The sequence below is a fragment of the Urocitellus parryii genome, chromosome 10 (assembly GCF_045843805.1).
Source record: "Urocitellus parryii isolate mUroPar1 chromosome 10, mUroPar1.hap1, whole genome shotgun sequence".
Classification (NCBI taxonomy): Eukaryota; Metazoa; Chordata; class Mammalia; order Rodentia; family Sciuridae; genus Urocitellus; species Urocitellus parryii.
Window position 1 is genome coordinate 773,006 of NC_135540.1, and position 61,644 is coordinate 834,649.

The 61,644-nt window shown below is 59.4% G+C and overlaps 1 protein-coding gene across 1 annotated transcript; it reads right to left on the minus strand.

The window, feature by feature from the left end:
• Window positions 1-12,881: 12,881 nt before the first annotated feature.
• Pde5a (phosphodiesterase 5A) lies at window positions 12,882-60,323 on the minus strand. The gene is made up of 15 exons (XM_077803518.1): window positions 60,202-60,323; window positions 59,934-60,042; window positions 59,033-59,120; window positions 53,757-53,932; window positions 52,649-52,708; window positions 48,375-48,521; window positions 44,610-44,735; window positions 42,669-42,763; window positions 30,459-30,546; window positions 27,913-28,013; window positions 26,436-26,513; window positions 23,466-23,529; window positions 18,796-18,870; window positions 18,116-18,199; window positions 12,882-16,443 (listed from the first exon to the last, which is right to left on the minus strand). Exons 1-15 carry the CDS (start codon window positions 60,321-60,323, stop codon window positions 16,306-16,308), a joined length of 1,551 nt encoding a protein of 516 aa, XP_077659644.1. The 3' UTR covers window positions 12,882-16,305.
• Window positions 60,324-61,644: the final 1,321 nt, after the last annotated feature.

A 61,644-nucleotide genomic window follows, 5' to 3' on the forward strand; every position in this document is an offset into this window, starting at 1 on the left:
CTCCAGGCCCCACGGCCCCTCTGCCCGGGTCCTCCAACTCCACTGAGCAACCCCCTGCTGGCACCAGGACCCCTGGCCTGACCCGTGACACCGCCAGGGGATGGAGGGGAGTGTTCCGGAGGATGGCCACCTGTCTGGCGAGGCTGTGCGGCTGCGTGCAGGCCCCCAGGACCGGCTCCGGACGCTCCAACAGAGTGGCTCCCGCAGCTGGAGGGCCCGCGCCACCACCACCAGCACCGAGGGACCCCCCGGGACCTGCCCCCACCAGAGGGCAGGCCCTCAGAAGATTCTTAAAAAGCAGAGTGGCTCCCCGGCCAGCGCCCAGCTGAGACGCCCACGGAGCCAAGTAGGTGGAGCGGTGCTGCCTTTGGTCTCACGTGTGCCTCCATGAGTGTCATTTCCAAAGGATGAATGGACACCCTCTGCCCTTGGGGGGTGCCACCAAAGATAGGTCCACCTGGGCACCACAGAGGGCATGACTCTGACTCCTAGCCCCTCCCATTGTCCACAGCCAGGTGGCCCAGGGTCTACCTCACGAGGGCCAGCTGCTGGAGCGAGAAGTGCAACCTGCCCTGGCCGCCGCCTCCCGGACCCCTCAGGCAGGAGGACACCCGAAGACACCCGGACACGAGTGGGCCCCTGCGCCCCACCCGGATCCCACGTCAGGGACTTCTCCTGGGACACGTGCCCCGGCCCTGCTCTCCTCTGCTCTCTCTCCCACCCTCTGGGGCAGAGATGCTTCCCAATAAGCTCTTCATCCATTCCCGCGTCCCACGGATCTTGGAATAAATTGGGTGCTCCGTGGAGATCGGCTGTTGCGTTCCTTGGCCGCCTCCTGGCAGCAGTGGGAGAGTGGGTGGTGGTGTCACAGTGGGGAAGGTGTAAGGGAGCAGTGACAGGGAGCCCTCCGGAGGTCCCCAAGGGCAACACGTGACCCAGAGTGGTCCCAGGGGAGGAGACTCTGACTGAGGGGAGGAGCCTGGGTGGGGGGGCGGGGAGAAAGGCAGACCTTGTGCCTGACCTGACACTGATGGTGCCAGGTCACCACATTAGGAAGTGAACCGTCCCCTGGTGGCCTTCCCAGGAGGAGCCACGAGCCCACACCCATCCTGGGGTGACACCCAGATTGGCATGAGGAGGGTCCGGGGGCAGTCAGGGTAGAGCTGTGGGTGCCTCCCCCAGAGAGGCTTGGGGGCTGCCGCTTGCTCCCTCCTCTGAATGTGCCAGCCAGGGGCTGGCTCTGGCCCTGGTGAAGCTTTATCCTCTCTAGGGCTTCGGCTGCTCGGGACGGTCCCTGTGAGCGTCCTGACCCAGGGACGGGCCCTCCAGCCTGCCACCCCGAGCTCCCCAGAGCTGGGGCGCAGGTTTGGGCAGGGGAGGGTGTGTGGCCAGAGCCCCCAGCCCGCAGGAGTCGAGGGCTGGCAGGGAGGAGCTGTTTTCTGGGTCTAGTGTTCGGAGTGAACCTCTCAATTCCCATCCCTTCGACTCGGGGTGTGGGCTCTGCCCCCCTTTCTTTGCGATCTCCGTGGGGTTTCCATTTGACGTGGCTCAGAGATCCCAGTCTGATGGGAATGGAGGGCAGCCTCACTTCCATCCTGTACTAGGTGCCGACCCCACCCCCTCCCCCTGGGTCTCTGATGTCACAGAGCCACCCAACAGTGTGTTCCTGGTGGGTTTGGTACCGCAGACCCTCCACCGAGTCTTCTGAATCGGTCCCTTCCCCGTGGACAAGAAAAGTGAGGCCAGCTTTTGTACTTGCCAGGAACAGACCTTCCCAGAGACCCCTGTGTCTTCACCCATCTCTGAGTCCCTGCCTAAGGTCGTTCGGTCCACCACCAGGGACTCCTCTCGTGAAGGGCAGGTGCAGGGGAGACCCAGGCCCTCGCCTTTGGTTTCCCAGGGCCGTGGCTGGAGGAGTGTGTTTCTCCAAAAGTGCTGCTGAGACTCCCCTCCCTTTGAGGGTGTGCTGTTGTGGTCCTTCCGGAGGGGGAGGCCCTGGGCCCTGGCTCCCCAAGGGGATGTGCGCCTCAGGGCTGGACCTCCTCTTCATCTAGGGATGGGCCTCGAGCCACCCTGAATTCCAAGGGGTGCAGAGCACTGAGCCAGACATCCTGAGTGGCCTGGGGACAGGAGCATCAGGGGATGATGTATGGCCAGAGACACAGCGTGGAGGGGTGGGGGAGGGCAGGAGCTGCTTTCCAGGCCTGTTCCAGGTCCCCAGGTCCCAGGCTGCCTTCTTAGGCCCTGCCTGTGTGGACTGAGAACCCGTCGGGCAGCTGGCACCTGGTTCTGATGAGCCTGAGGAGTGTCTAAGGGCTAAGCAATGGCAGGCCTGGCCTGGGCAGGGGAGCAGCTGCCCCTTCTCCTCCTCCTTGGCCCAAGCTCAGTTCAGATCTGAGGAGCAGGGACCTCTGGAGGACCCAGCTGGGAACCAGGGGATCGACTTGAGCTGCAGAGATGGTTAAAGGTGCCCAGTGGGCTCTGGGTTGGACAGTGACACCATCCCCAGGAGGAGGAAGTCCCCAGAGCCATCCCTGAGACAGGAGACCTACTGCAGACTGGACTGTGAGCAGCAGAGGCCAGGGAGGGGAGGGAGTGGAGAGAGAGGGCCAGGGAGAGAGGCAGGAGCAGGGGGAGGAGGGAGGGGGAGGGCTGAGAAGGGCAGGAGACAGGGGAGTGAAGGGCAGGAGAGGAAGGAAGGAGAGGGAAGCGGGATGGGTAGAGGGGAGGGGCAGAGTGCAGGGTCCTCCTGGAGAGCAGGGGGGACAAAGGAAGGAGGGCAGAGGGCGGGAGCCAGGGAGGAGGAGGAAAGGCTGGGGGGTGGAGGAGGGTGGGGCAGGTAGAAGGGGTGCCCAGAGCTGGGGCTGGAATGCAGCCCTGCAGAGAGCCAGAGGGGCAGCTGGCTCAGGAGCACTGCCCTGTGGACAGCCCTGGCTCCCTGAGCAGGACATGCTGGGCAGAGAGGCTGGGAGAGGGGACCTGGGGAGCCCTGGTCCTGGGAAGCCTGGGCCTCAGCAGAGGGCTCCATGGTTTTCAGCACCTGGACTCCTTCCCGCAGGTGCCCCTGATGCAGCCTGAGATTTGTGGCCGAAGTGCACCCCTTCCCTGGGCATTCAAGTTGCTTTCTACTGGGGCCCTTGTAAGCAGGTGCCACGAACACGTGGTCCAGCCTGTCTGTGGGCATCTCCGATGATCTTGTTTAACTCCCCAGAGGCACAACTACTGGGTGAAAGCCAAGTACACTTCGTGGCCTGAATATCCATGACAAAATGGTGCTCCAGAGAAGTGGTGCTGGGTACCCTGCTCCATCAGGGTGTGGAAAGTGCTGGTCTCACTGCATCTGCACCTCCTGGACTTTAGTACGTGCTCCGAGTCCTCACCAGGTGGACACGCACGAGGTGCTTTTGAATTCCCACACGAGATGCAGTGTCCTGCGGCTCGACTGGTGGGAACAGGAGTGGTGGCTTCTCCCAGTGGGTTTCGAGGTGGTCCCTGGACCATGGATGCCTTTCCCCCAGCCTCACCTCGAGGCTGACCCAGGATGGAGGCCTGCAGCTCTACTTGTGTGGACTGAACGGGGCCTTCCTCCTGCAGCCTGTGCTCTGTCACAACAGGCTGCTGAGTGCCTCCTGGTCCCCTGCTCCTGCAGTCTGGTGCCCAACACTGACCCCAGGGAGATTTCCTAGTGGCCAGCTGCCCAGGTCCTTCCCTGGGGGTCCCTCAGTGAGTCCGGGAGCTCAGGGCACCAGTTCTGGTGAGCGCAGCCCCGGGCTCCCCTCAGCCTGGCTCCTGGGCCTCCAGTCCTCCTCCTCTCTTTCTCCTGACGTTCCCCTGTCTTCCACGTGGTCCGCTCCTGGTCAGAGCGTCTCCCCCCTCCCGATCCTCCTCTTCCTTCTCTGAAGACCCCAGCATTGCCGATGTGCCTCGTCCATGGGGCCTGTCCCCCACCGTGTCCCCCTGTTGACCTCCTGCCCATCCTACCAAGGCCAGCTCCCGAGAGGCCTGGGTTCCTCCCTCAGCTGGTGGCTTCCTCCCTGGTGCTCTGCTGGGGTCACCCGGAGGCTGTCCAGCTACGTCCGGCTTGGGCCCTGTGGGACTGCAGTGGTCCTGCCCTGGTGACCACCTCCTCCTCCGCCGACACGCTCCCCACTCAGTAGGCGGGCAGCCTTTGCTGGGCCGGCTCCCTGGAGCCACGCTGGACAGTCTCCCGGGCTGGGGACAGTGCCTCCCGGGACACTGCTGTCCCTTCCAGCAGGGCTCCCCGTGCCCAGCCGTCACCGCGGCCTTCTACTGTGCACACCATCCCCCTCCGTTTGTCTTCCTTTCTCTTTTTGGGTCCCAGGGTCTGAAAGGAGAGCCCTTAACCATCGGCCACAGCCCCATTCCTTTTTATTTATTTATTTTGTTTTTGAGACAGAGTCTCACGAGGTTGCTTACAGCCTCACTAAGTTGCTGAGGCTGGCTTCCAAACTTCGATCCTCCTGCCTCGGCCTCCTGATCCGCAGGATCACAGGCGTGCACCACCACACCTGGTGTACACGCCATTTTCACAGTAAGTTAAGCATCAAAGGAATCATGTTGTTATTCCACAGCGTTGGCCACATTCGTGTTGTTCACAGAGCACACGGGTCATCTTGTGCTAAGTCCTTAGAAGTTTCCACAGGGAAAGTCACTTCTGTTTCCTTAAGGAAATAACAGCAAATACAGTGATGTATGGGAGATCGTTAGTAAGGAAGCCCAATGAAGTTTGGTTACATCATTTCAGGTAGTCTACATTCACATTCTTCAGTCATCTATCTTTATTTTTACCAAATTTTTAAAAATTTGTTTTTTTACTTTTGTTACCAGGGATTCTGCCTAAGGGCACTTAACCCCTGACCCACATCCCCAGTCCACTTTTGTTTTTTTATTTTGAGATAGGATCTTGCTAAATTGCTCAGGCCCTCGCTAAGTTGCTGAGGCTGGCCTCAAACTTGCAATCTTGTGGCCTCAGCCTCCTGAGCCTCTGGGATTACAGGCGTGTACTCAAGTCATCTATTTTTAAGGCTGCAAATTCGTAGCACATATAGATCTCATAATGCCATTTACAATGACACAACATTTAATTCTGAGGGTTAATCCAAAAGCCCTCGGCGAAGTGCAGGTCTCCAGCGTGAAGTCGCAGTGCTTGGGAAGGGAATTGCTTCTGACCTTGCCGCCCACACTTCTGTGTTGCTTCTGCCATCGCCCAACACTCAACTCCAGAGAAATAACACCCTGGAAGGTCAGCCTTCCATGAATGAATAAGACATCACGTGTCAGTAAGTCCTTCTCTAAAACTGGCCTCTGATGGAGAAGAAGTTTGAAATCAGTTCTCACCTCTGCCTTCTTGGGCGTCCTCTGCAGTTGGTGTGTTTGTTTAATAAGGTCAGATTTGAATCCTGTCAATCTGACCTTATTAAACAATCGACCATGGAACAGCGAACAGCGCGGGGACTCCAGGACATTCAGGTGCCCGAATCCGCTGGCTTTCTGGCTTTCTGTCTGCGCTTGTGGGGCAGCTGCTCCGCCCCGCCCCCCTGGGCAGGCCCTGCCGTCTGGGAGGCTTCCAGTAGCAGCTGCACATTTAGTCACACTTGTTTTTAGAGCTTAGTGGTCACTGCAAAAGGAGCGACTTGAGGAAACCATGGGAGAAAACGGAAAATAGGATCTTATCATAGAGCTGCTGGGGAGAGGGTTGAGAAGGTGTTGGTGGCAATGAGGTTGGAGGATAGGGACATGTAGGAAAGTTCCTGAGAGGAGACAAAGTGGAGGGTGGGTGGCCTCTCTGCAGGTGAGGTGGTGTGTGTCCCTAGGGGGTTAGATGGACTAAGCATGGACGGCATTTCTGCAGGTGAGTGTGGTTGCTCCCTAGGTGGGGACATAGGCTGCAGGTAGATGGCATTGTTACTGCTGTTGACCGGTGACGAGTCCTTGCTTCCCCGATGTTGAAGAATAACACCAGAGAGCACGCCGAGGCAAGGCCAGAGTAGAAATTAGAAGTTTATTAAAGGACAGCAGAAAAGACTTCTCCCGGAGGAAGAAGGGGACCCGAGAGGTGGAATCCGTGGAAGGGTGATTGTTTCCCCTTTTTATAGTTTTGGGGATGGAATGTAGGTTGGAGGGCCCGAGGGGTGGGACACAGGTGGGCCTAATTTTATCACCTTTTGGGATGGAATTATCACTTCTCTGGGATGGGCTATCTCCAAATCTGTTGGGGGCTGTTGGTTAACACTTCTTTGAGGTGGACTTTGGCCTAGGGCCTTTTCGGGACTTCACTAACATTCCATGAATTGTCCTGTTTTCCCTGAGTCATTCCCAGCATGGCCTCCATTTTAGATCTCACTCGGTATTAGACCCGATTTACCTAACTACACTGACGACCTAACTCTAAATCTGGCTTCACCATCCCCAAACAAATCAAAACAAAAAGGAGCCTGTGGAAGAATGCTCTCGGTTCACAGAGCAGACCTTGCCCACCGGGGGAGACCGGCAGAAGTGCATGGTGGGAACGTGAGGTCAGGGGATAACTGTGTAAACTGGGGCCGCCGCCGACCCCCAGGTCACTTACCAAACTGTCCTGCATATGTCATGGTGCTAAAGCTTAAAGTCAGTCACTTTCCTTGAAATTCAGGCTCTGCGGTCTAGCACCTGACACTGAAATGCACTTTGTGTACTGCTTTATCAATCAAAATCTCCAGTTTAAATTGCGGCTGCCCAGCCACTGCCTGTCCAACGTCAGGTTTGTGTATGAAGGAGAACAGGTGACCCTAAGCGCCAGTGACGGATAGATACATTTTTATGGTTGCACCAAGATTTCTGTTAAATCCAATCATGGTGTGTACTCAGCAGTGTGGCCCAAGGGAGGCCTCTGGCCTCTCAGGGGAATTGGTGCCCTGGGAAAAGGGCGAGAAGCTGTCCAGAGCCCTTGTCCCCTCCATCAGACCCGCACTGGACTCCAGCTGCTGGCCCCTGGGTCCTCAGCTCCCAGCCTCCAAAACGATAAGAAATCAATCTCTTTATGAAGTATCCAGTCTTGGGATTTTATACTCGCAGGACCAAGGACTAAAGCAAGGAGTAACGTAGACTGCTCTGGGGGACCAGAAATGTGACAGAAGAAGCGGAACCTTCAGGGGTTAGAAGACAAAGTTGAAGGGGAACAACGAAAAATAGACAAAAAACAGAGTTTGAAAATATGCAAGAAAAGAAAATTAGAGGAGCAGCCCAGGAGTTGGGACTCGGAGAGCCAAGTCCTAGAAGGTGGAAACAGAGACATGGAGCGCAGGGAGTCGTCCATCCAATAACTCAAAGTGTTCCCCAGACCAAGCCGCAGTGTCTGCACTGAAAGGATCCAGTGGTGAGAGGGACTGCTGAGGGACAGGAGCTGGCACTGTGGGGCCAGGAGCTCATCCTCAAGTTCCTTCCCAGCTCAATTCCCCAGGCTTTTCCGGAAATGGTCAGTGTGTCCAGGAGCATGTGTTCTAGCCAGAGGGGTCAAGCTGACAGCAAAACAGTCCTCAATCTGCACCAAGTCCACAGGAGGCAGTGGCCCAGGGAGTCACGGAGGAGGCAGGAGGTGGCAGTGGTGACCCTGTCCACCAGGCACCGAGTGTGCTGGGGCACTCCCTGCCAGGCGGGGCAGCACCAGCCCTGCCCAGGTCCATGTCGGAGCTGCCTTGTCCAGCCCAGGACACGGGGGGGGGGGGCCTGGACAGCTGCCCGGCTCTGCCCCCTCCAGAGCTCCTCTGAGGCCTTCCTCCTGTCCTGGCTGCAGAACTAACGGAGGCCGATCTCAGGAAAAGGAGGTCGTGAACATCTGTTTCCCCAGAGTCAGCTGTCAGCAGCTTAATGTCTCCTCAATCAGACTGTTCACAAAGTGTTAAGTCCTAGAGATAGGGCTTTAAAATCTGGTTTTTAACTTAATATATTCATTTAGTAGAATGATTTCTACATGATATTTTTAAATGGCCTCATGATATTCTTTTATAATTTATTTAGTTCTCCAAGAGATAGGTATGTTGCTGTTTGCCATTTCCATTATGTTAATATCATCTGTATTTTTAAACACACATCTTAATTTCTTCAGGAGAAAACTTCTGAAGTCGATAAGTTAGAGAAACACTTCGTAAAATCGCACATGAAAAGGTGTGCTTCTGCCTCCAGGTATGTCAGGCATGAAGGCTGGGCTGCCCCGGGTCCTGCTGGTCCTGTCTGCTCCTCCAGCCCAGCCGGGCACTCTGCCCAGTGGACACTGGTACTCTGGCTCAGGAGCCAGCAGGGGTGTGCTCGCCCAGGGTGGGCTTGGCCAGCTGGGAAGCAGTGAGCTCAGAGGCCTCGTCTGACCTCGGCCACGGCTGATGCCTAGGTCCACTGACAGGCCGTCGACGCTTGGCGGCTGGGCGCCGCCGCTGCCTATCAGGCCTCTCCAGGGCAAACCAAGAACCTGGGTGCTCCCTGAAGCAGCAAGTGTGGCAAGTGCACTCTGACCCCTCAGCCACAAAGTGCTCACCTCAGCTCCTTTTCCTCAGGTAAGAGATAACCGGCCCCCTGGCGCCTGGTCTCCGCTGGACTGGGCTGGAGGGGCCACGTGGAGAAAGAGGGATAACAGCAGGAACCTATACACCATGAGGACACCCCCATTAGCAGGCTTGGGTCCCACCCCCTTCTGCAGGTGGAGGAGAGTCCAGGAGTCTCTCCCCGGATAGCACAAGTAGGTGTGTGGGCAGGCCACAGAGCACGGCGTGTGTGTGCCACAGTCTCCCCTGGCCTGTGGGGACAGGAGCTCTGGAAGGGAGCTGCTCTCGAGGTGGGGGCCAGCACTGTGGGGGCAGAGCATGGGCCAGGGCTGGACCCCAGTCACCTCCTAGCTGGCAGGCCCAGAGCTCTGGCCTGGAGTGAGTGAACTGAGCTTCTCTCCTCGCTCTTCTGTGAAGGACTCCACCATGGACTCAGTGGACTGCAGCCAGCACCGGCTGAGCCACCTGCTTGTAGTCTCTGTCCAGGCTTCTTCCTTCGTGCTCTGCCGGGCACCTCTTCAGCCCTGGCCATGGTGCCGGGAACACGGGCTGCTGCAGCTGGGGCCGGCAGAGGAGCAAGCAGACAGTGCCTCTGCCCAGCAGCAGAAGGCCACTTGCCCTCTCTCTGGCCAGTGCAGCCTCTTGCCCCTCAGTTGGCAGCCATTCTTGCCCAGAGCACAGCCCAGGCTGTACCAACCAGGTGATAAGGGCATCTTTGCCCTCCACTCCCAGGTCCTAGGAGCCATGAGTCACCCCTGGGCCATGTCAGCCCAGGTAAAGGTGGCTCTGCCCCGTCCTCCTGGCCCGGCTCTCGACAGGCCACGTCCAGTTGCCTTTTCTCCAGCCGTGAGAGGCTGCATCTCATCCCTGGGGCCAGGTGCAGTTAACTGACCTCCAAGCACATGACCTGTAAGGAAGAGGGGGCCGACAGTGCCGACAACCCGCCCAGGCCACGTAAGGGATCCCCTGTCCTGCAGGAGTGCTCTGAAGTGCCCACGGGCCAGGGCCTGCCCCTGCTTTACTTCTCTTCCCTACATAAATGCACTCTGCCGTGTTTTTGTTGAGACAGAAAATCCAAATGATTTGAGACAGAACAAAATTCTCAGTGAGCTTGCTGTTGAGCCATCTTGGGGTCTGTCTGGTCAAAGTGGGGTCTCCTCATGGACTCACCTGACCCACTCCTCCTACCTCCAGGATCCTGGGGAGGTAGAACAACACGGCCAGCTCTTCAACCAGGGGCTTGCAGGACGGCCTGGGGGTCTCAACGCAGAACGCAGCCCACTCTGTTGGGCGGGGTCTTTGAAATTGCTCATTGAGGTACCGAAAGCCTGGCCAGTGGGATCCTCAGATGGGAGAGTTTTGTGACAGGGACCAAGGTTAACACAGGAGACGGCCAGGAATCAATACAAGGCCAGCGGGGCCTCCTGGAGGGGCTGGGAGGACGGCAGAGACGTCCACCTGGAGGGGCTGGGAGGGCGGCAGAGACGTCCACCTGGAGGGGCTGGGAGGGCGGCAGAGACGTCCACCTGGAGGGGCTGGGAGGACGGCAGAGACGTCCACCTGGAGGGGCTGGGAGGGCGGCAGAGACGTCCACCTGGAGGGGCTGGGAGGACGGCAGAGACGTCCACCTGGAGGGGCTGGGAGGATGGCAGAGATGCCCACCTGGAGGGGCTGGGAGGAGGACAGAGACGTCCACCTGGAGGGGCTGGGAGGACGGCAGAGACGTCCACCTGGAGGGGCTGGGAGGACGGCAGAGACGTCCACCTGGAGGGGCTGGGAGGGCGGCAGAGACGTCCACCTGGAGGGGCTGGGAGGACGGCAGAGACGTCCACCTGGAGGGGCTGGGAGGACGGCAGAGATGCCCACCTGGAGGGGCTGGGAGGACGGCAGAGACGTCCACCTGGAGGGGCTGGGAGGACGGCAGAGACGTCCACCTGGAGGGGGCTCAGGGAATGGCAGAGACGTCCACCTGGAGGGGCTGGGAGGACGGCAGAGATGCCCACCTGGAGAGGGCTCAGGGAATGGCAGAGACGTCCACCTGGAGGGGCTGGGAGGACAGCAGAGACGTCCACCTGGAGGGGGCTGGGAGGATGGCAGAGACGTCCACCTGGAGGGGCTGGGAGGACGGCAGAGACGTCCACCTGGAGGGGCTGGGAGGACGGCAGAGACGTCCACCTGGAGGGGCTGGGAGGACGGCAGAGATGCCCACCTGGAGAGGGCTCAGGGAATGGCAGAGACGTCCACCTGGAGGGGCTGGGAGGACGGCAGAGACGTCCACCTGGAGGGGCTGGGAGGACGGCAGAGACGTCCTCCTGGAGGGGGCTCAGGGAATGGCAGAGACGTCCACCTGGAGGGGCTGGGAGGACGGGAGAGACGCCCACCTGGAGGGGGCTCAGGGAATGGCAGAGCTCCTCCAGATGTGCCCTCATGGCAAGCTGCAGCTACCCAGGGAACCCTAACCCTTGGATCCCTAGACAGAAGCACTGACCAGAATCAGCACCATAGCACTCCACGTCCACTCTGAGGGCTACTTGTCTTACTTGTAGCTGCTACTTCTGCACTGAAAATGTGAACCTCTATTTTACAGCATCCAAACACCCACACGATCTATTTCACCCTGGACAGACCTCACTGACTTAAAGGAGTGAACTGAGTGAACATTCTCCTTGAGGTGTCCAGGCAGGGAAATGGGCAGTGTGTCAAAGGACCTGTCCATGCACACACTCCCTGGTGGCCCGTCCCTCCACGGAGTCCTCTTCAGAGCTGAAGGAAGCGAGCTGCCAAGCCCAGGCAGACAGGGGAGACACAGAGGCAAGCCAGCCCCTCTGAGTGAAGGGAGCCCACGGGGGCACTGCTGTCCCCCCCAGCCACAGGGCACACCAGGGGCAGTGAAGGCAGAGGACAGCAGGGGCGGGGGGACGAGGGAGGAGCAGGCAGAGCAGAGGACTGTCGGGCAGTGAACCTGCGCTGCAGCAGCGTAACGGGGACATGGGCTTCGTCCACTGGTTTAGGCCCTCAGACCTCCAGTGTGGATGCATCCCCATCAGCACAGTGGAGTGGGCAGTGGAGTGGGCAGTGGAGTGGGCAGTGGGCGTGCGAGCCCTCTACACTCTCCATTCAGTTCTGATGTGATCCCCAATGACTCTAAAAATGAAGCCAGTAAACAGACACACATACACACACACACTCACAGACAGATACAGAGACACACACACAGAGACACAGAGACACACACACAGAGACACACACACACAAACATACTGACACAGAGAGAGACACACACAGAGACACACACAAACACACTCACAGAGACACACACACAGACACACAGAGACACACACAGAGACACTCACAGAGACACACACACACAAACATACTGACACAGAGAGACACACACACAGAGACACACACAGACACACAGAGACACACACAGAGACACTCACAGAGACACACACATACACACACACAAACACATACTGACACACAGAGACACACACAGAGACACACAGAGACACACACAAACACACTCACAGAGACACACACACAGACACATACTGACACACAGAGACACACAGAGACACACACAGAGACACATACTGACACACAGAGACACACACAGAGACACACAGAGACACACACAGTCACAGACCCACGTGCCCAGGCAGGGCCTGTGAGGGGCATTCCCAGCCCATGGGAGAGGGAGGGAGGGAGGGAGGGAGGGAGGGAGCCTGTCCCTGTGCTGTGCGGGGGCAGGGCCTGCGGCTCTCGGGAGCCATCCACGCGTGGGCTCCTGCAGGCAGCTCAGAGAGTACCCATGTTCCCTGCTGATTCTCCTTAAATCCTCTTCCTTCCTGCCTGCCCTCCCTCATATTTTTCCCCTTCTTTTTTCTACCAAAAGCGTTCTCATCCCTTCTTTGTGGCCAGGAAGGAAGACACCTGGAACCCGTGCCCTCTAGTGGCCCTTAGGGGAAGCCATTTGTCCCCTGCAGGCAGGGACTTCCCCCAGCTTTGACCCAGGAGCAGCCTGGAGAGCCACCGGGGCCTGTCCAGCAGGCGTAGGCGGGGTAGGGTCCTGGGCCAGCAGCACCGACCGTGGTGTCACCATGCACAGGTGACCTGAACTGGATGCCAGGTGGTGGGCAGCGAGGCCCGGCCCGGAGGAGGGCCACTGCTGGAGGAGGGCAGGCAAGGTCAGGGCCAACCAGGCCTTTCCTCCGGAGGGACCTGGGTGGGCGCCATCTCGGTGTCTCAGACCACGGGGCCGACTTCCCCAGCCCCAGACCCCAAGTCCCCTTCAGTCTGTGACTGGAAAGGCCCAGGTCCCCTGACCATCACGCGGCACTCGTGGACCGGTTCATTCTTTATTTTACAAAGCAGGGCAACTCGAGGAAGCGGACGCGAGGGTCTGCACAGTGCAGGAGCCTCCCTGGCCTGCTGGTGGCCTCACAGCTGCCGGAGGTGGTGAGTGGCACAGAAGAGCCACTGGGTGGCTCAGGGGTGGGAGAGGACAGTGACCCGCGTTCGTGATCACCAAGATTACAAAGCTGAATGTGAGGTACACAGTGACTCCCTCGTCCTAGTACAAAAATAGTGTCAGAAACTCTACATGTGTTCAGACACAGTGAAGAGGCCCAAGGTGCAGAAGGCAGGGCAGTGGCCGTGGGGCTCGGGCTCCTCTCCCAAGCTGCAGGACCAAGCCACAGGTTCACGATCCCACGGCTTCCCGCTGATCCAAGGACGTGTCCTCGGGGGCCTTCGGAGGTGTGGGAGGCCCCCTGAGCGGAGGTCGGCACGGCACAGTTCACAGCCGCGACAGCCTGGCCAGCGCGGGGCAGATGTCACAGGACGAGGACGCAGGACACGCACTGAAGGGCCCTGTGTGGGCCTGGGGTGAGGATAAGCCTGGAGTGACGGGCCCTGCGGTGTCCCTTCCTACCCGGGCACAGGCTCAGCCCGACACTCCTCCTTCCAAGCCACCCCTGCAGGCCGCTGAGTCTGAATCCGTCCTGTCGAAACACAGCAGGAGCCAGAGCCAGGGCCTCAGGAGGGTGGCCTGGAGCCTGGGTCGCTCTGGGGCAGGTGTGCCCTGTGCCACCTGCCGAGGGAAAGGCACTGCACTGGCTGGAGCTGGGGACACAGCTCCCTCCAGGGACCTGGCTCCAGACTGCTCCCCAGCTCCAGCACCGCTCACAGGGAGACGGCCCACCCATGGGGGCCAGGAGCTGGTGAGGCGTTTAGAGGACCCCCGGGGAGCAGGGCATCCTTGGCTTCTCCATCTTGGAAACGCAAGTGAGAAGGACCTGTGGGCTGAGGCCCGTGGCACTGGGGCCGTGTCCTTGTCCTCCCCCAACTCTGCCACACAACATTCAGGCTCCTGAATTCCCACGGGCGGTGCCTGCGAGGCCCGGCCTCACCCCGCTCTGCTGCGACCACCAGCCCAGCCACCACAGATACAGGGTGGGGTGAGGGGCACTGCCTCTGTCCCCAACAGAAGAAGAACTGATCGGTGCCCTGCCCCCCAGGCAGCATCCCCATCTGCCACGGGTTCCCACCAGTGGGGACGCGGAGCCAGGAGGTGCCCTGCAGACACACTGGGTGCCTCGGAGCTGCAGTGTCGGCAGCGACGCGGAGGCTGGCCCTGCCTGACTTCTTTCACTGTCCAAACCAGTGACACAAAATAAGCTGCTCTCTAAGGACCAACCGGCGTCTAATCTGAATGCGTCTCCTTCTTGTGGGCACACACATCCAAACCCTCCACACAGAACCGGCTCTGTCTGGCGGCACACGCCCCAGGGGCCTGAGCACACTGCCCGAGAGTGGGCGGCTCTATATTTTGGCGTAACAGGTGTGTGATGAAGCTTGTGAGAGTCTACCCTAGAGAACCATGCACGCGTGCACAGGTGTGTCAGTGTGCAGACACGACTATTGCTGGTGAGTCTGTGAGATTCACACTCCAGTGCCACCAGGAGGCGATGTTAGATTTCACCTGTGTCATGAAATAAAACACTGAAGGCCCAGGTCCCGCAACCCCAGCTAGAGCTCCCTGGACGCGCCTCACAGTGCAGTGATGGCCACACTTTATCCCGCCTCTTCTCTGGACTTGAATGGCAGGAACAGAGCCGGGGGCTCACACACACACACACACACACACACACACACACACGCACGCACGCACAGCACTAAGAGGAACACGCTGAGTTTTAGGGCGTCAGAGGATGTGAACAGGAGCCCCCAGCACTGAAAGACGTGGAGACCGCGGCACGCCCACACCCAGGGCTCCTGTCCACCCTAGTGACAGCTACCCAGAGCAAACACTTCCCCTCCCTGTGGGAAAGTGGGAGGGTGGTGTGGGCATGGGAGGTGCCCAGAGCTCCCGTCGGGGCAGGAGCAGGCAGAGAAGAGACTGGGTGGTGAGAGCCGCCCTGGCTGGAAGGGACCCACTGGGGGAGACTGTGGGTGGGGTGTGGTGGAAGAGGTGGGTCATGGGGCTGCCCCAGGGGTGCTTCTCCACCGCGGCCCCTGCCCCCTTCCCAGCTGCAGGGAGATGAGCGGCCTCCTCTACGCGGCTCAGGGCAGTGAAGCGGTCACCACGGACTGAAGCCGGGAGCTCCTCTCTGCGGTTCTTGTCAGCTGTTCTGGTCACAGCAACCCTGACTAACGCAGGTGGACGCCGACAGCCAAGTCTCTCCTCCTGCTCCCCCCAGATCCAAAGGCAGAGTCCCTCTCGGGCGCCACCTGCTCCACTGTCTACTCCCCCAACGCCGGGCCAGCGGGAACTCAGGGGCACGCTGAGGTGGGCTCAAACCCCAGGAGCTGCAGGGCCACCCGCCCTGCGGGCCAAGGGCAGTGCCCAGGCCGCGTGCTCAGGCCCAGCTCGCCTGGTGAGCTGACCACAGCTTCTCAGCCGCGGTGCTTCTGACCTCACTGGGCGGAGGCGCCCTGCCTGCTCCCTCAGCTCTGCCCACAGCTCCGGATCAGTGCCCTGCTGCCGACCCAGTCCAACTCTCCTCCAGGGTCCACCTGACAGACTGAAGGAAGAGACTGAGCTCCGTCCTGCAGCCCAGTGTCCCTCCAGGTCAGCGCTCCAACAACCATGCTGGGGTCTAGGTGTGGCTTGGAAGGACGTGAAAGATGGCAAGATTATTTTCAAAAGTTCAGATTTCAAAACTGTTCTCAGCAGGACCTCCCGTGGCATGTGTTTGGCTGGTGGTGGAATGGGGCTTCTCCGCTGACCTGCTGACCCTGCAGGTGAGACGGCAGGCCCTTGCTGGGGCTCCTGGGGGGAAGGCCAAGCCCCACCCCCATTCTTTCACAAAACAGAGGTCAGTGGCTGCATTCTCCTTGCGATGCGGCCGCTCACTCTTTCCACCTGACCAGACCCTGTTCCTCCTCACCCCACCTGGCCCCCAGCAGGCCCAGCAGGGCTCACACACTGTCCTCCCGGCCTCTTGAGAAAAGCAAGACTCCAAACCTTGTTGAAAGGCTGGTGACTCAGAAAACAGGGAGCCAGTTCTCATAAACCCAGCAGGAAGCAGCGGCAGAGCGGCACCCACACCCCCAGCACACAGAGCCCCGCCGGGCCGTGGGCTTCCCGCGGCACAGACATGCCCAGAACCTGTGGAAAGGTCCCCTGAAAACACGTCACGCTGCTCTTGAAAGCCGTGCCGAAACAAGAACACAGCAGTGGCCAAGGGTGGACGGTCTGCTCCGAGCACAGTGGGCTGGGGCTCCCAGACGTGCCTCGGAGTCTCCACGCCGCGCCAACAGCCCCTCAGTTCCGCTTGGCCTGGCCGCTCTCCCCGTTGACCAGTGTCTTCTCCTGCTGCTCTGCCAGGGCCTGCCACTTCTGCCTGTTCCTCTGGCAGCCCTCCAGCAAGGGCCGGCAGTCCTCTGACACGTGGGTCAGGGCCTGGAGAGGGAGAGAGGAAGCAGGTGGAAAGACGCAGGCCGCAGCCGGCCCAGGCCACGCTCCACTCCCCCAGGGGGCCTGGCCTTCCCACGTGGACAACACATAGGGACCTCAGGAGGGAGGCCCCTGCAGCACCGAGGTGTGGAGGCGGGGCTGGTGGGACCTGCTCTTTGGGGAACAGGGCGGGTTACTGTGTGGTGCAGATAGCTTCGGGGGTGACGTGCAGGCTTGCAGAATGGCTTTAGGCAAGGCCCAGGGGATTTTCACCCCAGGCCACCGTCAGGGTCAGTTCTCACTCAGAGTGGCACCATGGTCTGCACTCGGCTGCAGCAGTGTCATCGAGGAGGACCTCCTCGCACAGACACACTGAACAGCACCGGGCGACGGGGTCGGGTGCCGTGTGGCTCTGGTGTGCCCACTAAAGACGCACAGAGACGGTCACCGCAGCCAGGAGGCGCCACGCCATGAGGCGCAGTCCCTGCTGGCGGGAGCCAGTGGGAAGCACACAGCCGCGCTCTGCCTCCAGCGACTCCCCACGTGGGGCCCGAGTGGCTGCTCCCTGCTGGTCCCTGCAGCAGAACACTCCTGTGGACGCGGAGGACACACGCTTCGCGTCACAGGGCGTTTTCAGGGCCGACTCGAACAGAGAAGGGGTCTCTGTAGGCACATGACGCCCAGGAGACGACCCTGCAGAGGTGGTCTGGCACGACTCTCTACCAGGACTGAGAGGCCCAGACCCCATTTGTATATTCACTGGCCTCCGCCAGCCGTGGGGAGGCGGCAGTCCTGCCGAGGGCCAGGCCCGGTGCCCCTGGAGGGGCTCCCTTCCTCTCCGGGCACCGCTTCCCTACTGTGTCTCTGGATGGACCCCAGGTGTGGTTCAGGAGCCACCTGCCTGGGTGAAGAGTCCTTCTCCCTGGAACCCAGTCTCTGAATCCCAGACACCCTGGTCAGAGGTTTCCAGGACGTGCTGGGGTAACTCCACGCTGAACGTTCCTTTCCCAAATAACTAAAGGCTAAAAGCAGTTTTCTGTTTGAACTTTGAAAGACAAAATCTCCTTTCTGTACTTGGGTCGTAAGCATCTAGTCAACTGGGTATTGCGGGGAGCGGGGAATCTCTTCACATGTGAACAGACAAACAAAAATCCCCAACTCCTAAAAGTCCACGTAGGCCAAGCCAGCAGGGTGTGGGGACAGGAACCCGCACATCCTTAGACACTTCCTCCCCATCCTCGGGGCGAGTTTCCTAAGATCACAGTCACAGTGTGGCAGAGAGGAAAAGTGGAGGCAGCCTCCTCGGGGAGGCCCAGGTGTGGGGCAGAGAGAGCAGGAGAGCAGAGTGCACGCAGCTCCTCAGGACACTGCCACGCCCTGCCCTCCCACACCCCTGAGGAGCCCCACACAGTAGGCGCCTGTGGCTAGCACGCAGTGGGAACCCTTGGGCTGCACACAGTGGGCATTTAAGCTGAATGACGTTTTTGAGAATAGCAGATACAAAACGTGTTCCCTGCTCCAGGCAAACATATTTATCAGCAAAAGATACAAAGCTACTTTTGTTTTTTTTCTCGGTTTAGAACAAAAAGTATGTGCCTAGCGCCAATCTCTCGGATTTCTTCAGGCTTTAGTTCACGACATGCCTCAAGCCAGCACACCATGAGCTCCCCATAAATACCTCGTAGAGCTGCAGGCAGACGGCGTCGATGAACCCGACCTGCATGCTGGGGATCTTGTTCTTCTTCTCCCTGTTCATCAAATCCTGAAAACAGACACAAACAGGGGTGCATTTGTTTGCAGAACACAACAAATGTGGGCTCCGAAAGATGAAGTGGGCCAGCCTGGGAAGCCAGGTGGCAGCCTCATGCACTCCCCACCCTAGGATGGAGAAGACTGGGGAGGTTTGCACGAGATGGGCCCAGTGCGGGACGCTTTTGTGGCTGGAGATCTGTGCCCCCAGTCCTGTTCCCTCTGGGAACCTCGTGACAGTAAAGAGGGCCACACAGGCCCAGCAACAGCCCTCCACCACTGGGCCGCAGTGGCAGGGTCCCACGCGTCATGACGCCAGGGCAGGTGCCAGGAGGGGCTGCAGGTGTTGCTCATAGCCATGAAGACGTCGCACAGGGGCACCTGCCTGGCACAAGCGCCTGTGTCATCAGAAGGTACAGGGCCAGAGGGACACCTGGGGCGGGCGGAGCGTCTTCTCCTCGCTTCTGCCTCCCGGGTGACACTCACACTTCCAACAGAACAAGTGCCGAACCACAAAAGAGCACCGGGTCCCCGGGGAAGACCCCACAGAAGCGTGACAAAGCATGGCTCTGGGCCACCCCAGGGCAGTGCCAGGAGGGGGGTTCTTACGGTGGGCTCGATGTTGAGTTCCTTCCTCTCTCTGTCTCCTTGGTCAAAAAATTCAGTTGCTACCAGTTCTGCTATCTGAAACAAACAACAGGCTGCGTTCAGGCAAGGAGAAGCACGTCGGTCTTTAAAACAGAGACCCTGGGTGGAGACCCCCCTGCCAGGTCTGTGTCTCACTGACACCGATAACCAGAACGGCGCTGACTCACTGCGTGGGAGGCACTCACAACCCTCTGGGAAGAGCACTGAGAGCCAGGTGCCACTTCTGCTGGCCATCGAGAGGGAGCCAGTGCCATGTGCAGGGTCAGCAGCTCACTCAGCACCCGTTAGTCCAGGTGCTGCCAAGACTCAGCAGCAACGGCCCTTTGATCATGGTGGTGGGTGGACAGGCCTGCAGCTTCTCCTGACCTACAGGTTCCCTCTCAGTTTCTCCTTGCCTCGAGGGACAAACTGGTGGCTGATCCTGCAGCCTCGCAGTGCACATGCTGGCCCTGAGGCTGCTGGGTCTGGCCCCTGCATTCAGGGCATGTGGCCGGGGGCTGGCCAGCGGACATCAGTCTCAGTGGGGCTCCCTGGCGGCAGTGCTGTGCACTCCCACCAGTCGCTGCAGGAAGCCCAGGTGCGTCCGTCTGTGACGCTGGCCATCATCAACCATCTCTGCCTACATCCGTCAACTCAGGGCTGAGAAAGGGTGATGGTCAAAGCCAACATTCCCCTTTCCTTTATTAGTTAAAATAGGATAGAGGGAAGCTTCCCACGGCAATCATGTAGTTACATCCCAAGGCTCCCTACAGTTTTTATCCTATAAAAGGAAGGAGAGATGCCCGATTCCCCACTTCAAAAAAAAAAAAAAAAAAAACAACCTGGCTCTCACGATGACCTCGGAAGGCTGTTTTCAGTATTTTCAGTGTTGATTTGAATTTGTGGGTGGGAATGTATCTATGCATTTCCATCCTGACTCCACGCTGGCACAGGGGCTCACTAAGCCGGGTCCTCCAAGGGGTCTTGGGGCCCCTTGCTGGTGTGAGGAGACGCTCCTGGTGGTGCCAGCCCACCTCTGCGGCATGCAGCCTGCTCCTGAGCTGAGGGCTTGGGGGTCTCAGGCAGGACCGGGTCTGCTCACTGCACTCACCCTCCGGGGCCTGAGCTAGGAACACCTGGTTCACAGAGCATCTCCAGCTCCAGTTCAGGACAAGAGGTTTCTGCAAGCCGCAGTCTGTGCTGGAAATCCTAGCTCTTAACCCTGGTGAGATTTCTTAGTGCTCCTCTGTGCCACCTGCCACGCAGTGTCAATACAAAACTGCCACCCATGACCCACCACCCCAGGGCTCCCTACGTTTTTTTCTGGTGTTCCCGTGCTCGGGTTTAATGTCCCTTAGAAAGAATCAGCACTTCCTAGGACTAAACATCAAGTTTGTTTCCTTTATGTCCGAGATTTCATGATTTTAAAAATACACTCAATTTTGTTTCACAATCAGGAAAACTGCTACACGTCCTGGAGCCTCGCCTGCGCGACAGGCCGTGGTGGGGCTCTGGGCCCGGGCTCGGGCTCGACACACCCCTTTCCCTGTCCCTCTGTGGGAAGTCACTCACTTCCCGTTGTGGGTAAACCTGTTTTTTAATATGAACATTTACATAACACAGATATTCACATTTTGCTCCTTCGTATGTAATCAGGGACATAGCAGGTTCTTTCTCCAGCTTTTTCACACAAACACCTCTCTCTGTCTCTTCCTAGATGACCCTCATTTCTACTGACGTGCGTGGGTCTGTGGGGACGGGCCGTCGTCTCTCCAGTCACTGCTGATGAGTGTGTGGGCTGCTTCTCTGCTGGTCCCAACAGCCGCGAATAAGCACTTCCAGCTCTCCCCAGGGTCTGGATCAGATGCCAGAAGCAGTGGCCAACAGGCCCCAGTCTGAATATTCCCCGAGGCTGCGACTCGGGGCCCTCAGCGTCCCCCAGCTGCCCCGACCGAGCACGCAACAAAACTCCGGGATGTTGGTCAACCTGTGGATTCCGCGATGGGGGAGAAGCTGTGTGGATCCCCAGGGGATGGTTCACGTGGAGGCAGATGCCCGCAGCTGTGTGTCACCAGGAGGCTCCCGCCGTCCTCTGCTCTTCCTCTCCCTCCCTCCAGAAGCACACGGCCACTCCCACAGGCCAGCCTGCCTGTGCTAGAACTTCCTGTGAATGACGCTGGGCTGTGCCCCTGGGTCTGGCACATTCCCGAGTCATCTGTGACCCTCCTGAAGGGCACAGCACCTCCCAGTACGAGGGTACACTGCCACACACTGACCCACCCTCCTGGGTGGACGTTCCGGCTCCCTCCAGGGTCTGACTGTCGGGAACAGCACTGGCCCGGGGTTCCGTGCAGGCCTGCTGGGTGGGTGTCTCTGACGACTGAGGTTCGGAGAACTTTCTCAAAGGAGAAGCCGTTCCCGGTAGGAAAGCCCCCGACCTTGGGTTCGCATCTCTGGCTCACTTTCCACAGGGTCGTGGGCATCTCTCTCCTGCTCTCAGCTCTTCGTCTGCTGAGGGATCAACGGTCAGTGCACGGGCAGTTGTCCTCCTCGTCTGTGCCTGGAGTCTGTGGAGGCTGACTCTGTTGGTGGGGTGCTCTGCTTTTGTGCGCCCTGAGCCTGTCCCACAGGTGCCCACCAGGGTTTGGAACTCACCTGGAGTCCACATGTGTGCACTGGACCAGTCCTGTCTCCCTCCACCGGTCATGCGCTCAGCCCACACTAGTGAGCTCCTTCCTGTATCTGGAGGGCTATTTGTTATACAGTGAGCACTGGGCAGTCCTGGACCATCCGCGGCTCTCCTGTGTTCTGCTGATCTGCCACCCAGACCAGACACTCGTGATTATGGACTTTGTAGTACTGTTTCCATATCAGAACACCAACACCTAATTGCTTCACCTTTTCAGAAATTTGGGGTGTCTTTTTGCTTTTTGACTTCCTCCTAAATAAATTTTAAAATCATTTTTTTTCTAGCTTGAGAACAAAAATTTAATAGCCTAAAATCTGTAAATTGGCTTAAAGAGAGAGAAACAATACCTTTCTACTGATTTTTTCTCTTAAGAACATGCTACACTTTCTCATTTATATCAATCTCATCTTCTGCTTTAGCAACACAAAATGTTTTCTAACTTCTTTCATATAGTTTTTGCATGTTTTGTCTGTCCTTAGGTATTTAATACCTTTATTTATCTTTCCCGTCACAGAGGCTTCTCCTCTGTTTTATAACTGATTTGCTCACTTAGCTTGCCCACTGTTTATTTTGGACTTGCCAGATGTATGATAATTTTACCTGCAGGTGGAGATAGTTTTACTTCTTTATTTGTAATTCTTATGATTCTGAATTACTTTTACTTACTTAATTCCATTGGCTACTTGCTCCAACACAGTCTCACTTTTTTCCTCTCTTGGGGTAAATCACGATCTATTCTTTAAGGCAGTGTCAGTTTGGTAATCCCGACACGTGCCAGGCCATCTCTGTGGGTGTGACCTCGTGTTCTTGTCCCCTGGTTCTGACGTGGTGGAGGTTTCTGTCCACAGTCACGGCTCTCACAGGGTTGCGTGCTTAGCTCCAGGAGCAAAGGAGTCCGCAGAGTTGCTGGACAGCTCCAGGCCAGCTCCACCCTGCAGACCGCCCCTACCGTGGACCAGGCCGGCACTGCCATGCAGCCCTCAAAACCACCTCCACTGGACAGACGGCACGCAGGTCCAGGGCGTAGCTGAGGAGGCCCAAGGCGGGTGGAGGGTGCTCTCCGCGGGCCTCTGTGAGTACATCAGCCTCCTCCCCAGCCCTCTCCCTGGTAGCTCCCAATAGTTTCTCTTTTTATTTTATAAAAACAAACAAATTTCCTTTCTTATTTTTTTTTTCCTACAACAAAACCACAGGTAGTTTCATTCAGAAGACAGACCCGTCTTCCACTTCCCTCCTGTTTGGAAACAGGCCTATAGTCCCATCTCACAGGGCAGGGAGGTAGTGACCACCGCCCGAGTGCCAGGGCCTGCCAGCCTCGTCACTTGGAGGGGATTTCGTCTCTCTTCTCAGCGTGCTGCACTGCATGAGCCTGGGCTGCTGTGCCCATGACCAGGCAGCCGGGCTGGACACACAGAAAGTCCACACCTTCCCTGGGGCACCAAGCCTGCACACCCTGAGGGACTGAGCCACCACGCAGACAGCTCTGCATCCCAGTCGTTCTCCAGCCTCCTCCACCTCTGCAAAAAAGCAAGGCAGTCCCGTCTCCCGAGGAAGCACTTCCCACGCCTACAAGCCCCAGGAACGTGGACACTCCACTTGCTAAGCCCACTTAGAGCAGAGAGTAGCCTAGAAAGCAAACCTAAGAAAATTACTTTCCTTCTAATTTTCGATATTATTAAAAGGATGTGCTAAAAAAATCCCAAAATGAGCCCAAATAGTGCTGAGACTACCCTTCCCAGGAGCTGGGCTTTGCTATGTGTAAATCTAGATGCTCTTTCCTGACGTGTCAGATACCAAGTACAGTGAATCTCCTGGAAAGGACAGGCTTCCTTGCTCAGTCACCGGCTTTAACAGCGCCGGAGCCAGGGAAGCGTGCCGGAGCGCGGCTGCGAAGGCTGCCTCAGGAACTGGCTGCCCCGGATTTGACATTTCAGTTACTCTTCATCACCACTAAGCCACGTACCCGTTGCTGGATGGGCCAGGGTTTCGTGATTGCAGAAAGATCGCAGGCCGTCATCAGCATCGCTCTGCAAGGCAAGAGACAGACTCCTGTTTCCCTTCACGTGAACTCGACCTGCACCCAGCACACAGAGGCAAGTCCAGGCCTCCCCCAGGAACCGCAGGGCAGGGCTCACACGGAAGCTGGCCGTGCTGGGTCACAGCCCCAGACTCTGCGTCCATCCTCCCTGCCCCATCAGCCCCAGGGGCACAGAGAGAAGGGGTCCACCTCTGCAGAGACCTTGCCAGGTATTGCCACTGCCTCCACCAGGCAGCGACCCTCAGTGGCAGCATAAGGACAGCGCTGCCAAGGGTTACCCGCCAAGAGTGACAGCAAGTTCTCTATCATGAGTCAGGAGGTCCGAATTCCCTGGCTCCTGGTGGCTACCCTGAGCATGCTCAGCCACACACAGCCTCTGACAGACAGGCTCCACCTGGCAGGTGGAGGGGGCAGGAGACAAGCTCTTAGGCCCACCATTATGCAGACTCTGGAAGACAGCTCTAGTGCCCACGAGAACACGGCTGTGTCCAGAGTGCTCCCATGTTGCTGCTGCGACAGGCAAAGCCTTCTCCTGCAGCAAGCACCCACAGTGCAGGGCTCCTCTGTCCCTCTAGGCCTGGCAGGTGCAGGAGCTCACTGCAGAGCACCCCTCTGTCCCTCTAGGAATGGCAGGTGCAGGAGCTCACTGCAGAGCACCCCTCTGTCCCTCTAGGAATGGCAGGTGCAGGAGCTCACTGCAGAGCACCCCTCTGTCCCTCTAGGAATGGCAGGTGCAGGGAGCTCACTGCAGAGCACCCCTCTCTCTCTAGGAATGGCAGGTGCAGGAGCTCACTGCAGAGCACCCCTCTGTCCCTCTAGGAATGGCAGGTGCAGGGAGCTCACTATAGAGCACCCCTCTGTCTCTCTAGGAATGGCAGGTGCAGGGAGCTCACTGCAGAGCACCCCTCTGTCCCTCTAGGAATGGCAGGTGCAGGGAGCTCACTATAGAGCACCCTCTGTCCCTCTAGGAATGGCAGGTGCAGGAGCTCACTGCAGAGCACCCCTCTGTCCCTCTAGGAATGGCAGGTGCAGGGAGCTCACTATAGAACACCCCTCTGTCTCTCTAGGAATGGCAGGTGCAGGGAGCTCACTATAGAGCACCCCTCTGTCCCTCTAGGAATGGCAGGTGCAGGGAGCTCACTATAGAGCACCCCTCTGTCCCTCTAGGAATGGCAGGTGCAGGGAGCTCACTATAGAGCACCCCTCTGTCTCTCTAGGAATGGCAGGTGCAGGGAGCTCACTATAGAGCACCCCTCTGTCCCTCTAGGAATGGCAGGTGCAGGGAGCTCACTATAGAGCACCCCTCTGTCCCTCTAGGAATGGCAGGTGCAGGGAGCTCACTGTACAACACCCCTCTGTCCCTCTAGGAATGGCAGGTGCAGGGAGCTCACTGTACAACACCCCTCTGTCCCTCTAGGAATGGCAGGTGCAGGAGCTCACTGCAGAGCACCCATCTCTCCCTCTAGGAATGGCAGGTGCAGGGAGCTCACTATAGAGCACCCCTCTGTCCCTCTAGGAATGGCAGGTGCAGGGAGCTCACTATAGAGCACCCCTCTGTCCCTCTAGGAATGGCAGGTGCAGGGAGCTCACTATAGAGCACCCCTCTGTCTCTCTAGGAATGGCAGGTGCAGGGAGCTCACTGCAGAGCACCCCTCTGTCCCTCTAGGAATGGCAGGTGCAGGGAGCTCACTATAGAGCACCCCTCTGTCCCTCTAGGAATGGCAGGTGCAGGGAGCTCACTATAGAGCACCCCTCTGTCTCTCTAGGAATGGCAGGTGCAGGGAGCTCACTGCAGAGCACCCCTCTGTCCCTCTAGGAATGGCAGGTGCAGGGAGCTCACGGCAGAACATGCCAACTTGAAACACTTCTTGCCTACCCACACCAGGCAGAAGATATTAGGGAAACCAGTGCACAGAAAACCAGTGCACCACAGAGGACCACAATCACCAAGGCCAGCCAGCGCTGTGGCCTCCACAGATGGCAGGGTGGACCCACGTGAGCACAACCACCAGGCACGGGCAGAGGACGCTCAGTGCCAGGCGCACAGCCTGCTTTCCCTGATGGGCCTCAATACGAGAGGCAGTACAGAGGGGTCCCCTGTGTTGATTGTGCTGGTAAGGACACTGTCACTGGCCACATACTTCCAAAGCACCTGAGGGGGCAAGGACAGGTGCTGTCACAGCAAGGAGGGCGCTGAGGGGACCCTGTGCAGGCTGATCATTCTCTGCCCACCACTCTCTCCACGTCACTGCCCACCAGCTCTCAGGAAACGCTGCCTGTGCACAGCATCAGCAGGCCTCCTCCCACTCATCTGTCTCTCTGGGAGCATTGTCAATGATGCAGTCCTCACAATTCCAAAGGTGGCCGTAGTCACAGCAAGGGTGGCGCCATACCAGGGAGAGGGACAGGTGGGGTGACGTGGAGACCAGGACCCCTGGAGCAGTCACAGTAACAGTGAGGGTGGCACCGTACCAGGGAGAGGGACAGGTGGGGTCACCTGGGGACCAGGACCCCTGGAGCAGTCATAGTAACTGAGGGTGGCACCGTACCAGGGAGAGGGGGCAGGTGGACCCATGGATGGCCCAGCTGTGGCAGGGAACCTGCAGGCGCCCTCTGGCTCCCTGGGTCTCAGCCCCTCCACCCCTAGCAGGGTGGCCACACGCGAGCCTCCGGCAGGAGCTGAGATCCGCCCCTCAATCCTCTCTGGAGGTTGTGCAGAGCCAGGGACAGTCCTTCAGTGGAGCTCCATGCTCTCAGGTCAAGGGCGTCATGGTCCAGCCCCCTCTCTGGGCTGCAGAAGGCTGGCGCCCAGCGGCCACCTCGGGCCACAGTGGCCATGGATGTGACGCGAGCACAGGCTCCGTGGGAGGACGTGCTGGCAGGAGAGTGACTCACAGAAACAGCTCCTTCTGATGAGGGTCTTCCAGGTTGAACTGGTTCTTTCTTATGAGTTCAAAGAATTCCCCTCGCCTCCTTGAAACAGAAAACATGAGGCGGTTAGGAGGTCCCTGCTCACCCGTGACCCAGAGGGTCACGGAGACACCTTCCCTCTCATGGCCCAGGAGACCACCATCCCTTCCCTCTGCCCGCGTGGTTTTGGTGGAATGTTCAACTTCGCCTGGTTTTCAACCACAGAGAGCAGTCCTTTCAGTTCTGGAATATGTCAATGACAAAGTGAGTAACAAGCGTGACATCAAGTGACAGGTAAGGCATCTGAGGGTCGGGACCTAATGAGACCTACAGGTTTCAGGTTAGCTCCGTCTACCGTGTTCCTACACCTTGTGGCCGTGTTAGGAAGGCTCTGGAAGCCAGGGAAGGCCTGGTGAGCTAGTGTAGCCTCTGTGGTCATCCCAGGAGCTGGCGGGGTCAGCGGGAGGAGCTGCTTTGGGCCCAGCACTGCTGAGTATCTGAAGAACGACTCGGCACAGTGCTCAAGGTCCAGCTGGAGACAGACCCAGGGAAAGGAACGCCCGTGGGACGGCACTGACCGCACCTGCTGAGAACCACAGTCAGGAGGTCTCACCTGGTCAGGTGAGACCCACGAGGCCCAGAAGGCCTGGGCAGGCTGTGAGGTCACAGGTGGTTCTCACGTGCCTGGTCCTGGGGGAAGTTTACTGTGTCTCCTTCTGTCCTCCTTAACTCAGTGTCCACCCCTCACGCAGCAGGTGTCGTGGGTGCTGCTGGGGCGCGACAGTGGACATCTGGCGTAGGGGCTGGGTGTTTGTGCTGTTTGCTTTGCTTCCCCAACAGTGGCTCAAACTGGCCCCAGGACCCTCGTGCAGAGGGCAGGCTGTGCTCCCGGGAAATCGGGTGACCCCCACTCCCCATCTCACAGGAGCACCAGCACTCTCCCTGCGAGCTGGGAACCCCGACTGTCGGGCTCTCGGAGAAGCGCCTCGCTGGGCAGATGCACAATCACCAACGCCACCTTCACCGTCTCAAAGTTGTACGCAAATGTCCCCTTCTGGTGCCAAAATCAAATAAAAAGAAAGCTGAGCTGCTTTTTTGGCTCTGGTAGCTCTTCCTGCCCCCGGGGTTGGATGGTGGTAGGAAGGAGGTGCGAATGGAATGAGTCCCGTGTGGGAAAGGGGGAAGGCCACAGGCCCAGGAACCTTCAGCGGGAATGACCTTGAGTCAGAGATCTGGGCGATCACGGCTTCAGAGACACCGTGGGAGATGAAGAAGGGAAGCAGCCATGTGCTCTGTGAGCTTTAGCTCTCAGTGAGCAATGGGACAGAGTTCTCTGGCTGCGAAACTTCAAACTCCAGCCCACCTGAGGGTCAGCGCTGCCAGGGGTCTGAGGACTGCCCAGACCTGGGCCTGGTGCAGGAAGCCCGCAAGGCCTGCCTCGGAGGGGTCTCCTAAGACTCACTTGATGTACAGCGCCAGGTCTGTGGCCAGGATGGCTTGCTTGATCATCTTCAGCGTGGCCTTGTACTCTTCCACAGAGAGGCCGCTGAGAATCTGGTTGCCCTTGATAGAGGAAAGAGAAGCATCACTAGCACTCCATCCAGAGACGCTGCGGGGAGCCATCCGCCACGTCACCTGCCCCGAGCGGTGCGGGAGATGGCACCGTCTGCTCTTCCCCGCCACCCTGGGTGACATGCCACTTGTTCCCAGGCCTGAGCACAGACAGAACATCTCCTGGCCACCTACTCTTCCTGCTGGCAGGTTTGGGGCTACAATCTCACAGCAAGTAAAACTGAGAAGTGAAGCGGTGTCAGGAGCGGAGCTGCAAGGGTCAAACCCACGATCCGGGCCACGGCCCTGTGGCTTCTGTGATAAGCCCAGAAGGATCCTCATGTGAATCCACACACCTTGGTGGCTCTCTAGTGTCAGACGGAGTAGAACGCACCCAGAACATCTGTGGACGGAGTCAGATGTGTCTCCTTAATCAGCACCAACAAAAGCCCAGAGGCCTGGGAACGAGGCCAGGAGGCAGAGGGTTTGCTGTGAGGACCAGGCCCCTGCCGGCCGTCCAGGCGGGGGCCAGAGTGCGCGGGCTGGAGGAGCCGAAGCACTGTAGCAGTGGCATGGCTGAATCAATGACCAAACGCGTCACTCGGCCACGGACATAGAGGTCCTCTAAACACTGAGTCATTTTAGATTCTGAGCCAAGCGGAGATGCTTGTATTCAAGATAAAACAGCCTCAGGCACAACAGGAGGCATCTTTACACTCTGACTTTTCCTTCCCCAGCAGAGGCTGTAACTTCTGCACATCATGTCAAAAGATGAACTACACAGCAGGCCTTGCAGTGGAGCCGACCCACGTACAGCCGATTCCACGTGTGCCCACACACCGTGACCTGTACTGTCCAGTAAAAGAAGGACTTCCAACACGCGGATGGCAGAGCTGCCTACGAGGACAGCAAGGCCTTTCCACACGACACCACACACATTTCTGCAGAGTCTTGGTTTTGAAAAGCTGCACACTGGAAATCGCACACTTACGGGGAAAACAGGGTTGGGGTAGACCACGCGAAACCTAGGCACAGAACCAGGCCCAGGCCAGACCTCTGGCCGAGCAGGTCCCCAGGGCCCCTGAGATGTGAGAGTAAGAAACCAGCAGTGGAAATGAGAAGGTGGGCGCTGAGGCGAAGCCAGGCAGGCCAGGACCCAGGTGACCGCCAACGTGGAGCAAGGCCCGCACCTCCTGGGTGCCCGTTTAACATTCTTAAAACAGACCCTGCCCCCAGGAGACGGGGCGGGGGGCCTTCCTCCCCTGCCGAACTCAGAATCCAGCACCCACAACTCTGGCTCACCGTAGCCCGGACAACCTGTGTAAGAATTGCTCCTAGAGTACACTGCAGTGACACAGGAACCAGCTGTGACAGTCACAGGCCCTGGCAATCCCCCATGAGGCCATCTATGGGACGTTCTGCGGAGGCTGGAGCAGGCTGCGTGGATCTTCCCCTCCATGACACCAGGGTCCTGAGGAGTGGGAGCAGGTCCTCACACCTCAAGTGACAGCCGGCAGGTCCTGTCAAGGTCCTGCAGGTGAGGGGACGGGCCAGGACCTGTGTCTGGACACCTCCCTGTGACACGGGAGTCTAAGGGCCAGGCTGTCTGGCTCCCACTAGGGGGCGCTCTGTGGGGAGCAGGCATTGCCCCCGGGAAGCGCTCGACGGGGCTCTCCAGGCTCCTGGCACAGGGGCTTCCTACCAGAACAGGGCGGAGAGCCTTCCCGTCAAGCTCCCAACTCCCCGGCACCGGGCATCTGGCTTCTCCATGGAGAACCAGGGACGACCTGGTGGGACCTCAGGGAGCTGGAGGGACAGGGATGGCCTGGGACTCTGGGTATTGTCCCCAGGCTCAGAGAGGCACTAGCCCCAGGCCCACCCACAGACGCGGTGATGGGTAGGCTTTGGGGTCCCCCACGCCAGTGCTCGTCAGCACAGCAGTCAGGACTTCCCTCTGTCACACGGGTCACACGAGCAGACAGAGATGGCACGGAGGCCCGAGGCCTGCGCCCGGCCAACGCCCCCTCAAATGCCCCGGCGCCCTCTCCTGCTCACTGCCCTTAAGGTAGGGAGGTTCTGTGCACGGCTGCCTCTGCCACACGGACAGCGGTCCAGGCAGCCCGGCCGTCCAACAGCGCCCTTCCTTGACAACATGGTAGCATTAGACGTGTTAGTGAAGAGAGGGCTGTGTGCTTCTGGGTGGCACGGCAGTGCTCAGTGTGCGCCAGGCCAAGCCAACGCCCAGCGCCACAGGCTGCAGAAGCCACAGAGCCATTCCCCCGGGGCGGCCAACGCAGCCCCGCAACCCACGGGCAACATGGAGACGGCTCAGGGTGCAGAGGCGCTGCGAGGTCTCCGCGGATCTGGTTCCTGTTGCTACCCAAACGAGAAGGGCGCGTGTTCAGGCTTAGCGCTGCAGGTGGGAGCAGCAGGCGGGAGCCGCAGAGGGGGACTCACCGGGCTGTTGAGGATCATCAGGCACTGGTCGAAGTGGTGGTGCTCCATGATGGAGTGGCAGTAGAGCTGGGCCAGCGGGTGCTCTGTCCTGTGGGCGTGGAGAGAGGAGAGGCCCTCAGTGTGGTGAGCTCAGCAGACCGCCTCACCCAGCAGCCAAGCCCGCCCTCCGCCCCCGCCCTCCGCCCTCTGCAGCCACCTCTGGAGCAGGCAGACCACCCCGAGGCAGGAGAACCTGCCTGTTCTGAGTGTGAGCACTGTTGGTGTTTTAGCAGAGTGGACCTGCAGTGTGGGGACAGGAGGGGAGAACCGCCCCAGGGGTAAGAAAACACCTGTTATACATAAATATTATCGCACACATTACAGTTTTACATTTTAATACTGCAACTGACTCAGACTCTGACACCAATTCACAGGTCAGCTTTGCCTTTGCAGTAAAGCTCGGGCGGGGGTCGATGTTCCCAGCACTGATGCGGTGGAATTCAGGGGCCTGTGCACTGGACCCAGGCCCAGGGAGCTGCCCAGGCTCAGCCCCTGGAGGGAAGCAGGCGGCTGAGTCAGTTGGCTCCTGGTTCCTGCAGTGCCCGACGTCGCCGGCTCTGAGTGACCCAGTGGTGCCCGGGCTGAGCAGAGGGGCAAGGCGGTGCCCAGTTCAGCAGGCAGGAGACAGCCAGGCCTGCACAGGACGCCCTGCCTGTGTCCCGTGCTCGCCTCTGGCCCTGCGCAGCCCCCACCATCTCTGCTCCCAGCTGCAGGAAGGGGCCGGTGAGTGCTGGCAGGTGTCCAAGCCCCTGGCTAGTTGCCACTCCCTGCGGTTCTCTGACCAGCAGGTAATTGGTGGAGGGTTCAGAAGATGCCCCAGGCTGAAGGACTGTGAGGTGTGAGCACCTGGCCCAGTGAGATGAGGGCATGGAGGTGAGGGCCGCCAGCCCAGAGCCCGCCTGCCTCACCCATGCTCACTCCTGGTCCTCAGCAAGGGGAAAGGCGAGCAGGCAGGGCCGGAAGGAGAAGGAGGCCTGGGCCGCCTGGTGAGCTAGGAGGCCAGGGGGCTTCCAGGAGCCTGAGCCAGGGAGGCTGCAGGCCTTGAGCACTCGGCCGTCCCAGGCCGTGCCTGCAGGGAAACCAGGCAGAGACCGCTGGTGACGGAGGTTCAGAGGTCGCTGAACTTGAACCTGCTTGGGTGGACACACGGTGGAGGGGGATCCGAGTGCATCTCCTGCCCTGCATCACTCCGACCAGCGCCTGGGTGCTCCACGAGGCCTCCACGGGCGGCCTGGGCTAGGAAAGGCAGTCGGGGCCTCGACAGCAAGCTGGAACGTCAGCGGGCATCACTTCAGCAGATGCAGACAGGGTGCGTCCCCTCGGGGAGTGGACAGGGGCAGGCGTGCTCGCCTGACATCGAGAGCACAGCCTCATGAGCGCAGGAGGGGGGCAGGCCCCCGCTCCCCGCTCACAGCCGTGCTCAGAAAGCCAGGCTTCGCACCCTGCGGCCTCTAATCCGGCAGAGGTTGGTGCCAGGAGGATCTGGAAAACCACGCGGGCAGGGGTCCGTTCCCTGAACTCAGAGCTGTGGTGCTCAGCCTGCCTGGCCAACCACGGTCCAGGTCTGAGAGCTCCTCAGGACATGTGCAGAAACAGGAAGCTTGAAACAACAGGCAGCGGGAGCCCTGGGGAAGGCCACCCTGCCCCCCCCCGCCCCAGGACTACCAGCACTAGCGGCTGAGACACGCTCCTCACTCAGGGCCCAGACCTCTCCCGCCACCTGTCCCGCACACCAACGCCCTGGGGTCTGCACGGCCTCCCTGCTCTGCGCCCATCTGACCCTCCGACCTCCTGGCCCTGGCTGGCACTTCTCATCTCTTCACAGGGATCGGCACACCCCACAGCCTTGGGGCAGCGGGGCCCAGACTGATGGCCGCTGCCCCCACCCACCAAGGCACAAGGCAGGTCGTGGACACCACGGATGGCTGAGGGCAGCAGTGGAGCTGGACCTCACTGCCCCTAGCCGACACTCCCTCCTCCAGCAGTGGAGCTGGACCTCACTGGCCCTGACCAACACTCCCTCCTCCAGCAGTGGAGCTGGACCTCACTGGCCCTGGCCGACACTCCCTCCTCCAGCAGTGGAGCTGGACCTCACTGGCCCTGAACAACACTCCCTCCTCCAGCAGTGGAGCAGGACCTCACTGGTCCTGGCCGACACTCCCTCCTCCAGCAGTGGAGCTGGACCTCACTGGCCCTGGCCGACACTCCCTCCTCCAGCAGTGGAGCTGGACCTCACTGGTCCTGGCCGACACTCCCTCCTCCAGCAGTGGAGCTGGACCTCACTGGCCCTGACCAACACTCCCTCCTCCAGCAGTGGAGCTGGACCTCACTGGCTCTGGCCGACACTCCCTCCTCCAGCAGTGCAGCTGGACCTCACTGGCCCTGGCCGACACTCCCTCCTCCAGCAGTGGAGGTGGACCTCACTGGTACTGGCCGACATTCCCTCCTCCAGCAGTGGAGCTGGACCTCACTGGTCCTGGCCGACACTCCCTCCTCCAGCAGTGGAGGTGGACCTCACTGGTCCTGGCCGACACTCCCTCCTCCAGCAGTGCAGCTGGACCTCACTGGTCCTGGCCGACACTCCCTCCTCCAGCAGTGGAGCTGGACCTCACTGGCCCTTGCCGACACTCCCTCCTCCAGCAGTGGAGCTGGACCTCACTGGTCCTGACCGACACTCCCTCCTCCAGCAGTGGAGCTGGACATCACTGGTCCTGACCGACACTCCCTCCTGCAGCATTGGAGCTGGACCTCACTGGTACTGGCCTACACTCCCTCCTCCAGCAGTGGAGCTGGACCTCACTGGCCCTGGCCGACACTCCCTCCTCCAGCATTGGAGCTGGACCTCACTGGTACTGGCCGACACTCCCTCCTCCAGCAGTGGAGCTGGACATCACTGGTCCTGACCGACACTCCCTCCTCCAGCATTGGAGCTGGACCTCACTGGTACTGGCCAACACTCCCTCCTCCAACAGTGGAGCTGGACCTCACTGGTCCTGGCCGACACTCCCTCCTCCAGCAGTGGAGCTGGACCTCACTGGTCCTGGCCGACACTCCCTCCTCCAGCAGTGGAGCTGGACCTCACTGGTCCTGGCCGACACTCCCTCCTCCAGCAGTGGAGGTGGACCTCACTGGCCCTGGCGGACACTCCCTCCTCCAGCAGTGGAGCTGGACATCACTGGTCCTGGCCGACACTCCCTCCTCCAGCAGTGGAGGTGGCCACACTGGTCCTGACCGACACTCCCTCCTCCAACAGTGGAGCTGGACCTCACTGGTCCTGGCCGACACTCCCTCCTCCAGCAGTGGAGCTGGACCTCACTGGCCCTGGCCGACACTCCCTCCTCCAACAGTGCAGCTGGACCTCACTGGTACTGGCCGACACTCCCTCCTCCAGCAGTGGAGGTGGCCACACTGGTCCTGACCGACACTCCCTCCTCCAGCAGTGGAGCTGGACCTCACTGGCCCTGGCCGACACTCCCTCCTCCAGCAGTGGAGGTGGACCTCACTGGTCCTGGCCGACACTCCCTCCTCCAGCATTGGAGCTGGACCTCACTGGCCCTGGCCGACACTCCCTCCTCCAACAGTGCAGCTGGACCTCACTGGCCCTGGCCGACACTCCCTCCTCCAACAGTGGAGGTGGAACTCACTGGTCCTGGCCGACACTCCCTCCTCCAGCAGTGCAGCTGGACCTCACTGGTCCTGGCCGACACTCCCTCCTCCAACAGTGGAGGTGGACCTCACTGGTCCTGCCCAACACTCCCTCCTCCAGCAGTGGAGCTGGACCTCACTGGTCCTGACCGACACTCCCTCCTCCAGCAGTGGAGCTGGACCTCACTGGTACTGGCCGACACTCCCTCCTCCAGCAGTGGAGCTGGACCGCACTGGTACTGGCCGACACTCCCTCCTCCAGCAGTGCAGCTGGACCTCACTGGTCCTGGCCGACATTCCCTCCTCCAGCAGTGGAGGTGGCCACACTGGTCCTGACCGACACTCCCTCCTCCAGCAGTGGAGCTGGACCTCACTGGTCCTGACCGACACTCCCTCCTCCAGCAGTGCAGCTGGACCTCACTGGTCCTGACCGACACTCCCTCCTCCAGCAGTGGAGCTGGACCTCACTGGCCCTGACCAACACTCCCTCCTCCAGCAGTGGAGCTGGACCTCACTGGTCCTGGCCGACACTCCCTCCTCCAGCAGTGGAGCTGGACCTCACTGGCCCTTGCCGACACTCCCTCCTCCAGCAGTGGAGCTGGACCTCACTGGCCCTGGCCGACACTCCCTCCTCCAGCAGTGCAGCTGGACCTCACTGGTCCTGGCCGACACTCCCTCCTCCAGCAGTGCAGCTGGACCTCACTGGTACTGGCCGACACTCCCTCCTCCAGCAGTGGAGGTGGGCCTCACTGGTCCTGGCCGACACTCCCTCCTCCAGCAGTGGAGGTGGACCTCACTGGTCCTGGCCGACACTCCCTCCTCCAGCAGTGGAGGTGGACCTCACTGGCCCTGGCCGACACTCCCTCCTCCAGCAGTGGAGCTGGACCTCACTGGCCCTGACCAACACTCCCTCCTCCAGCAGTGGAGCTGGTCCTCACTGGCCCTGACCAACACTCCCTCCTCCAGCAGTGCAGCTGGACCTCACTGGCCCTGGCCGACACTCCCTCCTCCAGCAGTGGAGGTGGACCTCACTGGCCCTGGCCGACACTCCCTCCTCCAGCAGTGGAGGTGGACCTCACTGGCCCTGGCCGACACTCCCTCCTCCAGCAGTGGAGCTGGACCTCACTGGTCCTGGCCGACACTCCCTCCTCCAGCAGTGAAGCTGGACCTCACTGGCCCTGACCAACACTCCCTCCTCCAGCAGTGGAGGTGGACCTCACTGGCCCTGACCAACACTCCCTCCTCCAGCAGTGGAGGTGGACCTCACTGGCCCTGACCAACACTCCCTCCTCCAGCAGTGGAGGTGGCCACACTGGTCCTGGCCGACACTCCCTCCTCCAAGGTGGAGCTGGACCTCACTGGCCCTTGCCGACACTCCCTCCTCCAGCAGTGGAGCTGGTCCTCACTGGCCCTGACCAACACTCCCTCCTCCAGCAGTGGAGGTGGCCACACTGGTCCTGGCGGACACTCCCTCCTCCAGCAGTGGAGCTGGTCCTCACTGGTCCTGGCCGACACTCCCTCCTCCAGCAGTGGAGCTGGACCTCACTGGTCCTGGCCGACACTCCCTCCTCCAGCAGTGGAGCTGGACCTCACTGGCCCTGACCAACACTCCCTCCTCCAGCAGTGGAGCTGGACCTCACTGGTCCTGGCCGACACTCCCTCCTCCAGCAGTGCAGCTGGACCTCACTGGTCCTGACCGACACTCCCTCCTCCAGCAGTGGAGCTGGACCTCACTGGCCCTGACCAACACTCCCTCCTCCAGCAGTGGAGCTGGACCTCACTGGTCCTGGCCGACACTCCCTCCTCCAGCAGTGCAGCTGGACCTCACTGGTACTGGCCGACACTCCCTCCTCCAGCAGTGGAGGTGGCCACACTGGTCCTGGCCGACACTCCCTCCTCCAGCAGTGGAGGTGGACCTCACTGGTCCTGGCCGACACTCCCTCCTCCAGCAGTGGAGGTGGACCTCACTGGCCCTGGCCGACACTCCCTCCTCCAGCAGTGGAGCTGGACCTCACTGGCCCTGACCAACACTCCCTCCTCCAGAAGTGGAGCTGGTCCTCACTGGCCCTGACCAACACTCCCTCCTCCAGCAGTGCAGCTGGACCTCACTGGCCCTGGCCGACACTCCCTCCTCCAGCAGTGGAGGTGGACCTCACTGGCCCTGGCCGACACTCCCTCCTCCAGCAGTGGAGGTGGACCTCACTGGCCCTGGCCGACACTCCCTCCTCCAGCAGTGGAGCTGGACCTCACTGGTCCTGGCCGACACTCCCTCCTCCAGCAGTGGAGCTGGACCTCACTGGCCCTGACCAACACTCCCTCCTCCAGCAGTGGAGGTGGACCTCACTGGCCCTGACCAACACTCCCTCCTCCAGCAGTGGAGGTGGACCTCACTGGCCCTGACCAACACTCCCTCCTCCAGCAGTGGAGGTGGCCACACTGGTCCTGGCCGACACTCCCTCCTCCAGCAGTGGAGCTGGACCTCACTGGCCCTTGCCGACACTCCCTCCTCCAGCAGTGGAGCTCGTCCTCACTGGCCCTGACCAACACTCCCTCCTCCAGCAGTGGAGGTGGCCACACTGGTCCTGGCCGACACTCCCTCCTCCAGCAGTGGAGCTGGTCCTCACTGGTCCTGGCCGACACTCCCTCCTCCAGCAGTGGAGCTGGACCTCACTGGTCCTGACCGACACTCCCTCCTCCAGCAGTGGAGCTGGACCTCACTGGCCCTGACCAACACTCCCTCCTCCAGCAGTGGAGGTGGACCTCACTGGCCCTGGCCGACACTCCCTCCTCCAGCAGTGGAGGTGGACCTCACTGGTCCTGGCCGACACTCCCTCCTCCAACAGTGGAGCTGGACCTCACTGGTCCTGGACGACACTCCCTCCTCCAGCAGTGGAGCTGGACCTCACTGGTCCTGGCCGACACTCCCTCCTCCAGCAGTGGAGCTGGACCTCACTGGCCCTGGCCGACACTCCCTCCTCCAGCAGTGGAGCTGGACCTCACTGGTCCTGGCCGACACTCCCTCCTCCAGCAGTGGAGCTGGACCTCACTGGCCCTGGCCAACACTCCCTCCTCCAGCAGTGGAGGTGGCCACACTGGTCCTGGCCGACACTCCCTCCTCCAGCAGTGGAGCTGGACCTCACTGGCCCTGGCCAACACTCCCTCCTCCAGCAGTGGAGGTGGCCACATTGGTCCTGGCCGACACTCCCTCCTCCAGCAGTGGAGGTGGACATCACTGGTCCTGGCCGACACTCCCTCCTCCAGCAGTGCAGCTGGACCTCACTGGCCCTGGCCGACACTCCCTCCTACAGCAGTGGAGCTGGACCTCACTGGTCCTGGCCGACACTCCCTCCTCCAACAGTGGAGCTGGACCTCACTGGTCCTGGCCGACACTCCCTCCTCCAGCAGTGGAGCTGGTCCTCACTGGTCCTGGCCGACACTCCCTCCTCCAGCAGTGGAGCTGGACCTCACTGGTCCTGGCCGACACTCCCTCCTCCAGCAGTGGAGCTGGTCCTCACTGGTCCTGGCCGACACTCCCTCCTCCAGCAGTGGAGCTGGACCTCACTGGTCCTGGCCGACACTCCCTCCTCCAGCAGTGGAGCTGGACCTCACTGGTCCTGGCCGACACTCCCTCCTCCAGCAGTGGAGCTGGACCTCACTGGTCCTGGCCGACACTCCCTCCTCTAGCAGTGGAGCTGGACCTCACTGGTCCTGGCCGACACTCCCTCCTCCAGCAGTGGAGCTGGAACTCACTGGTCCTGGCCGACACTCCCTCCTCCAGCAGTGGAGCTGGACCTCACTGGTCCTGGCCGACACTCCCTCCTCCAGCAGTGGAGGTGGACCTCACTGGCCCTGACCAACACTCCCTCCTCCAGCAGTGGAGGTGGCCACACTGGTCCTGGCCGACACTCCCTCCTCCAAGGTGGAGCTGGACCTCACTGGCCCTTGCCGACACTCCCTCCTCCAGCAGTGGAGCTGGTCCTCACTGGCCCTGACCAACACTCCCTCCTCCAGCAGTGGAGGTGGCCACACTGGTCCTGGCCGACACTCCCTCCTCCAGCAGTGGAGCTGGTCCTCACTGGTCCTGGCCGACACTCCCTCCTCCAGCAGTGGAGCTGGACCTCACTGGTCCTGGCCGACACTCCCTCGTCCAGCAGTGGAGCTGGACCTCACTGGCCCTGACCAACACTCCCTCCTCCAGCAGTGGAGCTGGACCTCACTGGTCCTGGCCGACACTCCCTCCTCCAGCAGTGCAGCTGGACCTCACTGGTCCTGACCGACACTCCCTCCTCCAGCAGTGGAGCTGGACCTCACTGGCCCTGACCAACACTCCCTCCTCCAGCAGTGGAGCTGGACCTCACTGGTCCTGGCCGACACTCCCTCCTCCAGCAGTGCAGCTGGACCTCACTGGTACTGGCCAACACTCCCTCCTCCAGCAGTGGAGGTGGCCACACTGGTCCTGGCCGACACTCCCTCCTCCAGCAGTGGAGGTGGACCTCACTGGTCCTGGCCGACACTCCCTCCTCCAGCAGTGGAGGTGGACCTCACTGGCCCTGGCCGACACTCCCTCCTCCAGCAGTGGAGCTGGACCTCACTGGCCCTGAACAACACTCCCTCCTCCAGAAGTGGAGCTGGTCCTCACTGGCCCTGACCAACACTCCCTCCTCCAGCAGTGCAGCTGGACCTCACTGGCCCTGGCCGACACTCCCTCCTCCAGCAGTGGAGGTGGACCTCACTGGCCCTGGCCGACACTCCCTCCTCCAGCAGTGGAGGTGGACCTCACTGGCCCTGGCCGACACTCCCTCCTCCAGCAGTGGAGCTGGACCTCACTGGTCCTGGCCGACACTCCCTCCTCCAGCAGTGGAGCTGGACCTCACTGGCCCTGACCAACACTCCCTCCTCCAGCAGTGGAGGTGGACCTCACTGGCCCTGACCAACACTCCCTCCTCCAGCAGTGGAGGTGGACCTCACTGGCCCTGACCAACACTCCCTCCTCCAGCAGTGGAGGTGGCCACACTGGTCCTGGCCGACACTCCCTCCTCCAGCAGTGGAGCTGGACCTCACTGGCCCTTGCCGACACTCCCTCCTCCAGCAGTGGAGCTGGTCCTCACTGGCCCTGACCAACACTCCCTCCTCCAGCAGTGGAGCTGGACCTCACTGGTCCTGGACGACATTCCCTCCTCCAGCAGTGCAGCTGGACCTCACTGGTCCTGGCCGACACTCCCTCCTCCAGCAGTGGAGCTGGACATCACTGGCCCTAAGCAACACTCCCTCCTCCAGCAGTGGAGGTGGACCTCACTGGCCCTGACCAACACTCCCTCCTCCAGCAGTGGAGCTGGACCTCACTGGTCCTGGCCGACATTCCCTCCTCCAGCAGTGGAGCTGGACCTCACTGGCCCTGGCCGACACTCCCTCCTCCAGCAGTGGAGGTGGACCTCACTGGCCCTGACCAACACTCCCTCCTCCAGCAGTGGAGCTGGACCTCACTGGTCCTGGCCGACACTCCCTCCTCCAGCAGTGGAGCTGGACCTCACTGGTCCTGGCCGACACTCCCTCCTCCAGCAGTGGAGCTGGACCTCACTGGTCCTGGCCGACACTCCCTCCTCCAGCAGTGGAGCTGGACATCACTGGCCCTGAGCAACACTCCCTCCTCCAGCAGTGGAGCTGGACATCACTGGTCCTGGCCGACACTCCCTCCTCCGGCAGTGCAGCTGGACCTCACTGGCCCTGACCAACACTCCCTCCTCCAGCAGTGGAGCTGGACCTCACTGGCCCTGACCAACACTCCCTCCTCCAGCAGTGCAGCTGGACCTCACTGGCCCTGGCCGACACTCCCTCCTCCAGCAGTGGAGCTGGACCTCACTGGTCCTGGTCGACACTCCCTCCTCCAGCAGTGGAGCTGGTCCTCACTGGCCCTGACCAACACTCCCTCCTCCAGCAGTGCAGCTGGATCTCACTGGCCCTGGCCGACACTCCCTCCTCCAGCAGTGGAGCTGGACCTCACTGGTCCTGACCAACACTCCCTCCTCCAGCAGTGGAGCTGGTCCTCACTGGCCCTGACCAACACTCCCTCCTCCAGCAGTGCAGCTGGACCTCACTGGCCCTGGCCGACACTCCCTCCTCCAACAGTGGAGCTGGACCTCACTGGCCCTGACCTACACTCCCTCCTCCAGCAGTGGAGGTGGCCACACTGGCAGGTCCAGTCTCCCTCTCCATCACCCAACGGTCCCCGTGTCACAGAGGCAGGACTCACTCATGCTGTCTGTACTGGTCATCATCATTTCTTGGACAGTGGCCTAAAGACGGAAGCCACACCTTGTCTGCAGCCCTTCTGCCAGGGGAGCACCACACTCTAACAGCTGCTCCTCACCCCTCGGTCTGACAGCCAGGGCACCTCCCCGTGTCATTTCCTCACCTCCAAAGCCGAATCCCGTCAACACGGCCAAGACGGTCTTCCTGGACCCACAGCAGCCTACCGCAGACGTCTCTCCCTGAAACCCCAGGGCCACACTGTGCTTTCTCTTGTGCAGTCTGCACCTCCCCCTGGGCCCCCCAGTGCCTTCTCTTGCAGTGATAATCCCACCTCCACCGAGACCCCGCTTTCCCTCACCCACCGCGCGGTGGGAGAGGCAGGCATGAGCAGTGCTCCTGTCCCCATGTCCGGGCGCCTGCGAGACCCCGCACAGCTGACCTCTTGGCCGCGGATGGTGAGCCCCAGTGTCAGACACAGCCTGGGGCTGCCTGGGAGGCCTCTCCTGTCTCAGAGGGCCCCCCTGAGGGGCTCCAGGACCTGGCTTAGTGCTGGGTCCTGTCGGCCCGGAGCTCCTGCTGCCCACTGCTGCCCTCTGCGCCTCTGGTGCTCTCTCTACTGAGGAGTCGGGACGTTCAGGGGGGTCTGCCCCAGGGCCACCCCTCGGAGGACAGGGCTCTCTAGGGGGATGTTCAGGGTGCTCTTCTCCCTGGAGCCCCCCTGAGGAGGACCCGACTTTAAGTGTGGCCCATTTGCTTAGAAGGAAAGAGAAAACCCTGGAAAATTCTCAGCTGCTTCTTTGAAAAACCACAGGAAGAGACGAAAGCCCTGAAGCTTTGACTTTTTTAAGAAAGCTGTCATTTGGCCCACGTCTGATCTGAGCAACACCAGCAACCGACGACTTTTCCCAGGAATTTTTGTTGTTGTTAAGAGAGAGGATGACGCTCCTCCAGATGTTTATCTGGTAATTATTTTTATATAAACAAAGGAAAAATAGTTGAGTGGATTTTCCTCAGGGTCAGGCAGAGCAGCAGGGCATCATCTCTGTGCCACAGCCCGGTGACGGGAAGACCCTGGCTCTGAGGCGCGGTGGGTCCCTCACAGCTCGTGCCCACTGCTCTTCAGGTCATGCTGCCGAGACGTCACCTGTGGCTCGACTACGCTGGGAACCTTTTCTGGTCCACATTGTTCCCTTTCATAACTTCTCTTCAAGTCAGAATCAGGATGAAGTGCAGGGGACAGAGGACCTGTCACCCTTCCGGTTCTCCAAAAGGCAGGTTTTCAAGAGGGACCAGCAGCCTGTGACCCCGGACCAGAGCCCAGGGTCAGCACAGGACACGGCTGCACGTCACGCGATGCTGTCCACAGGAAGCTTTGGGGCCGCGCACAGAAAGGCCGGGAGCAGAGCCTTCTCAAGCTGCGGGACGTCTGGTCCCCAGAACTCCCGAAAGCTCACTCCTGTGCCACTGAAGGACGCTTGCAGAGAGAGGTTCTGCGTCAAGAGGTGGACTTTGCAGCCAAGTTGCTACAGGAAAACAGCAATGTCACAGAGGCTGCACCGTCTGCTGAGGGGTGATGCCGCCTCTCCATGAGCCTGCAGCGGGTGCACCACTCGCTGATGGCCTTGAGGTCAGAAGCTCTGGTCCAGGCCTAGGGCCCTCCCTCAGGACACCAGGGCAGGTTCCAGAGCCACTCGGCGTCTCTAGCATCTGCTGCTGAACTCACACAACACGCCCCGGCCTTCCCCCTGGCCTGGGTGTGGTGACGCCACCCTGAGGTGGCTGCATCTTCTCCGTCTGCAGCTCCCTGGCCAAGGCCACAGGGGGACTGTGCAGGGGAGTGGACTTGGAACCCAGATCTGGCCACGAGGCCTACTTCTCCATAACCGTGCCGGGTGCCTCCCCTGACCCTGACCCACAGAAGCCTCGTCCAGAGCGCGGCCAGGGAAGCACATGTCCACACTGTCCCCTCTGCTCCAGGGGAAGCTGCCCCCCACAGCCTTGGTAGTTCTCTAGAGACTCCTACGCCGGGAGTGCACGCACTGAGGCCCAGCTCCCACCACTGCCAATGAGACACCATCCTCACTGCAGCACCCGAGCCTGTGGCCTGGGGAGCTGGCCAGCAGAGTGCTGTACTTGGTCGTTCCCCTAAATACAGCCCATGTGCCTGGAAGGAGCTCAACTGAGACTCCCACCATCCACTTCTTTCTGTGGCTTTAACTTTAAACACACGCCCCGCAAAGGCAGAGAAGGCTCCCGTGTGGCCGGGCGGCCGCTCACCGCTGTATGTAGGAGTTGTTCACGCCGCGGTGATCCAGGTCGTGGCTGAGCGCGGCGATCAGCAGCGCCAGGACCTCCAGGTCGGTCAGCTTGCTCTGAGGGTGTTGGGGAGGAGAGAGGCGTGAGGGCGCTGCGCTGCTTCACCAGGACCCACTCTGCGGGAAGCAGCGTGCAGGCACCTGCAGCAGGGCACCACAGTGCCCCCCAGACAGAAGCCAAGGAGTCTCAAAAGTCGTCATCTGTCCACACCGAGGAAGTATCATTTGGGGGGACTCTGGGGAAGGACCCCAGAGCCAGCCAAGGGCTGAGCCCTGAGCCACAGCCCAGCCCCAGGCCACTGACTGTTCACTCTCTGTGTGTTTGGGGCACCCTGTGGCAAGCCTTAATCCACTTTCCCTCCTCAGTTCCCTGCAGACTGTCTCCCGCGCCTGTCAGCTGCTGCACCACTCAGAAATGTGGGCATGGGAACTCCAGCAGACCGCAGAAACAAGACGGCCAGGGAGAAAAACTTGGCCTTCAAGATTTAAATGCCGTGTTCCTGAGCCAAACGTGGGTCATTTCTGAGTCTGCCCTACGGCCTCGGGGCTCCCAGATGCGACTCGCAGGCCCTCCTGCTGAATCGCTCAGTGCTACGCAACAGGTTTCTCAGCACCCACAAAGACCGCTGCTTCTGAGCACCCTCTGCTTAAGTGTCTCCTATGTCTCATGAACGTTTGCCCTGGCAGGGAGACACTGTCCAGCATCTGCACAGCCTCTAGGTTAGCGGTCACTTCTATGCCCGGGCTGGGCCAGCGCTCCACCACCGCTGCGGCCCCGCCTTTCCTGCTTTCAGATCTAGCCATGTGAACCCCTGAAAGCCGAGACAGACAAGAGCTGTGGACTTCATTAAAGGGCAGAGTGAGGAGTCTGAACCAACGGAGGCCTGGGATGGATGCAGGACATGGAGGGCGACTGCTGATCCCTGCTGGGATAGGATCTCAGCAGAGATGGGGTGAGACGGGGCCTGGGAAGAGCGATCGCCTGCACTGAGTCTGCTGATCCCTGCTGGGATAGGATCTCAACAGAGGTGGGGTGAGATGGGCCTGGGAAGAGCGATCGCCTGCACTGTGTCTGCTGATCCCTGCTGGGATAGGATCTCAACAGAGAAGGGGTGCAATGGGGCCTGGGAAGAGCGATCGCCTGCACTGTGTCTGCTGATCCCTGCTGGGATAGGATCTCAACAGAGAAGGGGTGCAATGGGGCCTGGGAAGAGCGATCGCCTGCACTGTGTCTGCTGATCCCTGCTGGGATAGGATCTCAACAGAGAAGGGGTGCAATGGGGCCTGGGAAGAGCGATCGCCTGCACTGAGTCTGCTGATCCCTGCTGGGATAGGATCTCAACAGAGGTGGGGCCTGAGAAGAGCGATCGCCTGCACTGTGTCTGCTGATCCCTGCTGGGATAGGATCTCAGCAGAGATGGGGTGAGACGGGGCCTGGGAAGAGCGATCGCCTGCACTGCGTCTGCACATCTCCCTCCAGTGCCGGGTCAGTGTCAAGGAAGCAGACCTTTCTACAAGGTAGCCCTCGGAATCACCTGAGTGCTCCAGAGGAGGCAGTGGAGAGCCCGGGGTCCCCAAGAGGCCCACTCACGGTGGGCTGCTGCTGGGGGGCGCTGCTCTGCCTGGGGCGGAGGGGAGCATGGAAGGTGGGACTTCTCACCCCTCCAGCACTGCCTGCCACAGGAGATGATGGCTTTCCTGCCAGCATTCTGGATAACAGGAGGTTTCCTAAGGGTCTGCGACAGTGAGCCACAAGGCGTTTTGCTACCCCAGGCTTTCGGACAAACGCGCCCTCTCCAAGCGGCAGGCCCTGATTCCAGTCCCCACTAGTGCACATTACGAGGACTTGGAAGACTCTGCCGTCCCTCTCCCGGACACCGGCTCTGAGCGGCTCCATGCGCACCTGGATCTTGCCGGCTCTCAGGGCAGCGAACATGCACTGGGCAGTGTTGAAGGCGTGCCTCCAGTTGTGGTAGGCCACATGCTTCCGGTAGTTCTTCTTCACACTCAAGACCCACCTGCACAGCACCTGTGGAGACAGCAGAGGAGTGACAACAGGCCAGCACCGCACGCTGCGGCACAGGCACTGCAGAAGGCTCAGTCCAGCCTCGGCAGTGAGCGGGCAGGCCCCGTGCCCGACACCTGTGCCCGAGGAAGCTCCTGGCCAGGGCCTGCTGGGGGGCCAGGGCTCAAGCTGGGGCAGTTCCAACCGGAGCCCAGGAACCACCAGGCTGACCAAGTCAGACAGAAGATGCAAACGCTGCGGAGAAAGGCACCCTTGGCACGGCAGCACTGGCTGGCTCCTCTGGGTGGTTAGTGCACCGCAGCGTGTGTGACAGTGGGGTGCATTCTGACACATTCACACGTGCACAGGACAAAATCTGCTCATTTCCAAGGTCCCAGTACTTCCCCTCCCCTCCCCTTCCCCGCCCCCAGATCTCTTCCTCTCTGGCCCTCCTTCTGTGATTTCAGGTCTCTCTCCATTACAGAGGGACTTAAAGTGGAGTCCTGGGATCCGTTCACAGTGTACACAGCAGAGTGTGGTCAGCTCCATTCTGCAGCCCCCTTCCTTCCCCTCCTCTCTCCCCCAATCCCCTTCCTCTATGGCTCTCCCTTCTATTTTCATGATATTTCCCTTTTAAAAATTCCTTAGTTTCCTATGACTTCTGTATATGAGAGAAATCACCCAATCCTGGGCTTTCTAGTTTGGCCTCTTTCACTTACATGATGTTTTCCAGGTCCCTCCACTCACCAGTGAGAGATCACTTCATCCTTACAACTGAGTAAAACTCCACTGTGTATATGCACATTTCCTTCATCCATTCCTCTGCTGAGGGACACCTGGGCCAGTTCCACCGCTTGGCCCTGTGACTGTGCTGCTATAAACATCAGTATGCCCATGTCACTGTAGAACGCTGACTTCAGATCTTCTAGATAAAGACCTTCCTTTAAGGAATGTCCACACTGCTTTCCAAAGTGGCTGTATTAATCTGCAGTCCCACCAACGATGGATGAGTGTACCTCTTCCCCACAACCCTGCCGGTGTTTATTATGGTTTGCAGTCTTGATCGTTTCCATTCAAACAGAAGTGAGATGAACTCTCGAAGTTCTGGTTTGCATTTCCATGGTTGCTAGGGATGTTGGACCCTTTGCACACACTTGTTGGCCATTGGGGAACTCCTTCTGAGAAATGCTGGCTCAGTTCCTTTGCCTGTCGATGGCCTGGGCTCTCGATATTTTTGGTGTTAAGCTTTTTGAGTTCTTCATGTATTTTGGATATTAATTTCTGTTGAAAGAGTAGCTGACAGAGATCTCCTCCATTCCACAGGCTCTCTCCTCGGGCTCATTTCCTTCACTGTGCAGAAGATTTTTAATCTGATGCCACCCCCATTTATTAATTCTTGGTGTTATTTCTTGAGCTTTAGGAGTCTTGTTAAGGAAGTTGACCTGTGCTTCCTTATGACAATCAGAAATTTTCTGGTCTAATTCCTAGGTTTTGATCCACGTTGAGTTGACTTTTCTGCAGGGTGAGATGGGGATCTAGTTCCATCCCTCTACATAGGGATTTCCGGTTTGCCCAGCACCTTTTGTTAAACAGGCTGTCTTTTCTCCAGTGCATGTTTTGGGCGACTGTCGAGTGTCAGACGGCTCTAAGTCGGTGCGTGTCTCGGGTCTTCTCTCCACTGGTCCCCTGTGGCACAGCCCGAGGCCAGGTGTTGGGCCGCCTCCTGTGCTGCTCTTCTTGCTCAGTCTGCTTTGGCTACTCGGGTTCTCTGATCCTTCCAATGAATTTTAGGACTGTTTTTTCTGCCTCTGTGAAGAATGTCACTGGTATTTTGACAGGGATGCACTAAATCTGTGGATTGCTTGCTAAGGTATCGCACCCTGTGGCATCACCTAGGGGAACCTGGGAAGCCACACCTGCAGGGGTTCTCCCTCGGAGAGCAGGGCTTCCTGGCTCACGTGCTGCCCATCTGCACAGCTCTTAGGTGCAGGCCTTGGGGTGGGGCGGGGCGGGGCAAGTGCATGACCAGGGACAAACGAGAGTCCAAGTCCTAACACACACTGATGGGATCTCTGACCCTTCACACTACCCTGACGTCTCCGGCCAAGTTACTGCTTAGCTACCAAGAACCAGGCTTTTGAAGATCGTATATGCAAAATAAAGCTCTGGGTCCACAGGACAACAGCAGCAAAAACAGCTTAAAGATGGAGAAAGAAGCTCATCTCTGAGCAAGTGCCACAGTCTGGGTTTCATGAACCTCAAGAGGAGCACTGAACAGACTCCCAGAGACTGGGCTGAGCATGTGATTCTGGGTTTATGTTGGCGTCAGAGCATGATACTGGTGCTCCACAGCAGGAGGGAAGACCGGTGGGTCTGTGGACCACAGTCCGGCTCTCGAGGGCCCCGAGAGCAGGTACAGCCCATGGCTGGCCTGTGGGGTCCGGCTCCCCGCCCCCAGTGACGTGGGATCTGGCTCTCCCCCGCACCACACAGTGACATGGGGTCTGGCTCTTCACACCCTGCCAGTGACGTGGGGCCCGGCTCTCCCCCCCACAGTGACACAGCCCCACCCCCCCCACAGTGACGTAGGGTTCGGCTCTCCCACCACAGTGACTCGGGGTCCTGATCCCCTCCACAGTGACATGGGGTCCGGCTCCTCCCCCACAGTGACACGGGGTGCCCCCCACAGTGACATAGGGTCCTGATCCCCCCCACAGTGACCTGGGGTCCGGCTCTCCCCCCACAGAGTCACAGGTATGGTTCACCTGGAGAAGGACGGGCTTGCACCTCCAGCTATAGACCTGGTGCAGGACCCTGGCTGTGTCTGCCCACCTTCCTCTCTGGCCATGGGCCCCCAGAGCAGGCACAGCCCCCAGCTGGCCTGTCACAGGCATGGGTGGACACGTCCATGGCAGACTGACAGGCAGAGTAAGGCTTCTCTCCAGGGAGGACCGTGGTACCTGAGACAGGGTGTCCAACTGTGAGAGACTTGCAGGCCGAGTTATCCCCATATGGGCCTTCTGTCCACCCTAGTTCTCGGGCACTGGACAGGGCACCACAAGGCCAACAATTCCTGGGTCTCTCCAAATGGGAACGAGAAGGTCCTGACCCAGGTCTTCTGGGAGGCCAGAGTGAGGGGTTGACCAGCTCTCAGCCTCACCCACAGGTGACCTGTGGGCACGGTTGGCCTCCCGTTAGTGCCTGGACCCTTGCTGCAGACAAGGACACTCACGATTGTCCTCCTTCATATACTGGTAGTATATCAGCCACCACCTGGCACAGCCCTGGCTCAGACCTCCTGGGGACGAGAGCCCAGCTCCTCTGGATGGCTCCCAGGCCCCTCACCCGGCTCCTTACCCTGCTCTCACCCCACCTGTCCAGTACCCAGCCTTCTGCATCCAGCTCCAACATCTAGAACACTCCCTTGTCCTTCAGCCTGGAGCTGGACAGTGATCAGTGCGTACCATGGGTCTTTAGATGGACAACGGTTTTTCTTTTAAAACACAAGGAAACCCAATGACTTGGGAGGCCGGGCATCGGGAGATTGAGGCCAGCCTGGGCAACCTGGCAAGACCACGCCTCAGAGGAAACACAGCCTCTCGGAACCCAGCAGTCCTTTGTCCAGGCTGGCGCCCAGCGCTGCCTCCCTGGCCGATGCCCCACCTCATGCTTCATCTGGAAGCGCTGCACGAGGCGGAGGTCGGTGAACATCCGGACCGTGCACAGGGCCGTCTCCAGGTCCGACAGCTCGAAGTCACTGAAGCGGAAGTCTGTGATCTTGAGGGTCTGCGCAGATGGCACCACGGCAGCCTTGGGCGAGAGAAGAGAGAGAGAAGCTGTTGACTGAAGCGGCAGCAGCTCACGAAGCCTTCTCACGTTGCTCCAGGGAAACAGTTCACTGTGATTATTTATTCACTAGTATTTAATGTGGCTCTAGTTTGGATTATGAAATGTCCCTCAAAGCCCATAGGTTAGTGATACTAAATAAAAGCCAATTGCTCTAAATGCCATCTGACTGACAAGGAGATCAATATCAGGCTGCCCACCAGCTGCCAAGGCCTGCGTCCACCATGCCGGCACTTCAGCAGTAGCCACTGGGAATTCCGGTCATCCTGGCACCGTGGTGGAGGTGTTTGACTCTCACCCACGTGTGTCCACCTGCAAAGTCAGCAGGCTGGAGTGGTCTGAGGTTCCGCATTCCCCGAAGCTCCATGACCTTCATCTCTGGCCCCAGCTCTGTGCCTCTCTCTACCTCCTCACCGTGGGGCCGATGCCGCACCACGGGTTATGGGGGTCTGGCTGGGGCCTTCCTGGGCAGGACCCAGCTCTGCCCCTAATTCTCCTGCACTAAGGTAGGTGGGTGGGTGCAGCCTTTGCCACCACCCCTGCCCAGAGGGGACCCTACCCGCTGCATGGTGTGGAGGAGGGTGGGCTGCAGGGTACAGCCTCCCTTCTCTCTTCAGAAGGCTACAAATGAAAAACAACCACTAACAGGAAGCCAAGTCAGGAGCCAGAAGAGTGAGGGGATGCACACTGCCCATCACCACGGTCACCCTGTGACATGCTTTCCCCTCACCAGCTTCACATGAGAGTGTCACTTCAGACCTTAAGAGGGGCACACACAGAATATACAAACTCAGATAAGGAGTTTGTGACATTAAAAATCATAAAAAGAAGAACAATCATAATTTCTAAAATCTGAGAAAACAAAAAAAAAGATTAAGAGTAGATTAAGAGACACCCAAACTGGTTCACACGTAGGCACATTGCTCCACATATGGTACCCACAGGTCAACAGAAGTCACGCACAAAGACCCACATGTGAACTGGAGCCACAAACAGCCATGCACAGGGCTTGGCAGCTGGAACCCAGACCTGGTCCACACCTAGGTAACAGCGGAACTCCATACACAGACCCCACAGGAGAACTGGACCATGAACAGCCATGCACAGGGCTCAGGTCCTGGAACCCAGACCTGGTTCACACCTAGGCCACAGCACAGCTCCATATACAGACCCCACAGGAGAACAGGACCATGCACAGCCATGCACAGGGCTTAGGACATGGAACCCAGACCTGGTTCACACCTAGGCCACAGCACAGCTCCATACATAGACTCCATAGGAGAACTGGACAATGCACAGCCATGCATAGGACTCAGGACGTGGACCCCAGTCCTGGTTCACACCTAGGCCACAGCATAACTCCATACACAGACCCCACAGGAGAACAGGACCATGCACAGGGCTCAGGACCTGGAACCCAGACCTGGTTCACACCTGGGCCACAGTGTAGCTCCGTACACAGACCTACTTGAGAACATGACCATGCACAGCCATGAACAGTGCCCAGGAAGGGCTCAAACACTGCCTCTGAACCTCCTGCAAGAAGTCCTCTGTTCCTAACACCACCACTAATGGCTAAGGTAAGCATGCCCATCAAAGCAGGAGCAGCCACGAGAGCTCTGGATCCTTGCAGCTGAGTCGGAAGGAGCCAGGCACTGTCACTGACTTCCAAGATGAGCCCATCAGGTGACTGGCAGTGCTAGAGGTGCGAGAGGTGCAGGTCCTGCTCAAAGCTTCTTGGTGTAGCCTAGCTCCACAGAGAGGGTTTTCTGAAAGCAGGGGACAAAGCTCCTGACCTGCCCACCAGCATTGACTCAACCAGTGCCCTGGACCACCCTGGTCCACCTCGACACTGTCACCAGCAGCTGTTGGGAACTCAGATCATGATGAACCGGTGCCATGTGGCTGGAAGGTGGAGGGCAGGAGGCAGACCTCTCTGGACTCCTGCCTCCAGTCCTGCTTGTCCTCTTCTCGCTCTCGGGCACAGCAGGCCTCTCAGGACCCCAGGTCCGACTCCCTCTGGACACACCTCTAGTGGCTGCAGAAACCCCAGTGAAGTTGTGGCCTGAAGTGCCTCTCCAGGAGGATCCCAGGCCTGGCTGGCCCTGACCGATTCCCCTACTGCTTCTCCAGCCAGGGCCGATCACAGAAAAGGCAGGCCCTGGTCAGGCCCACGCTGCCCGAAGGCTGGACCACAAGTAAAATTTTGTTTCATCCCAGTATCTCAACTCATTAACTCTCTAGTAACCAAAGACTCCAGCAGGGTTCCTCCTGGGACCTCCAGCGCTGGGACCAAGGATCTTTCAGAGGCCCATCAGAATGCTGGGCTTGAAGTCCTACTTCCCCATACCCATCTCTGAGCCAAGAGAAGGTGTTTGAAATGGGATTGAAGACTCACGCACAGCACAGCAAGGAAAATCCCGTCAACTAAGTCCCTCACCATAACTTGAGAACTTTCTGTACACAGGCATAAATATGCAGTGTGTCTCAGCACATTGTTTGACTCTCCTGAGAATAAGTTTCCAAAAATAAAAGTGAAGGAAACTTGAGGGCCTTTCAATTGGTTTTGGGTTTTAAAGTGAGACCAATGATGTCATGGAGACAGCATTTTGGCAATTGACGTGGGGGCAGACACCTGTGAGGTCGGGCTGCAGAGGAGTTTCACGCAGGGAGTGACAGCCGAGTGGAAGCCAGTTGCTGAATTTCAAGGGGTTTCAGTGAATTGCTTGCCCTGCAAGTGCTGTGACCCTGAGGTCCCCGCTGCAGCTGCCAGAAGCCACCTTCCCAATGGAACAGCAGATGGTTTGGAACAATACACAATACAGCAATTTTCAGCTATTCCAGAGTATTTTCTCTCTTGCTAAAATTATAAATATAATTGAGAAAATGGTTTTCAGATTCTTTTGAAAGACAGTCCTACTTTCGAAGTGAAAGGCAGAGTTTGGTTTGCTGGGGGCTCACTTTTTTTTTAACATTATCTTTATAAATTCCTCCACTTGCTGGTTCTTATTTATCTGGACCCGGCGGCAGAGTGACTTGGCCTCCCTAGTTCTGCTAACCAGTCGCCTGGGACCAGCACCCTGCTGTGTCCTCCCCAGGGGCAGTCCCAGCCCAGGGCCCACACTGGAGGAGGAGTAGGCAAGCAGCCCAGCCAGCTGGGCACTGCCAATGGGCAGTGACCTCCAGACCACATGCCTTGCAAGCAGGGGAAAACTGCCCACTAAGTCCAGTGCTGATAGGGCACCCACAACACAGGGCCAGTGCCACCCAGAACCAGGCCCAAGATGCCTTCCTTCCAGAGAGGTCAGCTGAGCCTCTGGCACTGCTCCTGGCCACTGGCTCCCACTCACAGGGTGCCCAATGCCTGCACGTGCCACCTGCCTCCTGCCTGCCATGCGGGGTACCGTGCCAGTGGGCTGCAGTCCCCGCTCTCCCTCATGCAGTGTAGCCTAGCGCCAGTCTCCTGCTCCCCCGGCTCCAGGGGCCCTCACAGCCCAGCCGTGCATGACCAAGAGAAGCCGGGCAGAAGGCCCAGCCCGTGTGAGGCTACTCACTGGCCATTCCTAGGCAGCTTGTCACTCCTCGCTGTCCTGTGCATGGACTTAACATCAGGGGCTGAGTGGGCAGACTTCCAGGTCCCCACCAAGGCCCTGCCGAGTCGGGCAGAGCGCAGGGCGTGCCCCCTGGGCTCAGCGCTCTGGCCTGGGTGGACCAGTTCCCCACACAGCAGGCCCAGCCGCGGGGTCAGAAGGGGAAGCCACACGGCAGACCGTGAAAGCCTCCTGTCACTGAGCCTGTCAGATGAAGGCCCCACACAAGACGGAGCTTGGCCTTGGCCTAAGCAAGACGTAAGACTGAAGCCATGGCCGGAAGCCCAGAGTCACCAGGTGCCACCCAGCCAGCCGTCCTATGGCTGCGCTGAGGTCGGTGACTCTGCCTGGGAGAAAGCAGAGCTGGGGAAGGTCCGATGTGTGCCCGGTGGGCTCAGCTCAGGGTCAGAGTCCAGGACCTGCGCGGGCAGGTGTCCCGGGAGGAGCACGGGGTCCCAGGGCACGCTGCAGTCAGGGCTTGGAAAGGAGGAAGGGGCTTACCGCCAGGGCCTGCAGCTCCCTGGTCTCCTCCTCGGCCGCCGAGGCATGATAGGACAGGACCTGCAGGGAGGAGGGGCGGCGTCAGGCAGCGCGCAGGACAACTGTCAGCTGGGGACCCGCTGGACCTCCTCGGGAGGTGACCTGGCCCCTGGGAGCACCAGACCCCAGCGGCTGCCCTCAGCACAGAGGGAAACCCACAGCTGGGGTCCTGAGGCCCCTCGGGAAACAGAAAGTGAGCCGGGCAACACTGGGGTCCTGAGGCCCCTTGGGAAACAGAAAGTGAGCCGGGCAAACACTGACTTCAGCTATTCTTGCTTCTGTACAGAAATTAAGGAAAAAAGACTGCGGCAGCTGACATGCTGAAGTTGAATTTGGGAGGAACAGGTCTTCGAGTGGAAGAGCAGAATCCGCAGGGCAAGGCCGCACGGAGACTGCAGGGTCCCTGCAGCTCACACGGCACACCCAGGGGACAGGGCTGGCTCAGCGCCCAGACATGGCGCTCAGACGCTCCCGGGGGACTCAGCCAGAGGGAGAAGGAGGGCCTGGAGCTGGCTCTCGCCAAGCCCCTCAGTGTCCCCTGGGACAGTGACAGTCAGGCCCACTCCTTCCTACGGACCTCAAGACCCTAGTTCCTCTTCCACCAAGGGACGGATTCTACTTAAAACATCTATCACAGTTTTTAAAGTGACGACGTGGAGGTTCTGTTCTGAGGAGGCCACGTCCCCAGCCCCCAGCCACGTGCGGGGTCCCAGTGTGGAGGGGCGGGGCCCGCCGTCTACCTTGGGACAGACACTCCTCTTTCCCCCGACTTCCTTCCCTCATCTGAGTGCGCAAGCGTGCTTTGGAGTTTTGCTGTTTGGGTTTTTAAATACTACTTTTGTGAATATCCCCACGGAGGGATGGGGCTCAGCTCTGGGCAGGGGGCAGGCCAGGGTGGCAGACCCTGTGTTGACAGCCATATCACGAGAGGCCTCTGCAGAAAAGCCAGGGTGTCCCAGCAGAGGCAGCCACAGGACCTCACAGGGTCCTGGAAAGCTCTGCACGGGTCTCCCTGGCTTCCACGGAGGCCGAGGACCGGTGTGGAGCTGCGGCTCGCGCTCTGGCCCACCTCCAACGTGACCATCTGCTGGGCCATGGCCCGCTCCACCGCCTCGTACATCTGCGTGTTCTGGATGCCCAAGCCACAGAAGATGACAAAGGCCTCCAGGAACTGCTCGTCGCTGCGGCTGAAAGGCCTGGTCTCCCCCGAGCTCTCGTCCCTCTTGTTGACGAGTTGGCAGACTCCTGTGGGAATGAGAGGGAAGCCGTTAGGTCTGCTCTGCTGCTCTCCTGGCCAGTCTGCAGCCCCCCACCCCGCGCAGCTCGGAAAGCAGGCCAGACTGTCCACGAGGGCAGCCCACGCTGTCCTAACACACCGCTGCGATCAAGAGTCCCGGAGGACGGTTCCCCTCCAGCCCAGTGTGGAATCAGATCAGTCGAGTCTCCAAAGACAATCTGTCCTTTGGAAACTCATGGGACGCTCTGATGCAGCCTGGAATTCTGGGTCACACAGACAGCCCTCCTCACCCAGACCTGGGGTTGGACTCATCAGCACTCAGAACGGGTGAGGAAAAGAGCAGCCTCACACAGCACCCGGAGGTCCCGAGATGCCCCCGAGCACCCGGGAGAAGCAGGTTTGTCGACCCACCGATACCACGAATAAAGGGATGCTCTACTTAGAAGGGCAGATCTGGCCACCTTGGAAGAGCACCAGGACTGTCCAAGTCCTGACCCTCCTGGAAGCCGAGCCTGGGGGAACGGAAGCCTCCGTGACGTCAGGACAGTCTCTCCTGAGCCGACCACGGGGACCTGAGCCGGGGGTCTCCAGGAGACACGGTGCTGCCGCCTGGGCTCGGGTAAAGCCCATCACTAGATCCTCCTCACTCTGTGTCTGAGGGTAGGATAAGACCTCCAGCTGGGAGTGGTGGTACACGCCTGTGATCCCAGAGGCTCTGGAGGCTGAGGCAGGAGCATCGGAAGTTCAGAGCCAGCCTCAGCAATTTAGGGAGACCCTCAGCAATTTAGAAGACCCTGTCTCTAAATAATATATAAAAAAGGCTGGGATATAGCTCAATGGTCAGGTGCCCCTGGGTTTAATGTCTTGTACCAAACCAAAGCAAACAAAAAACCAAAACAAAACCCTCTACCGGTTTCCACCAGACAGGCACTGTGGGAAGTCCTGAGGATACCCCTCTCCGGGTTTCAAACGCCTGCTTTCTCTGCACTGAAAGACTTTTGAAGTTGTCTTACCATCAGTAGCTCCTCGTATTTTACTGAAATCATTTTTTTCCATTCATGGAGATAAACACAATGTCAACGCATGGCCTCTTGTGAGCAATGAGGAGTGTTCTGCTGCCTCAGCAGCACAAGCACACACTCCGCGGGCTCTGCACCTCCACCCTCTCCTCCCGTCAGCGCTGCCCTGTCTGCTGACGGGTAAAGTCACTTGGTGTGACTGCGACATCGCCGGTGAAGAGTCGGTAGGGTAAGCCTGGTCCACCAGCTCTGATTCCCGTAGGTCTCCCGGATGGCAGTTGTGGGTGTCGATAAATCGCACAGGGACAGGTGCTGACCTCGCTGTGAACCTAACCTGGGAGAGTCAGCGTCTCAGAGATGAGGCTCGCCACCTTCGGGGTCCCTGCACTCCAACTCGGTGCTCCTGGTGCCGATGGCAGCGCCTGCCAGGTTTGCTCCCGGGCGAGCTTTGCAGTACTGTTCTCCGACAAGCTGTGCCCTCCCTGTCGCTTCCCACCCAGCTCACTGCAGAGCTGCGCGGCCTCCTGAGGTCCCTCTGGGCTTCCTGCCTCCTTCCTGGGGTCTCCCTGGGCCACACTGTCAGACTTCCCAGCAGCTTCGCCTGGAACAGCCTTGAACATGGCTGGGTCGGTGGCCTTCGAGGGACCCCTTAGGGTCCTCAGTGTGCCCAGGTTGTCCGGAGCCTCACTGTCCCCCACAGAGCTCCCGCCGCCCCTGCCCCAGGTCCTCCTGAACCCCTCCCCGTGTCCTCCCACACCCCTCCCCCATGTCCTTCAACGTCCTTCTTCAGCCCCGCCCCTATGTCCTTCCACGTCCTTCCACCCCCATGTCCTTCCCTCCCCCATATCTTTCCTCTGTCCCTCCTCATGTCCTCCCGCACCCCCTGCCCGTGTCCTCCCACACCCCTCCCCCATGTCCTTCACCAGCCCTCCCCCATGTCTTTCAATGTCCTTCTTCAGCCCCGCCCCTATGTCCTTCCACGTCCTTCCACCCCCATGTCCTTCCCTCCAGTGTCCTCCCTCAGCCCCTCCCCTTATCCTTCCGCGGCCCCCTCCCAGTGTCCTCCCTCGGCCCCCTCCCCGTGTCCTCCCGCGGCCCTCTCCCCATGGGCCTCCGCAGCCTCCAGCGCCTTCCTTAGCCTCTGGGTGGGAGGCCTGGTCACAGTGGCCCGTGCTCTCATCCTCTCTGAACCTCCCAGAGCTGACCAGTGTCATCTCCTCCGAGTCTCTGGGGGCCGGCCGTGGCTCCACGTCCCCGAGCTTGGGCTTTCTCCTAGTATCCAGTCCACGCTGTCGTCCGACTCTGCCTTGGCCCATCTTGTGTACATCGGGTTCTCAGAATGGCCCGGATTCCTACCCATAAGGACTCCTTAGTGCTGGGCAGGTGTCCTCCGGTCCCCGAGCAGGCCTCCTGGGCAGTCTCCCTGGCCAGCTCCTGCAGCTGGCTCCTCGTGTCTGCTCGCGGTGGGCTCGCCCTGGGCTCCCTGTGGGGCCGGCCGTGGGCTGGCCGTGGGGCTGGCCGTGGGCTCGCCGCATGGTCGGGGCCATCACCTTCCCTTTGTCTTCTTCCAGTTCTTCTGCCCTGCAGCTCTATCCCCAGTGGCACTGGAACTAGGCAGGATTTACAACTTTCTCACCAGGAAGACTGGGGACTTTGGTGACAAGCAACAACACACAAGGCGGCCAAGGGCTGCACACCACCTGCCCCAGGAAACATCAGCGGGTATGTCACCAGCAAACAAACCGTGACCCGCCGGGACAGAACTCACACAGGGACACAGTGAAGTGACACTCTCACCTGGTACCTGGAGAATCTTGTTCAGGCCTTGGACTCACGCAGGCACACAGGTGAGAGGTCACCTACCCTAAGAGTCACCATCTGAAGCCCACACCAACAGACCAAGATGGGCGCGTCACCGAGGCCCGCAGGGAGCACTTTGGCAGGCGCAGGTCTGGGGGCCAAGCACGGCATCCTCTGCAGCATGGTAAAGCAGGGTGCTTGGGCAGCTCCCACAGGCCAACAGAAGCCCCAATAGTCATGGGTCGCTGACCGTGGAGCAAGGGCTGGTGTGAGGTGACCCATGGCCAGGTGACATTGCAGATGCACTTCTGTACCTGAGGCTCCCTCCTGGGTACGGCCTCCCTGTGTGATCCTGGCAGTCAGAGACGGAGGAGGAATCGTCACACAGGGACTTGCCGTCGTGAGGAGCACGGTGGCAGCCAGCTTCCCAGCACACCGGGTGACGAAGGCGGGTCGGCTCTCCTCTGTCAAACCATGGCCATGTGGCGGTGTGATGCCTGCTGCCACCGCGTGACCCTGCCCTGGCGTCCCTCAGGGCTAGACAGCAGACCACCTCTGTGCGGAGTGGCAGTGACCAAGTCCAGGAGACTCATTTATGAAACCAGAAACTTCTCTGCACACGACCAGGAGAGGCTGGCCCCGTCCTTATCAGGCCAAGCCCACGGCTCAACAGGAAGGGGTCATCAGCACCAGTGTGTCCAGGGCACACAACTGTTGAGAGCCACAGCTGAGTCAAGATGGCACCTGACATTTTGCCAGAAGGAGTGGTTGAGAAGTAACGCCAGCGAGCCATTAAGATGATGATAATTAAGTTAAGCTGTGTATAATTATTAAGATAATGACTGATTGCTGTAACTGGATGATGCTAAATTGAAACACGCTGTGTATTCAGTTGTGTATATAAACCTCTGCTGTCCGCAATAAGGCGGCTCCTGCTACCTCGGGTGCCCGCTACTTTTGAGTTCTTGCGGAGTTCCCGTTGAGTTCTCGTGGAGTTCCCGTTCAGTTCCGGTTGAGTTCCCGTGGAGTTGGGGCAATAAAGTAGTTCCTGTTTGAACCTACAAGTGGCTCCTGACCTCCTGGTTTTTTGTGCCCAGCCAGGCTGTGGCACACGACACTGCATCCTTCCCTCTGGCAGAAGAAGGGGATGTTCCCTGGCACAGGAAGAGGAGGCCACAGGCTGCCCCTACCCCTCCTGCTCCCCCAAGCAGTGGTGTGTGTGAGGTCAGAACACAGGAGCCCAGGACAGGCTCTCCCCGGCCCTCGACCTGCCCAGGCACTTCCAAAGCTGACCTTGTACCCCTCCTCCTGCGGAACGCCCCCTCCTCCTTCTGCCGAGACTCTGCTCTAACCCAATCCCAGTCAAGTCTTGCAACTCAAAACCATTCACACTTTTCAAGGTAGATCTACCCACGTGTTGCTTCAATTAGGGTTTGAATTCTAAAGTTTAATCTTTAGAAGGCACTTGTCTTCCTTTATTTCCAAGTTCTCAGGGGAGATTTTTTTTCCAAGTCAGTCATGAGGATTGGCGTGTAAAGTCACATGCCCTCTGCCCTATACTTCATGTGACCTATCATGCCAAGGAAATGTCGTTGAAAACAGGAGGCATCGTGCACTTTCAAGAACACATTCTTCCACCATCCTGAACCTCTATGTGCCAATATAGGGTCCCCAGGGTTAGGATTTCTGCTCTGCTCCCTGATCTATCCCAAGTGCTAGCACGGTGTGTAGCTCAAAATGTACTTACTGAATGAACAAATGAATACAATGTATGACTAAACTACATATTTAAAAATCAGAACCCCAGGAGCAAGATTACAGCACACATTGCCAACTTCTAATACACCACTTTCAAACAAAAAATTCTGGTGAAATTGAATTATAATAATTACAAAAATCTGGTTTTTTCCTTAGTACCGGGGATTAAGCCTGCAGTGCTCTACCACTGAGCTACACCCAGCCCTTTATTTTTATTTTTCAAAGTTTGAAACTAGGTCTGGCTTAGTTGCCCAAGCAGGCCTCCAACTTGCAATCCTCCTGCCTCAGCCTCCCAAGCAGCCAGAGTGGTATGCACCACTGTGCCCAGGCAAAGATAGTTATGGTTAATAAAACACCTAACAAATATATCTGCTGGCATTCACCAACTTACAAGTATCTCAAAAGGCTTTTAGCATTCCAATTTTTATAGCTTATTTTAGATAATTCATTCTTTAAATTTATACCCAAAAGAAGTCGTTGGAAATACTTTCAAAGAGCAAGTGCAGAGACAGGTTAGCAGAAAGACTTTACCTATGACTTTATTCTTCTTCCCATTTTTTATGGGGGTACAGAGCAAACTGGTAATGCGCTGCTGGCTCGCGGCTCCTGTGTTTTCCTTCTAGATGAAAACAGAAAGGAACAGCCACGTGGCAGGAGGCCAACTCGCCGGCAGAAGCCCCACCCGAAGCCAGGAGCGTGCTCACCTTTAACTACAGACAAACGTGAAGCGGAACACGCGGGTGGCCCTAAGACCCACAGCAGCAGCCGGCCTTTATGAAGGTGGCCTACCAGGCGTGCCGACACTTTAACTCCTGACGCTTGGCAGCAGGTTTTACTCAGCACCCAGCACCCTGCTGAAGCCCAGTGTCCACACGCTCTGCCCACCCCCGGTCGGCCTGCCTCCCACCATCCGACTCAGTGATTCCCCTGCGCCTGCTGCCCGAGTGGCCGGTCTGACAGGTGTCCCAGCTGGGCAAGGGCACAGGACATGGGCGGCTCTCTCAGAGCACATGCCCTGCTCAAACACAATGACAGAGCCACCCACATCAAGGAAAGGTCCCCTGTGCTGTCCAAAGACACCTGCGTCCCCACAGGGAGCTGACCATGGCAGGGCACCAACTGCAGGAGTCAGAACCAGGAGGAGCTTCACGTCTACGGGTAAAATGGAGGAGTCCAGCAACGCTCCGAGGAGTGCCACGCCGCCTGGGCAACGGCGGCTGCAGGCCTGGCATCTAGCCTCTGATCACATTCCTTTAAACAACTAGAAAGCCCAGAGAGAGCCAGGCCAGCCACTCCCCTCGACTGTGCGTCCTCCCTCACCAACCAGGGGAGCGCCAGCTCCCAAGACAAGAGCCCAGGGCCAGCCCACCGGGAGGGCGGCAGGGCAGGCGCCGGCAGCAGCCTCCACCTCGGGTGGACCGCAGGCACTCACCGTCCAGGGCAGCCTTTGGTCCCTGCTGACGTCGGGGACATTGAGCGGCTCCATGGTGTTCTTGACGTACTGCGCGTACATGTAGTTGATTTTGCCAGCATCTCGCTGCCTGTGAGAGAAGAGGCCCGAGTGCGTCCTCTGCGGCCAGCAGATGGGAGGACGCCATGCCCACAGCTGAGGAGGACCCGCGTCTCTGCACTCATGGGGCCACACCTGCACCTTGGCTAAACACCCCAGCCTTGGGGGTCACTGGCGGTCACTGGCTCACATGTGTGGAAGAGACAGCTCCCACAGCGCTTCAGCATCAGTCTGCAGCGCGTCGTCCGGGCTCCTGTTATGACCGAGCCGCCGCAGCTTCCGGAGCCTGGAGCTGAGCTGGAGGCCTCCCATGGGCCGCCCCGAGGCCCCGTGCAAGACCACCTCCCAGCCGGGTGTGCAAGGGCCTTCTGTCTGAGGGGGTCCCTCGATTGCTCGTGAATGTCCACACTCTGCAGCACATGGGCCCCGCCCTTGGGATGAGGGAGGCCCAGCCGGGTCGTAGTCAACTTTTTGTGTCACTTAATGAAAACTCACCTGGATTCCCCACAGCGTCTTTTCAGAAGACACTGAAAGTTTCGAAATGACCAGGGCCTGGCATCCTCAGTTACCTGCCTCATAGGTGGCACCCCAGCAGGGCAGCAGGGACGCCGAGCAGGCCTGGGGACGCCCTGGGTCTCTCCCGCAGTCTCCCCTTCCTGCTCGTTCCTAGCACCTTGCTCTCGCCTCAATCTCATCTCCACTTTCTGCTTTAAGGTCTTTATGACATTCATTGAAATTTAAAAATCATCTTCCTCAAAGATTATTCAGGGCATAAATACTTCTACTCATTTCTCTTCCAGTCCCTTGCTGGATGGTTGTCCGCAAAGCCTCACCCTGCCGGGGCAGGTCCTGTCAGTGCTGGCAGGGACAGGCAGAAGCACCTTCTCAGGGCCTCCTGTGCTCTGGTGGGGGTGGCGAGCCTGGCAGAGGCTGGGGTTGGGCAAACCCACCCTGGTGTCAGGACCTGCCAGTCTCACGGTGGCCTCACCAGCTGGGCATGGGTCCAGGCAGGAGGGACATGCACACACCGACCGTCCAGGTGGGAGGAAGGCCACTGGCCCCTCACCTCACAGCTCCAGCCAGCCTCTCCCATCCTCCACACCTGGCCCGACAGCTGCCCCCAGGGATGTCACCATGCCCCTGAGGCCTGGTGACTTCCCAAGTTGCGGGCCTCTCTCCTGGCCAAGGGGCTTTAGCCTCCCCCCGCCCCGGATGTGATGCCAGCTCAGACCTAGGGCTCAGCACCAGCAGAGCCCGTGCCCGTGAATGAAGGAAAAGGCAATGCCAGGCGGAACCCGGAGCAGGCGCCCGCAGACCACCCGAGGCCCAGGGACGGCTCCGCTGAGAAGGGCAGCAACCGTGCCTCCGTCTGCAGAGATGCTCCGGCCCCCTTCACATGTGCCACCTGGGAACGCTCAAGAGGAGCTCCGAAGTGTGGGCTGTGGGCCGGGAACGGTGTGTGAGACCAGACTCCTTTACAACAGGGCCCCTGGGAAAGGGGCCAAGAGCCAGCTGAGGTCAGCCCCAGAGGTGAGGCAGGTGGGTCAGCCACACCTGGGATCCCAGCCACTGCGAGGCACTGCGAGGAGGAGGATCCCCAGAGCAAGGCCAGGGTCAGCCACTTAAGGGAGAC

Excerpts from the sequence above, each read along its gene's own strand:
- Pde5a (XM_077803518.1), bottom strand. The coding sequence starts at position 60,323 with ATGGGAGGCCTCCAGCTCAGCTCCAGGCTCCGGAAGCTGCGGCGGCTC. Across the intron at positions 52,709-53,756 it reads AGCAGATGGTCACGTTGGAG|GTCCTGTCCTATCATGCCTC; the intron begins GTGGGCCAGAGC and ends TCCTCCCTGCAG. Across the intron at positions 42,764-44,609 it reads TGAGAGCCGGCAAGATCCAG|AGCAAGCTGACCGACCTGGA; the intron begins GTGCGCATGGAG and ends CAACACCCTCAG.